Source organism: Vulpes vulpes, chromosome 7 (assembly GCF_048418805.1).
Source record: "Vulpes vulpes isolate BD-2025 chromosome 7, VulVul3, whole genome shotgun sequence".
NCBI classification, from domain to species: domain Eukaryota; kingdom Metazoa; phylum Chordata; class Mammalia; order Carnivora; family Canidae; genus Vulpes; species Vulpes vulpes.
In genome coordinates this window covers 73,118,348-73,189,444 of record NC_132786.1, presented here as the reverse complement: position 1 = coordinate 73,189,444, position 71,097 = coordinate 73,118,348, and the positions used below count along the sequence as shown (strand labels likewise).

Sequence of the window (71,097 nt, the reverse complement as noted above, 5' to 3'; positions counted from 1 at the left end):
GGGGGGGGGGTCGCGGCGCGCTGGCGGGTGCGCGGGGCTGGGCCGAGGCCGCCGGCGCTTACTTGTAGGTGAGGCCGTCGGCGTTGGCGAAGAGCTGCTGCGCCGTGAGCCCGTCCTCGGGCACGTAGCCGGTGCCGCCGCTGATCAGGTAGTCCGCCATGCTGCCGGGAGACACCGCGGCCCGACATAAACACCCGCGCGGCCGCCCCGCCGCTGGGGCTGCTGTCGCCGCTGTCGCCGCCGCCGCCGCCGCCGCCGCCGCTGCCGCTGACGCCGCGGCCACGCTGCCGCCGCGGGCCAGGCGGGCCGGGGGCGGGGGCTGCGGCAGCCGCGAGGCGGGCCCGGGGCGCCGCCCTCTCCTCCCGCCCCTCCCCCGGGAGACGGCCGCCTCCGCCCCGCGCCGCACAAAGGCCCGGTGGAGCCGGGCCCGGCGCCGCCCGCAGTGGCACCTCCGCCCCGCGCACGCGAACACGCCCCCTCCGCCCCCTCCGCCCCCTCCGCCCCCTCCGCCCCGGTGGTCCCGGTGGTCCCGCCTCCCAGCCCCCGGCCCGCACCCCAGCCCCCGCGGCGCGCTCCCGCTCCCCGCTCACTCCCAGCCTGGGTGGCCCCAGCCTCGGCTTCCCGCAGCCGCCCGGCCCCCGCTGACCTGAGTCTCCCCTTGTCCTACTCCCCACCCAGGGATACCTCCAACACGGTTTGCCCTCGCCCAAGACCAAGGGCCAGCCTCTGACGGGGACTCGAGCCCTGTGGAACTGGTTTGAGCTCACAGCTCCCCAACACACAGGAGTTTGTGGTTGGACCCTCCCAGTAGCAAGGCTCCAGTGTCCCCCAACATCATGCCTAGGAGCGGGCATTCTCAGCAATGACATTCCCTGACCTTTGGGCGGCCTTGAAGCCCTCTGCAGTTTACGAGGCATTTTTCATAAATGATCACATTTACTTGACAATCCGTTGGCTGCCAACTATTAGATATCCCCACTTTACAGATGCAAAACCTTCCCTTCAGAGAGCAAAGCAAGGCAGGACCGGTACTACCTCTGACTCCTGATCCAATGCTTCAGTTTGTCAGCCCTATCCCCAGCTCAGAAAGTGGTATGTATATATATATATATCTGGCTTTTAACCCCAGAGAGGAAAGTTTGTTTTCATTTGGGAGGGTAGTATGCTGGGAAGGTGAGGGAGGATCACAGGCCTGGCTTAGGCAAGTATGCATACAAATTAGGACACAGGCTGGCGAAGTTTTAAGGATTTCCCAAAGCAGAAGTTTGGTGGCTCTGTGGGCCCAATAAGACCCAGATTTCTACATGGGGGCATTAAGATTTGGCAGCAGCAAATTGATTCACCTGAGGAGAGGTGGGATGGCAGGGGGCCAACCCTTCTCTCTGTGAGACCAGAACTGCTAATGCTACTCCTTGACCAAAAGCTAGAGAGCAGAACCCATCCTGCACCCCAAACTCCACGGTCTCCTCCTCCCTCCTCTTCCTGAGGCCCCACAGCCCACTTCTTGGTTAGGGGAGAGAAAGGCAGGGCAGGGACACAGTCCTCTTCCTGGCAAGGTGGCTTTCTGTGGTGCTCCCTCCCTCCCGCCTCAGCCCTTGGAGGCTGCGTTTGTTTACCTCTCAAGCAGTTTGGTGGCAGCAGCCGGGCCCAGGGGAGGCTCCCTGGGATGCCCAGCCTCCCCCAGTGACGCCCCAGGACCCTGCCAGGAAAATACAGACTGTTCCATCTATGTGCAGAGGGGAGGGGGACCTTCCCACAGAATTTGGGTGATGAAGCCCATGAGGCTACAGTGCTGGAGGAGACTCAGATGTCCAGTGTCCTCCTTCCTCTTACTGTGAATGATGGGAATATCACAGACCACCCCCACCCCCAACACACACACAAGCTTCCCTGCCCACCTGGGGACCCCTGAGGAGGGTTCCTGATGGGGGCTTCTGAGGGCACTCTGGCACTGGAAAGAAGGGAGTGGGCCTACTGGAGGTCTCTGCTGAGTAGGGGCTGGAGCCAGCTTGCCAGGGGTGCCTCAGAAGCACTCCTGGTTCCCCAACACTCATGGACTCGGCCTGAGGGGGCCCGTGCCATATGGGGGAGTGAGGGGGCCCTGAGGGGCATAGCATTAGGACCTCTCCCTGGCCACCTGGAGACAGAGCAGTGAGACCAGCCAGAGAAAGAACCCTGGCACATCAAAGCTGTCCTGGGCCACTTCTGCAGCAGTAGGATAGGGGCTGTAGTGGCATTGTAGGCCAAGAGCACAGGTGGTGGGTGGTCTGTGGTCTCTAGGTCTCTAAGGGATCTGCTCTGGCGCACTATCCCCTACAGAATGGGTTAGGAATGGGTAGGGTACTATTCAGGATTCCACCAGAGCTGGGGTGCAGGACAGCAGCTGGATTCTGACATCTCAGATGACCTTAATGGGACATCTGCTCCAGCCCAGAAATTGGGCCTAGGGGAGAAGGTTGCCAGGCTGAGTTATGGGGAGGGTCACTTTTGCAGTGATGACAGAACTTAGGGCCCTACTCCCCTTCTTCTGCTGCCCCACATCCCTGCCTGCTCTGACCTGTCAGAGCTCCTCATTACTCTAAGCTGCTGGGCTCAGTCCTGGGTTAGGCTGTCCTTTTCCAGAGACGGTTAATCCATCCCCGTGGCTTTCCTCCTCCCTCTTCCTGATCTTCCCCAGCTGCTTCCTCCATGGGGAGGAGACACCGAGGCAACCAGTGGGCCTCCTCAGCCTGAGGAAGGGCTGTTGGTCCCCTGAGGCCCCCCACCTAGCAGCTGCGAAGGCAGTGGGATAGAGAAGCAGGCCGAAGCACCTTCTCCAGGGTAGTGGAGGAGTAGTGCCCAGGCTGGGAGCCAGGGGTTTCTGTCTGGTCTGGAGCCACTCAAAGGGACAAGATTTCAAAACACTTTTGAGGGGAGGGCGGGGGTGGGGTGAAGAGGTAGCAACAATATTGGCCTTGTAGAGCGGGGATGAGGAACATGGCTTGCCTAAGATGGAGCTAGAGAACAAGAACACTAGCCCCAAACCCAGGACACAGGACTTCCCATCCAACCCTGTCCTGTTCGCAGAGCTCTCTAAGCTAGTGATAGCAGATGGAGGTCTCGCCAGCAGGTTGGGAATCTCATTACACCACCTGGCTGGGGCTTGGGTTTTACACAGGTTCTTCCGAGAGACTGGTGGGGGGTGGGGATGGCCCCTTTGTGTAGAAGTATAGTCTGGAGAAAGAATGCTCCTTTTTTGCATTCTGAGCTCTGAAATGATCCTTTTGGAGTACCTGCTTGTAACCAAGGCATTGCCTCCATCAAGCTTCCAAGTGCCCTAGCCTGCTCCCTCACCTCATCTGGCCTCTCTGTATCGCCCTGGCCCCTGGGCCCCAGGAGGTGAATTTCTAGGATGGGAGGAAGGATAGGGCTGCCGGAACCTGAGTCAATTCTAGAGAGGCAGCCTGCCAGGGCAGGAGGGGCCAGCGTTCACCCAGCAGCCCCTTAAGCCTTTAAAAGTTCTTACATAAGCCACCAGCCCCTGTGCAGAGCTGCAGGGCTAATTCCCCCCAGACCACCCCCCCCAAACCAGCTTCCAGGTCACCTCCCCAAGCTGCTGAGCACCAACAGATGGGGCAGAGAAAGAAGTCCAAATCCTCTGGACCGGAAGGACAGCGGGATTGTATTTCAAGCTGTGATACAAACCAGAGATTAGCCACTGTCTCCTTTTCAGCCAGTATCCCTGGGGCCCAGCTCAACACCCTCACTCTTCCTCCAGTGACTCTTACAGACCCCAGCAGGCTAAGGGCAGGAGGGGTCCTGAATCTTAGGAGAAACCCTGAGGCGAGCTGCATTAGTAGCCTCATCAGACTTTAGTGAATGGTGAGGAGGGGGCAGTGTCCTCCCCGGGCTCTGAGGAAGCATCCATCTGGACACCTACACCTGCCAGTAAGACTCTGGAGATAGCTCTAGGAGGAAACGGCTAAAGGAGGAGGAAACAAAGTTGGACAGGGACTCCAACAAGCACTGTTTCCACCCCAGGAGTTGCAGCCACTTGGACCAGGTATCGTCGGGTGTGTAGCCGAGGTCCGAATAGGGCTAAGACTTTAGGGAGCGTCTTGCCGACCTGCTCCCGTATTCGGCGCAGCACCGCACCCTTTGCACAGCGCCTGCCCGCTTCCCCCAGCCAAAGCCAGGTGTGTGGCGTCTGCGCCCGGCTTCAGGGGTTTAGGGGTTGAGGAGGTGAGAAGGCGAGGGTGCTGGGGCCTGCCCTTCCCCTCCCCCGCAGCGTCGCCGGGTTCCCGGAGCCGCCGCGCCCGCCCCGGATGCGCCCCGCGCTCTGCCCTGGGCGTCACCTCTCGGGCTCGTAGCCGGCCTGCAGCAGACGGGCGCTGTACCGCTGCGCCGCCGTCTCGTGTCCGGGGTGTTGCCGGGCTCCGGGCTCCGGAACGGCGGCGGCTCCGCCTCCCAGCAGCGGCGGCGGCGGCGGGAGCGGGCCCAACCCCGCTAGCGGAGCTAGCGGCCCCTCCATGCGGAGGCCGCTGCTTGGGCGGGCGGGAGCCTCTCCGCCTGGAGGCTCCCCGGGCCCCCGCTGGGGAGTGAGCGCAGCCCAGTCGGGGGCCGGGAAGGGGCGGGGTTGGGGCGGGGGCGGGGCACCGAGGGGCGGGGGCGGGGCCCTGGCGCTGCGCTCCGCCCCGCCGGGGAAGCGGGCGTTCGGGCTCAGCCGGTCCCTGCCGTCCCGGGATGGTGAGGGGATACCGGGAGATGGAGGTGGGACTGCAAGGAACCCCCGCGCCCCATCACCTTCCCCACCGTCCGGACCTTCCAGTTATCTGGTTCCTCCTAAGGAAAACCAGAGAGGAAAGGAGCGGAGCGTCTCCAAGACCGAGGGCATGGTCCTTTGGAGCGCCTCCTACCGGCCAGCCGCGGACCTACCGCAACTCGGACAAGACAGGCGGGGGGGATTATCCATCTCCCTTTGCCTGCTGCCCCCTTTACCACCTATTCAATAGATTCCCCTAAACTGCAGAAAAGTAGATTTCCTCAGATTTTAACTGGCACCACCTGAGGAAGGAACGGATAAGGCTGCAAGCTCCTGAAGAAAAGGGCGTTTCTGCCCTCTTTTGGGGTACCCCATCACCAAGCAGTGGGGCTGGGCCTCCAGGTGCTCAAACTTGTTCATTTACTGACTAAAAGGCATAGCTTTTTCTATTTCACCATTGTTATTATTCTTGTCGACAGAGTCCTTGCCCTCAGGCAATAATTTCTTTGAAGAGACAGAGTAGATAGAAAATAAACACTTGACAATTCTTGTACTGTATACTTAAAAAAAAAGTCTGACAATCTGGGAGAGCAAATGGTAAACACTGAATGACTGGCGGTGTTAAGATGTATTTCAAGAAGGCAGAGTTATGGATCAGACTCCTCACCAACTATTTCACAAAGGAAATTGAATTTATGCAGTGGTAGGATCTTTATTTTTTTTTTAAATTTATTTATTTATTCATGAAAGACACACAAAGAGAGAGGCAGAGACATAGGAAGAGGAAGGAGAAGCAGGCTCCATGCAAAGACTCCAATGTGGGACTCGATTCAGGGACTCTGGGATCACACCCTGAGCCAAAGGCAGATGCTCAACCACTGAGGCACCCAGGCGTCCCACAGTGGTAGGATCTTGCATTTTATTCTTTCTGGTGTCTTTCCTATATGTGTACACACCCATTCCCCAGATTTTGGATTAAAACACTTTCTCTGATTCTTGGCCACACATGAAATCTCGTTACTGTGAATAACGTTATAGACAATATTTTTGCTATTGACTGAAGGTTTGTGTCCCCTCAAAAGTCATATATTGAAACCCAATCCCCGTTGTGATGGCATTTGGAGGTGGACCTTCTGGAGATGATTAGGTCATGGGATTAGTGCCCTTATAAAAGAGACCCCAGAGAGCTTCTCCAGGCCTTCTGCCATGAAAGGACACAGCGTCTATGAAAAAAGTTCTCACCAGATAGCATATCTGCCAGTGCCTTGATCTTGGACTTCCCAGCCTCCAGACTGTGAGAAATAAACCGTTTAAGCCACTGAATCTATGGTATTTTTGTTATAGCAGCCCAGAGGAACTCAGACAGTTTTGTATAACAAGATTATTTCCACGGCCTTGCAGATCTCTCAGAGGGGCAAGGGTGGACTGATCTTAACTGTACAATGATACGGTCATTTTTCTGGTCCCTGATCATGAGCTAATCATTCTTTTCACTGAAAGAACCAACACACAGTTTTATGACTATAAACGGGAGCAGTAATATATCAGAAAGGATGAGGACTGGCTATATGGTGAGCCTAGGTCCACATGTGGACCTCTTACTACATAATCACTCAAGTCATAAACTCTCTGAGCCTCTATTTCCTCATATTTCAAATGGGGTTAATAGTATCTATCTGATAATGTTCATTTGCCATTAATGAGAAAACACAAAGTTCCCGGCTTGTGGTAGGTTCTTTTTTCTTTTCTTTTCTTTTTTTTAATTTTATGTATTTATCTGAGAGAGAGCACATGAGCAGGGAGAGGGGTAGAAGGAGAAGCAGACTCCCCACTGAGCAGGGAGCTCAATGTGGGATTTGATCCCAGGACCCTGAGATCATGACCTGAGCGATAGTCAGACTCAACTGACTGAGCCACCTAGACACCCTTGTGGTGGGTTCTTAACAAACAGAAGCAATGGTTAATGTAAACTAAGCAAGCTCTAGCTAAGTTCTGCACTATTGACTCACAGTTAAATGCAACATATTATAATTTCTTTTTTTTTAAAGATTTATTTATTTATTTATTCATGAGAGAGAGAGAGAGAGAGAGGCAGAGACACAGGCAGAGGGAGAAGCAGGCTCCATGCTGGGAGCCCGACGTGGGACTCGATCCGGGACTCCAGGACGGCGCCCTTGGCCAAAGGCAGGCGCCAAACTGCTGAGCCACCCAGGGATCCCCTATAATTTCTATTCCATGTTCCTTCCACACATGTTTATTGGGCGCTTCCCTTGTGTCAATTACATGGTCATTGTCTCTGCAGTTGTGGATCTTACAGACCACTGGGGCAGACAAACGGGCCGGGAGAGTACAATATGAGAGGGGCTCTGATGGGGAGGAGACCCTTCTCCACAACCAGATTCCTGGGCAGCACACAGAACACAGCCAGTTGTTCTGAGAAGGACATGAGACAGGCTCCATTTCAAAGTCCCCTGGAAGTAGGCAGTATGATAAATAAATGACACACGTATACAGAATAAGTGGCCCTGAGCAGTGATTGAGACCTGGCGCTCACTACAGAACGGTTCTGTCTTTTCTCCAGAGCTTGCTGGCTACAAATGAGATTTGCTAGCAAACTATTCATTAAAACAATCACATTTTGATGGGATAACCCGAGGGCCTCAGCATTTCACATGAAGGGATTTTACCTGCAGTAATGTCTAGACCAATGATTCTCACTGAGATGTTTGGCAATGTGTAGGGACATTTTTTATTATCATGACAAAAGGAGAAAAGGGTATATTTCTGGCATCTAGTGGGTAGAGGCCAGAGTGCTGTTATACATCCTAAAGTGCACCCTACCGCCCTTCACAACAGTCAGTCCCGAGTTCAGCAGTGCCGATGTTGAGAAACACTGGTCTGTCTAGAGGAACTATTTGAAGAAGCCCTAACTAGTTAAAGCAAAACTACTTAAGCCTCCTAAGCCAGCAGGACAATGGACTGTTGTAGTTGTTTGTATGTGAAAGAGCTATGTATCCTCGCTGGGACGGTTTCCTCAACTGAGAAAGGAGAATATTGGATTAGATCTTGTAGAAAGCCCTTTCCAGCTCGAAACAAAGTATATGAGTCAAATACATGTTTAGGATTAGCCTGCAACTAACATGGGGTTATAAGATTGAGGGGTGATGGTCTGTCCAGGTGCTTGTCGATTTGTACTCCTTCATCTCCCAGACTTCCTAAAGTTAGGTGCACAGTCCATTCACCAAAAATGTATGGAGTGTTGCTATAAAAAAGGTGTGCAGAGTACTACTATGGGCAGGGCACTGTGCTTGGGCTGTAGAGGGGCTCATGGGGGAATTAGATACAGCTCTTCCCCTTGAAGGAGGAAGACCAACATTGAGTGTATACACATCAGACACTAGCATAGACCTATGCTTTTCTCAGCAATCCTGCCTCCCATGACTTATGTCTGTTTCTCAGGCAGGGAAACTGAGGCTCAGGAAGGTGAAGCAGTTTGCCCACCGGCAGAAAGCGATGATTGGTGGAGGCCTGTAAGACCCAGGGCTTGTTTTCTTCAACACTTGGGTCCTGAAATATTGTCCTAATAACTCTCATCTGCTCTACTCTCACACAGAGCCAGACACCATCAGCAGAGAATCTAATACAAGGTATGGCCTTGCAGTGAACTTCAAAGGATGGTTCAGATTCTTTTGTGATTCAGAGTTTGATCTGAGTAAGTTTTACTTGAAATAAAGAGAGTTTAGCTTGGAAATATTTTTGTTATGGGTCCCATTTATTGTAAAATTTCTGTAGTAGACATCGCAAAATTCCTTGCTAACAGTTGTTCCTTAAGATCTGATTGTGGGAAGAAAGTGGACTGACTTTCTAGGGGCAAACATGAATGTCTCTACCTCATAGAAGTGTACTCAGGCCTAAAGGAAGCTATAAGAATCACTTTTACCTGCACTTCTTGCATTTGAAAGCGCATGTTTGATTTGTTCAACAGATAGTTATGGAGCACATGACATGTAAAACATGCACCAGGCACATTAGGGCTTATAAAGGAATCTAGCTGGGAAAATGAAATATTAAAAGCTAAATAACAATATAAGGTAATGGTTCTCAACTGGGGCTGATTTTGCTTCCTGCCCCCAGGGTTCATTTGGTGATGTCTGGAGGTGTTTTTGGTTGTCACATCTGGAGGGGTGCTGCTGGCATCTATTGAATAGGGGCCGGATGAATGTCCTAAAATGAGTAGGATAATCCCTTTATAACAAATAATTATCCAGCTCAAAACGTCAATTGAGCTGAGGTTGAGAATCCCTGATATAAAGTTCAGTGGTAATGCCAACTATGAGTGTTACAGAAGATGTAAGGAGAGACCCAACACTATTGGCTAGAGTAATCAGAGAAGATTTCACAGAGGGAAAGAACCAGCCTGGGTTTTTGAAGAAGTTATGATTTAGGAAAAGAGGGTCACTGGAGGGGACCTTCCAAGGAGGGGATATGACATGGGCAAAATTGCTGAGGTGGAGTGAGCTAGGAGGTTGCTGGGACAGTGACCAGGCCAGCCTGGAGGGAGCCTCGTCTCTACTGCACAGTGTGAGGGTTGGGTCAGGTAGCTGATGGTAACTCCGGGTGATACACGAGGAAACCAAAGCACAGAAAGCTTAAGAGAGGATCCTGTGATGTTCCCTGAGCTGGAATGAGAGGCAAGTCCTCCTGTTCCCAGGCCCTGGGCTTTCCTCACAGTAGTCCAACTCCCCTGAGGCAGGACCCCACCTTGTACTGGTGTGTCAGGAGCCAAATGGAATTTTCAGGGACATCACCCAAACCAAAGCTTTTTCTGTCCTGAATCCAGCTGGTCTTCTGGAACTTCACTGTCTCTTTATTTGAAAGGACACCCTATAGAAACCTGAACACACATACTCACACATTTATCAAATAAGAGAAGGAGGCTGCCAGAAATAGAATCACATTCTAGGGGCACCTGGGTGGCTCAGTCGATTAAGCATCTGCCTTCAGATCATGTCATGATCCCAGGGACCTGGGATCGAGCCTCGCATCGAGCCATGCATTGAACCCCATATTGAGCTCCATATCGAGCTCCCTGCTCAGCAGAGAGCCTGCTTTTCCCTCTCTCTCTGCCTGTAGCTCCCTCTGCTTGTGATTGGGTCTGTCTGTCTGTCTGTCTCTCTCTCAAATAAATGGTAAAATCTTTTTTTTTTTTTTCAATCACGTTCTAAAGAGCACAGAACACACAATTAATAATCCACAGACTAACTGATGGAAGAGAAGCCGATTGCTAGAAAGGGAACAGCTTCTGGCCAGCTCTGGCAGCTGTGGCGTCGTCCCCAGGCCACTATCAACGAAGAAGCCAGCAGGCATGGGACAGTGGGGGAAGGAGAAGGCTGGGTTCTCAAGGTTGTCAGGAAGGACAGGTAGGTTCTCAGGGTTGTCAGAGCAGGTGAAATGGGGGGAAAATCTCACCTGGTGGAGGAAAAGGGAGTACCAGGAGTTTCCCACTTAGACAATCAGAGGAGACATAGGGCAAAGGTGCCGTGAGGGCAGAGGCTGTCCTGACTGACTGGTGCTTCTCTCCTGTCCAGTATACATGTAGGGGAGAAGGGACCAGAGGCAAAACGTCTAGGAGCAGGGTCGAAACAGGGTACTTTGGTTGGAGGACAGGATTCAGAGCCTGGGATTTGGAGGAGTGTTACCAGTGGATTGCCAGGGGCTGCCCGCAGGCTCCTCAGAGGCAAGGAGTCATTCACCAGTGCCCCAGACACTGGGGACGTGAGTAAGGTCAGATGAGAAGGAGCAGCCTGTGGAGATTAGCATTTTGAGGTATCACAGGAAGTGGAGCCCCAAAGCTGGGTCTCAGTCTCACCCCTGCGAGCCAGCCAGGCATATCCAAGCAATGGGCGGGGATGATGGGAGGAAGCAGGACCCAGGTGCCAGCCTCATGATTCTTCTCCCACACCCCTCCTTGTCCCAGCCCCGGCCTCCAGGGCTTACATAACCTGACAGCTTTGCTGCACATTGCTCAGATAGTGAGTGCTTTTGCATCTCCTGTGAGGATGAGATTGGAGTCAGACACGGTTGGTGCAGGGGTGAGAGTGGAGAGGGATAGTGAGTAGAGATCACCAGACCAGGAAAGGTCTATACCAAGACCACAGGAACCCCTTGTGCCCATCAGCATCCTCTGCTGGATTCCCATTGAGAACCCTTCCCTTCACCCCCAAGGGCACAGGTGACACAAGAGCTTGCCTTTGAAGACAGTCTGCCCACCCTCTCTCATTTTTTATTTTCAAGCGTTTCTCAGCCTAGCTTCATAAGAAAAATGTAAGCAATGTGCAAAGCACACTTTTCTCTTGCCTGGGAGGCCCTGACATTATCACAGCCACAACAAACCCTGGCCTTCACCCCAACCCACTCCTGCCTCTGGCCCAAGACTGGAAAGCAGGTGGTGCCAAGTGTGGGCCTGGGGCACCGGGGCAGGCCGCCACCATGGTCCCCAGCTGGTCTGGGGAGTGGCTGCTGTGGGTGTTTTCAGCTCCCCAGTGCCATGAGGGCAGGAAGGGGAAGTTGTTCCCATCCAGTGGTCATCAGGTGGGGGCGGGGCAATTGGGCCCTAAGTTTCAAAAGAGCTCTACCCTCCTCCCGGTCTGCCTCAGCCCCAGCCTCCTCCTCCTCCTGCTAGGTCACAGTGGGCAAGCAGGACAGAGGGCAGCAGGGAGAGTGGAGGATAGGGGCCTCTGCCTTGGGGTGACACCTGGCTGTTAGCAGGGAAGAAGGTCAGTCATAGGAGTGGTGGACCCAGGCCTACCTCATCCACTCAAGTCTCCCTCCCCCTGCAAGCATTGCCTCCCCCTTGCCTAATCTGTCCAAGGGCACATCTGGGAGTGTTACCTCTCTACCCTGCTCCCAGGCCTTGAAACCCTGTGGGCTCCCACACTCTGTATCCTCTCCTGCCCCATCCACTCACTCCCCTGCAACCCTCAGAGGGATGTGTGAGAGGAATTACCTGTTTTCCTATTCCTGCCCCCTCCTCCGAGGACTCCAGCTTAGACAGCAGCTCAGTCCTCAGGGTGAATGTGAGGGCTGCCCAGAGTTTCCTGCTGGAGACAGGCCTCTTGGCAGATCCCTAGGGCCCCATGGAGGTCTCCAGCCACACCTGGTTACCTATAGGCAGGCCCTGTATCCACAGCACTGCCTTCCCATCCCTTGCGTGCATCTGAAGCTTAGCCCAGAGCCACTCAGGAGGGTGAGGGCACCAAATTACCAGCAAAGGCCATCTTGGGGGTAAGACTGGGGGCAACATCTCTATTCCCTTGAAGGTACAGAGGTGAGCCTGGTGACCCCAGGCCAGAGTGGGATCTCGTTGGAATACTGTGCACCCTTCTCTCTTCTCATTACCCTTCATGATAGGTCCTACACAGTCTCCACTCTTCCCTACCAGGGCTGTGGAACCCTTGACACAGTCCCACGAATGTGTGTGTGTGTGTGTGCGCGCGCGCGCGCGCGCGCGAGAGAGAGAGAGAGAGAGAGAGAGAGAGAGAGAGAGAAAGATAGACAGAGACAGAGACACAGAATATACAGAGAGACAAAGAGAGAAAGAAAGAGGCAAAGAGAAAGACAAAGAGAGAAGAGAGAGGCTGCCCTAGGGCTCCTTCTCTCTATATACACTGAAGAAGGGAAAAAGAGCATCTTATCTTCCTGTAGTCCTGAAATGCTGGGAGATGCTGCTCTGTTTAACTTCTAGCCAATGAAACCAAGAATCCTCTGGAGACAGAGCAGATTTAGGAAGCAGTTTGGAGAGCTGACATCAACACTCGCCCGCCCACCCGCACCAGAGTGGGTTTCTGGGCCCCTGGAAACCTGAGCCTCCTGGGGCGGGGCTCTGGAGGGACCAGCTACCCAGAGCGCTGGTGGCCCCGCCCCGGACCCCCTGAGCTTGGGCTTGGGCAGGGGGTGCGGTGAGGCCCTGGCACCTGGTCCTGACCTTGGGGCAGGCGGGAGCTTCTGCAGCCACTGAACCAGGGCCCCTCTGCCCAAGGCTGCGTTCACTCCTGGCCGCCCCAAGCCTCTGCTTCCTGCTGGTTCATCATGCTCACTCTCCTGAAGCTGGATTATCATTGTGATGGAGCACACGAGATGCTCGAGATGCTCGGTGAGGTAACAAGTGAGGTAGGTTCCTTGAAAGTGCTTTGAGGGGGCATGGGGGGGGGGGGCTCAGGGGTTGAGCGTCTGCCTTTGGCTCTGGTCGGTCACACGATCCTGGGGTCTTGGGATCAAGTCCTGGATGAAGCTCCCTGCAGGGAGCCTGCTTCTCCTCCCTCTGCCTATGTCTCTGCCTCTCTTTGTGTCTCTCATGAATACATGAATAAAATCTTTTAAAAAAAAATGCTTTGAGAAATGTCGAGAACCATACAGACACAAATTCTTGTTTTCGGTGGTTTCATCAAACCGATGAATCGGAGGTTTCATCCTCCGATTGGGGGAATCGGAGAGTTCATCTCATCCCGCTCTTCTCATTTTGCAGAGGAGAAATGTGAGGCTCAGGGAAGTGAACTGGTTTTCCTGGGACCACACTGAGTGGTTACACCGGAACTGGGGTCGTGGAAAGCAGTTGTCATTGGGCATCCAGGTGGAGCACAGCCGTGGAACACGGGATGTGTGGCTCCTTTTGGACATTAAACACAACAACCTATCAAGTAGGAATATTAATTTTATAGATGAGGAAACCGGCTAAGTAAGATTTTTTTTTAAATCACTATTCCAAATTGAGATATAATTTGCAGAGCATAAAACCCCACCATTTAAAAATGTGCAATTCCATGTGTTTAGTGTATCCACAAGATTCTCCAACTATCAGCAGCATCTAATTCCAGAACATTTTTCTCACCCCAGGGAGAAAGCCCCCACCCATATGCAGTCACTCCCCATTCTTTCCTCGCCCCAACCCCTAGCAACCACAAAATTACTTTTGTCTCTATAAATGTGCCTGTTCTAAACTTTTCATATAAATAGAATTAGACAATACAAGTCTGTTTATGTCTGGCTTTTCACTCACTTAAAAATTTTAATTTACACAAGGTAAAATTCACTCTTTTTGATATGCAGTTCTGAGTTTTGACAACGATTAGAGTCATGGAACCACCAACACAATCCAGATACCAGATATGGAACAGTTCCCATTACCTCGCACTGCCCCTTTGCAGCCAACGTCCCCCTCCCCACCACCACCCCTCATCCCTTGCAGCCCCTAATCTGTTTTCTGTTCCTATCATTTTGCCCTTTCCAGAATGTTCTATAGGTGGAATCATACAGTAGGTAGCTCTTGGAGTCTGACTTCTTTCTTTCTTTCTTTCTTTCTTTCTTCTCTCTCTCTCTTTTTTTTTTTTATTTATTCGTGAGAGACACACAGAGAGAGGCAGAGACACAAGCAGAGGGGGAAGCAGGGTTCCCCTCAGGAAGCCCAAAGCAGGATTCAATCCCAGGGCACTGGGAACAGGTCCTGAGCTGAAGGCAGAACGCTCAACCGCTGAGCCACCCAGTCTTCCCGGAGTCTGACTTCTTTCACTTTAGCAGGATGCATCTGAGATTCACCCACACCCGTTGTCCATAGCCCCTTCTTTTTCATTCTCAGGAGCATTCCATCGCAGTATGGATGTCACAGGCTGTTCACCCACTCACAACTGAACCACATTTGGCAGTTATGAGTAAAGCCCAATAATTAACATCTTTTTTGTACTAAGCTTATATTTCAGCCATGCAAAAGAGGTGTGCCCATATAATGAAAACAACAATGAAAGAGTTATTTCTATAAGAGACAAAGGACTAGTTTTAACCAATTAACAATAATACCTCATCCTTTCACTCTGAAGCCCAAGGTCAAGGGAAAACCAAACCCCAGAACTCACTCTCTGTTGATATATATGAAAATGCATAGGGCTTTCATTTAGCTTCAAGTGTCATGATAATAATAGCTATTATTATATTATATATAATAACCATAACTATTATATAGTTATTATATTTATATAATAACTACTATGTGTCAGGTGCTTCCTTTACAAACTGCTACTTCTCATAGGAGATGTAATTTTGGGGGCTCCTGGGTGGCTCAGTCAGTTAAGTGTCTGCCTTTGGCTCAGGTCCTGAGCACTGCATAGAGCCCCTCATGGAGCTGTCTGCACTCAGCAGGGAGTCTGCTTCTCCCTCTCCCTCTGCCTCTCCCTCTGCTTGTGCTCTCTCATTTGCTTTCTCAAATAAATAAAATATTTTTTAAAATAGTTATTTATTTATTTATTCACGGGAGACACACACACAGAGAGAGAGAGAGAGAGAGAGAGAGAGAGAGGCAGAGACACAGGCAGAGGGAGAAGCAGGCTCCATGCAGGGAGCCTGATGTGGGACTCAATCCCAGGACTCCAGGATCACACCCTGGGCCAAAGGCAGGCGCTAAACCGCTGAGCCACCCAGGGATCCCCTCAAATAAATAAAATATTTTTTAAAAATGTAATTATGGGATGCCTGAGTGGCTCAGTGGTTGAGTGTCTACCTTCAGCTCAGGTTGTGATCCTGGGGTCCTGGGATGGAGTCCCACATCGGGCTCCCTGCATGGAGCTTGCTTCTCCCTCTGCCTATGTCTCTGCCTCTCCCTCCGAGTTTCTCATGAAGAAACAAATAAAATCTTTTTTAAAACTGTAATTATTAAAAGTCCAAATGGTGATTAAAAGGAAAACTAGAGAAATTTTTTGCTAAGATCTACTGCCAAAGAGCCTTAAGTGAGTAAAACTAAGCTTTCATTTCTTTTACAGTGTTTATATTGTGTTCTTGTTTAAACTCTTGAGTTTGTAATTATTTTACATATTACTGTATAATGGCTAATAAAAATAAATGAAATCTAGAAGTTTAAGCTTTTATTTACTTAAACTTTTTCAAAATAAATTGGTATGGATGGTTAGATGCCAACCCGCGTCTGGGACTGGGACAAGGGTGCCCTCTTCTGGTATTCTTCAGTATTGCAATACCTCCAAAAAATAGGCTGGGCTCTTCCGCAGCTGAGAAGGAGCCCTGGTGAACCCCACAATTTGTTTGCCTCTTCTCGGCTGTGGGTCTATGAGTCTCTTCACGGTGCACAGACCGGCAGAGGGCAGTGGCCCTCAAGTGTTCTGGGGTTTTGTTACTCTTTGGGATTACATCTTCTAGTTTCCAATAGTGCCATACAATTTAAAGAGCAGTTTCACACACATTACTTCATGATAACTCTGTGATTTAGGATTCACCACAGTTATTATCCTCATTTTACATAGAGGAATAGAGGTTAAGAGACAGCAAGTGATTTGCCCAAGACTACACAGCCCCTAAATGGAAGAAAAGTTCTAGAACCCAGGCCTTCAAATACCTAGGTTTATGTTCTCTCTGTTTGACCATAATAACAATATTACTTTTATTTTTAAAATAGCCTGCTCACTATGTGCTAAGTCAGTGGATCACAGCCCTGGACACACATTAAAATCTTGTGTGTGTGTGTGTGTTGCGTGGCGGGGGGGGGGGGGCAGCCTGGGTGGCTCAGTGGTTTAGCGCCTGCCTTCAGCCCAGGGCGTGATCCTGGAGACCTAGGATCGGAATAAATAAAATCTTATAAAAAAAATCTCGTGGGGGTACTTTTTAAATTTTTTAATAAATTTATTTTTTATTGGTGTTCAATTTGCCAACATATAGAATAACACCCCGTGCTCATCCCATCAAGTGCCCCCCTCAGTGCCCGTCACCCCTTCACCCCCACCCCCCGCCCTCCTCCCCTTCCACCACCCCTAGTTCGTTTCCCAGAGTTAGGAGTCTCTCATGTTCTGTCTCCCTCCCTGATATTTCCCACTCATTTTTTCTCCTTTCTCGTGGGGATACTTTAAAAAAAGTAACTCCTGGGATGCCTGGGTGGCGCTGAGGTTGAGTGTCTGCTTTGGCCCAGGGCGTTATCCCAGAGTACTGGGATCGAGACCCACATCAGGCTCCCTGAATGGAACCTGCTTCTCCCTCTGCCTCTCTCTGTGTGTGTCTCTCATGAATAAATAAATAAAATCTATAAAAAATTTTAAAAAATTAAAAAAGGTAACTCCTATGCCTTTGCCCACCCCCTCCCCTAATCAAGTACATCAGAATCTGTAGGTTAGGGTTTCAGGCATCCACGATTTTTATTAGGTTTCCCATATGATTCAAGTGTAGAGCATCAAGGGCCATTGCAAAGGTGCTTTACACACACCTCATGCAAATCTCATCACAAACCCATCAGCTAGGTATTATTATTATCCACGTTACAGGTAAGGAAAACACAAAAAGAATAAGTAAATTGCCCAAGTGATCCTGGATAGTCCCTAATACCGCAATTCCCAGACCGTGTGCCAACGTACTCCAAGTCGCCACACGGAGGTTCCGCAGAATATTTGAAAATTTTCAGGAGCGGTTAAATACTCGACATCTGACATCTATGTGAACTACCAGCTCAAGGCAGTTCACTGTTCCTACAGTAGGTGGCGCTGCATTCCTTTCAATGACTTATTTCGGCAAAACTGGACATTCCACCTGAAGTCGGTGTGGAGCAGGAATTGAGGGGTAGTGTTCAATTTGATTCCAAAGGTAGAGAAGTAATGCAATACCCAAGTCACAGTATCTCATCAGTAATCGTGGTAATCTAAGAATTAATTAAAATATTTTTGCTTTTAATTTATGTGTATTATTTTTTTCAAATGTCTATGTTGTTAGGATATAAATATTTAATAAGCTGTTTGGAGCTGACTACTTAATAAAGGGAAATTTGTGGCATTAAAAAAAGGGCACTTATGCATTAAGGTCTCCACACTAATGCCCAGGTCACACAGTAAAAGTCAGACTGGAATTTGGTCAGTCTGACCCCAGGGCCTGAAGGCTTAACCTTTCTTAACCGGGTTCAATCAGTGCTTTACCTATGTGTCCTGTCCTAGATGGCCAAACCATTGAGTTAGGAGTCAACCTGGAAATAATGGAGCAGACATAAATTGAACATTACTATGAAGATCACAAATTGCTTCCGTGTCCCTCGGCACCCTACAAAACATCTGTGAGCCTCAGTTTCCTCAACTGCAAAATGGAGATAGCCGAAATCTACAGTACAGAGTTATAGGATTAAACAAGGTAAAAATCATAAAGCATCTGGCATATTGTATGTGTTTCCTCTTTCCCGTTCTTCCCTCCTCATTTCTGTGACTGAACTGAAAGCACAGGGACACCATGTCCACAGCGGTATGAAGTACACGTGTGCATGCACACGCACACACCCTCTAACCATCTGTCTACACCCAATCCTCAACCTCAAACACATTATTTATATATTCATACTTGTAATCACAGCGTCTTGGCTGATTAAATCAGCACAAAAAAACCTGACAGAACAAAACAATGTAGCAGTTAGGTTCTTGAACTCACTCTTTTTTTTTTTTTTTTTTTAAGATTTTATTTATTTATTTATTCATGAGAGACATGGAGAGAGAGGCAGAGACAGAGGCGGAGGGAGAAGCAGGCTCCCTGTGGGGAGCCAGATGCAGGACTCCATCCCAGGACCCGGGGATCTCGCCCTGAGCTGAAGGCAAATGCTCAACCCCTGAGCCACCCAGGCAGCCCAGAGTTGCCCCTCTTTCCCCACATAAACTTCACGGTTAGCAGCTGCCATGTAGAGATCGTCTGCCAGAGCTCCGGTATGGTTCGGACTCAGCAGACCCAACCCCACTCCCCTTTGGCCCTGCACCCATCACAGCACCCATCACACCACGGTACATGACGCCACTGGACCAAAGGGCTGCTCAGGACTCGAGGGTCCTCCGCTTCATCTCAACACACAAAAACACCCCAACCTTTGGTTCTTAGCAGCATCGGTTGCAGAACAGATGACCGCCTTTCCCAGGTGTTATTTGCAGGAGGAAACCCTCCACCAGCCACGATGCCTGAGCCTACAACTTTAGATATTGTTTCTTTGGGCTTGAAGTCTTTTATAAAACAGACGTCTCTCTCTGCCAGAGGTAGATTTATGTCTTGCCTGGCAGGTGGCTCCACTTCAGGTCAACTTCCAAGGAGGAAGTGGATGGAGAAACAGTGTGTTTAATGCATTCATCTCATAAATATCTAGTGAGCATTGACAATGTGCTAAGCACAGGGGCATGAACAGAGTAAGATGCAATCACCGGCCTCAAGGCTTGTGGTCTGATGAAGGGCACAGGCTGGGAAACTGATAATTCCAATCCCACGTGACGTCTGCGAGCACAGGAAGGCAGTGTCAGTATATGGGAGTACAGAAGAGGGGCACATAATCCAGACCTCCTGGAAGAGTCCTAGCCTGACACTGAAAGGACGGGAAGGAGTGAGGTGAGTGAAAGTTGGGTGGGGGGGCTCCAGGGAAAACAGGATGCCACAGGTAAGGGTCTGGGATGCAAAATCATGGTGGATGGAAATCAGGTGCACCTCACAATTGTGCAAAGGATTGGGACATGGTGATGACCACTTCTCAGTCATTTTGAGTCTAAAACTTTGCCAATTTTTTTTTGTTTAACCACTATTTACTGAGCTCCTACCACATGTAAGGACTCTTCACTGATGTGGGGCCTGTGTGTGTGAGGGGACCTGCACACCAATACAGTGTGAGCCCCACATTCATCCTTCCTCTCTTGCCACATCCAGACACTCACTACCTTCTTCTTTTGTTTTTTTTTTTAAGACTTTATTTATTTATTCATGAGAGACACACAGAGAGAGGTAGAGACACAGGCAGAGGGAGAAGCAGGCTCCCCATTGGGGGCCTGATGTGGGACTCGATCCCAGAACCCTGGGATCATGACCTGAGCCAAAGACAGACGCTCAACTGCTGAGCCACCCAGATGCCTCACACCCACTACCTTCTTAAGACTCTTGTGATCCCAGACTAGTGTCTTGTTTATTTTTTATTTTTATTTTTTTAAAAGATTTATTTATTTATTCAGAGAGAGAGAGAGAGAGAGGCAGAGACACAGGCAGAGGGAGAAGCAGGCTCCATGCAGGGAGTCTGACATGGGACTCCATCCCAGGTCTCCAGGATCACGCCCTGGACCACAGGCGGCGCTAAACCTCTGCGCCACAGGGGCTGCCCTAGTGTCCTGTTTAAATGGCAGGCCTGATTTGAGTCTCGGTTCTCATGCACCCTAGCTGTAGTCATGCCTTGGATTCTAGCAGCCCTAGTGAGAAATTTCCAGAATTAGGCAGAGCTTACATTAACCCTTCAGCCTCCAGGGGTCGTGGGTCAGAAGTGAGGTGACATAGCAAGGTGGTACTGCACCCATTCTGAGTTTGAGGGCCCTGGAGACATCTCATTGCTCCATCAGAAACTTAAGCATAGGGAATGGTGGCAAAGATACTATTTACTTTTTAGCTAAGAGTTGAACACCAGAATTCTGGCCACAGCCAAGACGATGATTTGGCTTATTCTATTTAAACCACTGGAGCTCCAGGTTGTGCAAGACAAGAGGTTGGGGTGGGTGGTGCTAGGACAGCCAATCTCCACATGCTAGCACAGAGTGCATTCTGGTCATGATGTCCCAGGCCCATCCTGATGCCCAACCCATCCCGACTCTGGGACTCTGAGTTACCTAATACCTAAAATACCAACCTCACTACTTTTGTAAAACACCAACCTCATCATCTTAAAAAAAAAAAAAAAATTAGTAGAAGCAAACACCAGTGAGGATAGAAATTGCCTCCAAGCAGACACCGCTTCTGAGAAGCTACTGGCTTCCAGCTGGCTGCTCAGCCCTTGACCGGCTTGTGACTAGCGCAGGACCTATGCTCTTCCCAGCTTTTGGGAAAGACCCAGTCACTCTGACCCTCCCTGCCCAGCCCAGGTTTGCTGACCTCATGGGTGCAGGTGGAGGCTTAGGTGAACCGGGACCTTTCACCTCCTTCCTCCCACTCACTTCCCTGCCGCAGCTCGGTCCCTAGGAGCGCAGGCAGGCACGTGTCACACCAGGGCTGACTCCTCAGGTTAGGGGAAGGGGCCGCCCTGCGGGGCTTTAAATGCCGCCCCGGCTTCTCCTCGAGGCCGAGGCGAGGTGTGGCCATCCTGGGGAAGGCGAAGGCGGAGCAGCTGCCTCGCCGAGTTCGGGGACCGCGGGACAGCCCGGGACAGGCGCGGGCGAAGAAGCGGTGGCGCCCGAGGTGACTGGGAGTCGCCGGCACCCAGAGCACCCCGGGGCCGCCTGCCAGCCTCGCTGAGGGGAAAGCAGGGACTCGGGCTCGCGCCTCTGCCTGCCTGGACGTGGCTCCGCTCCCGGGCCAGGGTGCGCGGAGGCTCCTTCCCGCAGGGGCGGCCCCGGAGGAGAGCGAGCCCCGGCGCGAGGGCAGCCCGGGCCGTCCAGCCCGAGAGGGCTCTCGGGGGCGCAGCGAGTCCGAACGCCTCGCCGAGACTTCCCTTCCGTCCTGGGACGAACCTCGTCTCCTCCAGGCGCCGGCATCCACGAGGGACACGCTCCCCCTCCGGACTTCCCCAAAGAGCAGCCCCGCAGCTCGGAGCAAGGCGGAGAAGGCGCTGTCCCGCCACCGCCACCGCCGCGCTCTGCGAACCCCGGGAAGGATGCGCAGACCACGGGCGTCAGGGAGAGGCACGTGAATCGTTGAGAGCGCCGATCCCTAACTGGAGTGCAGCCCCTATCTGGCCATTTTCGAGCGGTGTTACCTTACACGAGGGTGGTTTCCCAGAAGCCAGCTTCCTCAAACGAGAAACCTATGATTACCATTGCACCTGCTTCTTAGGATTGCTGCGAAGATAGATCGCCCAGCTCCCTGCCTGGCGCGTAATTGCAACTCAGTATATGGTTGTAAAATGTGACTTTCAGGAGACAATACTGTCCCCCACAGGGTGGAGATTTCATGCATAAAGGAAAATACATTTGGGCAGAGGGGTTTTGTATCACCACCCAAATCACATGGAATAGAGGAGGCGTGCTTCCCACCAACCACTTTGGTTTCCCTTCTGAATTAAGCCGTCCTAATGAAAGGCAAGCTGGATACAAAGAGTGCCTCCCAAAACTCTGACAACATGGCTTAATGGATTCTCCCATCTGTACATGTCCCTCTACACACAAGGTTTCAGCCCAGCCCCCCAGAGCCGTAGGCCAGGAGGCAACATGGATGTCTCCCTCTTGGCTTCATATAAGTGAAATCTATTGGTTTTTATCTTCTCAATCATGGAGTATAGATTTTTCCCTTCCCCTTTGTCCTTGTTGCCCTTGTCCAAAGTAGAGCCAGTTTCTGGAGGCACCAAAAATCTCAGCTGAGTCTGAAAAGATGAAAAAAGTTTCCCCAGATAAAGAAAGAACAGGTCATTTCTTTTTTTTTTTATTTTAAAAAATTTTGAATTCAATTAATTAATATGTAGTGTATTAGTTTCAGAGATAGAATTCAGTGATTTATCAGTCTTGTCACACCCAGAGCTCATTACATCACCCAGATACCCCATCCTCCCACCCAGCCCCTCCAGCAACCCTCAGTTTGTTTCCTATGATTAAGAATCTCTTATTATTTCTCTCTCTCTGATTTTGTCTTGTTTTATTTTTCCTCCCCTTCCCCTATGCTCCTCTATCTTGTTTCTTAAATTCCACACACGAGTGGGATCATATGATAGGTGTCTTTCTCTAACTGACTTATTTCCCTTAGCATAACACCCTCTAGCTCCATCCATGTCATTACAAATGGCAAAATCTCTTTTCTTTTTTTTTCCTTTTTGGTGGCTGAGTAATATTCCATGTATATATACCACATCTTCTTTACCCATTCTGTCGATGGACATCTGGGCTCTTTCCATTGTTTGGCTGTTGTAGACTTTGCTGCTATAAACATTGGGGTGCAGGTGCCCCTTCGGATCACTGCATTTGTATCTTTGGAGTAAATAAGAACAGATCATTTCAAGTATTAAGAAGAGCACAGGCAAGGGCCAGAGGCTTCACAAGACGTGTTGTTTGAAACAGTATGCAGATCTGTGTGAAGGAACCCAGGTCCCAGCTGAGGCATGATGGCCTAATGGCTCAGCACATGAACACCTGGGCTGAACAGCCTGGTTTGAATTCCAGCTCCATCTTTCAATAGCAAATTACTTAATTTCTCTGTGCCTTAGTTTCTCACCTATAAAATAGGATTGTAACAACACTGAGCTCCTCAGGTGGTTGGCAAGATTAAACAAATTGATACATGGAGAGAACTTAGAACAACAGTGGTATATAACAAGTGCTCCATGCGTGTTAGGTAATACTTCATAATTCATATGTGGGCTTTGGTCCCCCTTTTTTTTCCATCATTCAACCCCAAGTACATGTTTTACTTTGATTAGTCGGAAATGACTATCTGTTACATACTACCCCAATGTACCTTGTTGCTCTGTAGCAGTGTTTTAACAAACTCATTCTCCAACACTGGCCTGAGGACTGGTAGGATTAATAGAGAAATTTACTGCAGAAAATCAAGGAGTTGTCTTGTGACACAATGACTCAATTATACATTCAGTGTTAGTCAGCAAGTATTTATTGGGCACTTACAAGGTGCCAGGTACTATGCTTCCCATGCCTTCCTCTAGGGCACCACATAGGAGAGTTAGATGGAAGGGGATTGATTTAAGGGTCTCAGAAAGACCAGCCTTTGTCTCTAATCTTGCTCCTGATGACTACTCAAAAGATTTAGCACAGATTTCACTTTTTCAAACCCTTCTTAAGGGTGATGCATTCTAGTTGGGTCAATGTTCTAGGTTACCCATACATCTAACATCTAACATCTAACAGTAATAGGAATTCCACTGTCTGATGAACTCATCTTCTGAAGCACATGTCTAAAGTCTTCAGTGGGGCTGAGAACACTAGAAATCTTGTGTTTATTTGTGCATTTTCCCCCCTGGGAGTTCTATTTCAGGCAATATAAGAACTAGGTACTAAGACGATCTTCCAGATGCAAAACACCAAAGATATAAATGTTCTTTTAAGTGCATAGCAGAGCTTGAAGGAAAAGAAAAGAAAGAGAAATCTACTGAGGCAGAAGACAAATATACAGGGACACCTGGGTGGCTCAGTGGTTGAGAATCTGCCTTTGGCTGGGGGTGTGGTCCGGGGGTTATGGGATCCAGTCCCACATCCGCCTCCTTGAGGGGAGTCTGCTTCTCTCTCCGACCATGTCTCTGCCTCTCTCTGTATCTCTCATGAATAAATAAATACAATTTTTTTTAAAAAGAAGACAAATATACAGAGCAAAGAATAGAGAAATCTGAAAACCAGAGTTATTTTAAGTGGACCAAGAAGCTGGAGCTGTCCTGTGGGAGTTGGCTAATCTCAATAACCAAAACCTGGCAAAGAGTTGGCATCCTCTGGGCTGTGCTCTCAAGGAAGGATGGGCCAGGAGAAATCTGGCCATTAGCAAAGGGAGGGATCAAAGTTATGTACTTATCTCTATGTGCATTTCAGACATGAAAAAGGTTTTCCTGTGGGAATTTTTGATCATGTGTTTCAGATGAATTTGAGAATAAAATGTATATTATGGGGATCCCTGGGTGGCGCAGTGGTTTAGCGCCTGCCTTTGGCCCAGGGCGTGATCCTGGAGGCGCGGGATCGAATCCCACGTCGGGATCCGGGTGCATGGAGCCTGCTTCTCCCTCTGCCTGTGTCTCTGCCTCTCTCTCTCTGTGTGGCTATCATAAATAAATAAAAATTTTAAAAAATGTATATTATGTCTGGTCTGGGAAAACATAAGACAAAACATTAACAAAAATTCAGAATAAGTGGTGGTTCTTTTTCTATTTTTTTAAAGATTTTATTTATTTGACAGAGCGTTGCACATGTGTACTTGAGCATGCCCTAGTGAGCCAGGGGCAGAGAAAGAATCTTCAAGCAGACTCCTGGGTAAGTGAGGAGCCCCTCACCGGGCTTGATTTCAGGACCTATGAGGTAATGACCTGAGCTGAAACCAAGAGTCAGACGTTTGACCTCATAACCTGAGCTGAAGCCAAGGGTTCCATGATTAACAGCTTCACCAACTAAGCTACCTGGGTGCCCCACAATTAGTAATTCTTTAAAGAAGCTTTTCGAAAAGCTTCTCTGGAGGAGCCACCCCTCACTCCAGGTTCCATAGGATTCCCTCAAAAAAAGTTTGGACAAGTAAATCTCAAATACAAAACAAAACAAAACAGAGAAAAAAATCCTCTGTGAACAAATATCATCATACTCAGTAAACAGCTATGTTAAGATCCTTCCCATCCTCTGATAATGGAATTATTAGGTACAGCATAAAAAAGAAGAATGTTTTAAATGTTTGGAGGAAAACAAGAACTTGAAAACCTGAGAAAAGGATCATAGGCTCTCAAAAAAGTTAAAGGAGATTTGAAAAGCAAGTCAAATTGAACATGGAGAGACGAAAGCCTTAATAATCAAAATTTAAAACCATGTAAGCAAGTTAAACCACAGATTAGATAGAATGGAAGACAAAACTAGTGAACTGAAAAAGAAAAACTAAAAAATTACACAGAATGCAGCAGAGCTGGACAAAAGATTGAAAATATGAAGGAAAAGTTAAGAGACATGGTGACCAGAATGACTAATGCCAGGGCTAACATTTGTGGAACTGGTGTTCTATAAGGAGAAAATAGAATAAAATGAGGAAATACTCTTAGAGACAGTGGCTGAGAATTGTCCAGAAGCAACAAATGACAGGAGTCCTCATTTTCTATCATTAATATAAGCTGGATGACAAAGGAATAATATTATAAATATCTAAGAACAAATAACTAGCAAACTAAAATTTATACTTAGCCAAACTAGAATTTAAAAGTGAGAGCACTCTCCCACATATACATTTTAAAAAATAAAAACAAAAGTGAGAGCACCCATGGAATGAGAGAAAGTATTTGCAAACCATGTATCTTATAGGGGACTTATATCCAAAACATGTAAGAACTCTTACAACTTAACAACAAAAAAGACAATCCAATTTAGAGATGACTAAAGGAGTGGAAAGACATTTCTCCAGAGAAGATATAGAAGTAGCCAATATACATATGAAAAGATGTCCAGTATCATTAGTCATTAGGGCTTGAGACTTTTTGTTTGTTTTACTGTGAAGGTACAATTCACACACAGTAAAATCCATCCATTTAGAGTATATATATAGTAACTGGGTCATATAGTAATTCCATGTGCAACTTCTGGAGGAAGCAGCACACTTTTTTTCCCAAACGGCAACATCATTTACATCCACAGCCCCATTTCTAAGGTTCCAATTTCTCTACATCCTTGTCAACACTTGTTAACCTGTATTGTTTTGTTTTGTTTTATTATTGCCTCTGCGTCTGAAGGTCTATGGGGAGTGGCATTAAAATTTGCTTTTATTTGAGACGCCTGGGCGGCTCAGCGGTTGAGCATCTGCCTTCGGCTCAGGGCATGATCCTGGGATCCGGGATTGAGTCCCACATCGGGATCCTTGCAGGGAGCCTGCTTCTGTCTCTGCCCCCCCCCCTCTCTCTCTCTCTCTCTCTTTGTGTCTCTCATGAATAAATAAATAAAATCTTAAAAAATTTTTTTTTGTTTTTATTTTATTTGTATTGCAGGCTTTATGATCTTTATATGGGTTTTATAGAGTTGGAAAACAAAAGACTTTGCTCTCTGTTCACCCTTCAGAATTAAGAAATCAGCTGTATTGCCACTAAAAAGCTCCCCAGGACTATTTTCAGTATTTCAAAAAATCCTGATATAACCCATACACTCCCTTTCATTAGAGTTCCTAGGCGAACTGAAATGTCAAGTGGTTTGATTTTGACTAGAATTGTTTAAGCTGCTGAAGAATAGAGAATGCACACTCTTCGGGTTGTAACATCACCAAAGAGCACAAACCTGGCATATAGTAAATGTTGAAGTGAACGAACGTATTATTATTAGTTCTCACTTATTAATCAGAACCTCTAATTGGTAAATTGTTGGGGGATCAACAAAATTGAAACATGGATTTATGGATGAGGCTAGAGTCCTTAAGTGTCAGAAGTGTGGGAACACTACCCTACCTTTCGGGAACCCAGATGTATGGCCTGTCCCCAGAGTTGCTCCTTGGGTAAGACTGATAGGAAAGCTCTTTTTTGCCTTTGCTTTCCCCTAGACCTCTGTTCTCCATGCACCCTTGATCTGGCTCCAGAGATGCTCAACCCCTAGATGCCTAGTGTCCCATAGCACTATCCTTCTCCCCCTACCACACTGCCTTGTTCCCCCTCCCCTCCCCATGATCTAACATAGCTTTCTGGTGTCCTAAAATGAGTTAATCTGACATTCCTGCAGATGTGTAAATGGTATTGATTTGTGTTAGAATCCTTTTCATCCCCTGTCTACATACCACTCCACCTCATCTGTATGATTTTCCTAGGGCCACCATAACAAAATACCACTAAAATAACAGGTATTTATTCTCTCACAGTTCTGGAGGCCAGAAGTCCAAAGGTAGCAGAAGAGCTGTGCTCCCTCTGAAGTCTCTGGAGTAGAATTCTTCCTTGCTTCTTCCAGCATCTGGTAACCCATGCATTCCTGGACTTGTGACAGCCTAACTCCAATCTCTGTCCCTGTCTTCATATGGCCCTCTTCACTCTGTCTGTGTCCAGATTTTCCACTTCACAGAAGGACACCAGTCATTTTCCAAACATGTATTGTGTTCTTCAGTGGAACGAGAAATAAGTTAATTTTTTGCCCTCAAAGAACTTATAGTCTGAGATTGTCCTTGATTTAAAGTGACTTTCTCAACAAGGCAGTGCAAGAAGGGATGCGAGGCTGTGTGTATGATTAAGGCTATCTGCAAAATTCAGCCTTGTTGTATTGAGTATGAGTGTGAGGAGCTGAATCGGGGTATCAGATCTCTGGAGGTGGAATGGGGCAAGAACCGTGTTTGTCTTGTTCATTGTTTCATCCTCAGCACCCAAATACAGCCAGCCTCTGCCACATAACATAAGGAGAATAATAACAGTGGTGATAATAATAATAAAATATAACCAACATCTATTGAGCGCGTCAGTACAAACACTGCCAAAACCTTTGTCTACATAATGTCATTTAATCTTCAAAATGGTCTTATGGGGGGGGGGGGAGTATCGTCACTCCTACTGAGAGATAATTAATGAGAGAACTGGGCCCCAGGGAGATTAAGTAGCTTATCCAAAGTGACACTGTCAATAAGTAGTGGAGTTGAGCTTCAACTCAGGTTCCATTGACCTGATAGCTGCTGCTCTTGACCCAGAAATACCAACACAAGAAATCCAGTCCCAGGGCTCTAACTCCTCCCATAGGGACAGTGGGGATAGCGAGCCCATGGACTTGGTGATGTTCACCTTTGAGATCCCCTAGCTAACTCTGATTCTACCACCTTCAGCTACTTTCTGTTGTGTTTGGGTCCCCAAGTGGACATTTATACATAACAAAGTACTCACTGACCATTCAGCAGAGCACCTGGAGGGTTTATTCCTCATTGTGATCTAATAAATGGAAGTTAATAAGTTGTTGATAGGTCAATTTCATGTGAATTTTATTTGCAGTGAGTTATTATATTAACCATATATTATACATTTTAAATTCATGTTTACCTTTTTATTACTTATGTGAGCTATATATAAATTTAAGTGATAAGGCCAGAGCCTTATAACCCAAAAGTATGACTATACTATCAAGCTTCTAGATCTGTAAGTTGAACAATCGGAGGGTAGGAGGGAGGAAGGATCCTAAAGGCAAGTAGTCCAGCCTCCAAAATGTCTTGCTCAGTGCTTATTCCTAGTGATGCTTAATAAATAGTTGTGGAATAAATGAATGTTAAAAAGAGGAAAATAGAGGTGCCTGGGTGGCTAAGTTGGTTAAGCATCTGCCTTCGGCTCAGGTCATGATCCTGGGGTCCTGAGATCAAGCCCCACATTGGGCTCCCTGCTCGGTAGGGAGCCTGCTTCTCCCTCTCCTGCTCCACTGCTTGGGCTCTCTCTCTCTTTCTCTCTTTGTCAAATAAATAAATAAAGCCTTTAAAAAAAAAAGAGGAAAATAGTCATAAAATTAAAAACAAATAGGGAAATATTTTCTCATAAATACAATAGATAAGGGCTCAACTTAATACAGAAAGAACTTGGAAAACTGATAAGAGGAACAGAAACTTATTTTAAGTTTTATTTATTTAAGTCATCTCTATACCCAATGTAGGGCTTGAACTTCCAACCCCAAAATCTAGTAGCATGCTCTTCTGACTGAGCTAGCTGGTGCCCCAACAAGATATCTTTAATAGAAAAATGACATTGTCAAATACATGCCCTTTCTGGAAATCAGCATATAAATTTATAAGAAAGCATGGGAACCACATGAGGATAAGTGAACCACAGTTATGTGAGAAAGGGGACTTAATCAGAAAATGCAAGAAGCCTAGCAGCAGAGCTGGGTTTGACCTTTATCAGACAAGCAAGAGGGCAGGAGAGGGATTGCTGTGTGTTCTGACAGGATGATCAGATGTCCCAGGTTGGGAAAAGCAGCCAGAAGAATCAGAAGTAGATATATCGACGAGCTTCTTGTTGTGGGGTTGGGAATGACTTTACCGGGAAGGGGTTAGAAGGTGAGCCCATCCACTGGGGAGGAAATCTAGCTCTGATGGTAGACAGTATCCTCCCTGAAGCTAGGACCCCCTCTGTCTTGCCCTGACAGGTCAGAGGAGCCCAACCTCGGGTGTAGGGTTTATTGAAATCTGGGCTCTGATCAGAGTGGTAACTTCTCATTCTTGTGGGCATAGGAATATGTCCTTTCCTTGGTCAATCAGGCAATGCAACTCGGGAGCTGAGCAAGGCAAGGTTGATTACTAAGCTTGTTTCCAGGCCATTGTCTTGTCTCCAGATTGTGGAATGACTTTGACTTCGTGCCCTTCCCATTGATGATGTCTCTTCCTCTGGGTATAATTTCACAATGCATTCCCTCAATGGGAAGGGGCTGTTCAGGAGTGCTGGCCTCTGGGACCATGGGGAGACTGCTCTCATTGCCTGGCTTGCAAGAAGTGAGGGAACTAGGAACTGCAGGCAGCCCATGTCTACTATCTACGGGGTGATTCACTAATCCAACCAAAGAACTTGAACTTCCTGGAGTGATGAGCCTAGCACAGTTTCAGACACACAAAAACAACAATAGTCACACGCCTCTTGACCAAGTGACCTGAACCAGGAGGCTTTGAAAGCCACACACCCACGCACTCTAGGGTGGCAGGAGTTCACATCAACAACGAGAACATCAACTGTCCGAGAGCCACTGCCAGAGTAAAGGTTCCTAAGTGTGCACACACCTGTCCTGATGCACACACCCAGAATACCTGGGCTCTGCATGTCCCATTACACACCAAGCACAATCTTCTTCTGGATGGCCCTCATTTTGCATGAGTCCCTAAGTTGACGTTTCCTTTACTGTGAAAGATTCTCCACATCCCTTTCTTTTTCTTTTTCCTTGACTTCTCCCTGCTTTGCAGAGACAGAAGAGGCAGGGGACAACTATAAATTTATTCCAAAAGTCAGAGGACAAGAGGCTGCCATGATGCTGTAACAGCACTGAGTTAGAGAATCTAATCTGCTAGAAGGAAAGTTAGAGCATATGGAGCTCAGTCTGTTTGTTTCAACAGAGAGGACTGTAGGATGGAGAGAGGAAAAGATTTACCCATTGCTCCGGCTGGGCAGTGGCTGAGCCTGAATTTGATGATATGGGTGGGATGGGCAGAGAAAGTATGAGTTTAGTCTACCTAAAGGATTTAGTGAGCTCAGGGGGCTCAGTGATCTGTATTGCCTGTGTGTGATAAGAGATTGATTGATCAGGGGACCTGAGTGGCTCAGTTAAGCGGCTGCTTTTGGCTCAAGTCATGAACCCGGACTCCCAAGATGGAGTCCCCCTGTTTGGCAATCTGCTTGGTAGGGAGTCTGCTTCTCCTTCTGCCCCTCCCCTGATCATTCTCCCTTTCTCAAATAAATAAATAAAATCTTTTTTTTTAAAAAAAAGAGATTGATCAGATAACTACTGAACACCTGGTTTGTACAAGGCACAGATTAAAAAGAATATATTTTGGGGGGTGTTCGGGTGGCTCAGTTAAGTCAGTTAAGCATCGGACTTTTGATATTGGCTCAGGTCTTGATCTCAGGGTCATGAGTTCAAGCCCCTCATTGGGCTCCACACTGGGCATAGAGAATACTTTTTTTAAAAAAAGATAATATATTTTTAGGGATCCCTGGGTGGCGCAGCGGTTTAGCGCCTGCCTTTGGCCCAGGGCGCAATCCTGGAGACCCAGGAACGAATCCCACGTCGGGCTCCCGGTGCATGGAGCCTCCCTCTGCCTATGTCTCTGCCTCTCCCTCTCTGTGTGTGTGACTATCATAAATAAATAAAAAATAATAATAATAAAAATAAATAAATAAAAGATAATATATTTTTAAATCTTAAAATAACCCTTCCTCTCGAAGTAATTACAATCTAACAGTGAAAATAAATGAATAAGTAAAACGTTTGTAATATATTTTTTTCATTTGTAATAATTCTTAAGAACAGTACAGGAGGTTCTCTAGATAGAACATGCTTATCAGCTGAGAGGCAAAACATTGAATGCTATGACATCAGGAACTGATACTTCAGTAAGCAAAAGAACCAGAGTTGGGGGCCTGGGGAGGATCATAGGGCCTAAAGAAAGAGCTGGGAGGGCAGCCCCGGTGGCTCAGTGGTTTAGCGCTGCCTTCAGCCTAGGGTCTGATCCTGGAGACCTGGGATGGAGTCCCATGTTGGGCTCCCTGCATGGAGCCTGCTTCTCCCTCTGCCTGAGTCTCTGCCTCTGTGTGTGTGTGTGTGTGTGTGTGTGTGTGTGTGTGTGTGTCTTTCATGAATAAATAAAGAAATAAAATCTTTAAAAAAGAAAAGAAAAGAAAGAGCTGGGAGCCTGACAGACTGGGTGTATTTAGCTGCCTTTCAGGGAGAGGGTTGGGAGGGTTGGGAGGTTGGAGTTGAGTTGGGGGAAGGACTCAGGAGGACCTGGGCCATCACCATTGAGGGGAAAGAAGAGGAGAATTCTGACCAGATTGTCTTGCCCGGCAGCAGCTTCTGGCCTTCTTGGCTGGGATGAGAGGCAGCAGGGCAACCGCCTTGCCCTCTACTAGCTGACTGGGAACAGAGCTATGCAGTTAGTCAGCTGGCAGCAGAAATGTCTGGGCGTCTGTGTCTGGGGGAAAGGTGTCAGCCTGACAGGAAGACAGAGAATGTACCCATGTGTACCCATATATGTAAACACAGGGTATGTGTGCATGTAGCCACACACAGAAGAGGGGGATGTAGATGTTGCAATGATGAATGAAAATAGCACAGAAATCAGGAGAAACCCATTGCCTTCCAGGCTTTCACCCCAACTTCCATCTCCCTGATATGACAGCCAGACACCCACCTGCCCCCTCCTGGAGCTCCTGCAGCCACTTGCCAAGAAGCACAAAGCTCTCTCCACTCCATGCCTGGCTGGGTCATGGCTGACCTGGGTGCCCCACTCTCAGTGCGCTGTGAACACCAAGACAGGAAGAAGAAAGGCTTCTCCTAGGTCTTAACATTTAATAATTTTAAGATTCCACGAAGGAAAGAGGGAGAAGAATGTCCACATGTGGATTTATTCCAGTTGTTGGATGGGCATAACTTAGTAATCACAGAAAGAGAAAACTTTTAAAATATATGTTTTGAGTTAGTTTCCTTTTTATTATTATCTATAGAAATCAGAGGACTAGAGAGGCTCAGCCTTTGTTGAGATGGGGAAACAGTTTCTTCACCCTAAATTTTCCTAGGCTTTTTCATTCACATGCTTTCTCAAAATTCATTGAATTTTTCTTCTTACCATATATGCTTATAGTAGAAGATCTGAAACTATAGGAAACTATAAAACTAATTCATAATCTACCACTCACTCATTTTAAGAACTTCCATAGGCCCTAGACGTGACTCCAGCCCATTAAAATAAACTCATATCCCACATTTAAAGTTATTGAGTTGAGTAAAATTGTCTAGTTGACATAATGTCATATTTGAGGGACCTTTGATTAACTGTTCATTCATTTTAATTTTGCTTTTCAAAAAATTTTGAAGCAATGTATTTTCTCTTCTATATCTCAAACATTTTTGAGAGTCCTTGAAAAGTCTGTAGGCCCCTGGCACTCTTTTGTGACTAATGAATTAAAAGGGCTTGCCCAGTGAAAACTAATGTCAAGGTTAATATTTCAGAGTATAGGGATCCCTGGGTGGCGCAGCGGTTTGGCGCCTGCCTTTGGCCCAGGGCGCGATCCTGGAGACCCGGGATCGAATCCCACATCAGGCTCCCGGTGCATGGAGCCTGCTTCTCCCTCTGCCTGTGTCTCTGCCTCTCTCTCTCTCTCTGTGACTATCATAAATAAATAAAAAAAATTAAAGAAAAAAAATATTTCAGAGTATATCCTATCAGTCTCTCTCTCTCTCTCTCTCTATATATATATATGATATAAATGATATTTATGTATGATATTTATATATGATATTTATATATATCATGGTTAATGTAGATGGGCCATATAGTTTTGAATACTATTTTTTCACAAGATTTTATTTATTTATTTATGAGAGATACAGAGAGGCAGAGACATAGGCAGAGGAAGAAGCAGGTTCCCTGTGGGGAGCCCAATGCAGGACTCCATCTCAGGACCCCAGGATCACACCCTGAGCCAAAGGCAGATGCTCCACCACTGAGCCACCCAGGCGTCTAAATACTATTTTTTCTAACTCTGCATTGTTTATCCGGGATTTCCCAAATGGGGCTTGGGGACAGGAGTCCATTGTGCCTTTGGGACTCACTCCCACCCATGCTGTAGTTTCTTAGCACAGGTTCTAGAACCACACACCTCTGAGGTAGAAACACTTAGAGGCAGCTCATTTCCCTCAGCCCTGTGTTTCACAGAAAAGAAAACTGAGGCCTGGAAAAGCAACTTGTCCCAGGTTGGTAGGTAGTTAGCACCAGAACCACACTCAGAATTTTGGCCCCTGGCCCAGGTAGGGGGTGTAGAAGCCTCTGTTTGCATTGGGTGCCCTTTGCCCATCTTTTGGAACTGACTCTACCTTCCATGGGCATCTTTCTCTGGTGCCCTGCACTGCCCTAGCCCTCCCACTCACCCCCACCCCCACAGCCGCCCTGCTCTTGACCCAGTTTCTCCATCCAAACTCCCTTGGCTGTTTTCCCCTCATTGCATATCTCCTGTTGTCACAATGTTGCACAAGCAATTAATTTACAAAATGTTAATTTACATTTTTAAAGTTTTTTTCTCTAATTATAAAAGTAACACATGCACCCGCAAGAAAATTTTGGAGGAAAAATTGCATAGCTATATCACCCAGAAATAATCATTGCTAAAATGTTGCACAATTACTAATATATAAAACCAATCATTGAGGATCTGCTCTTTTTCTTTAAAAATATTTAATCATTCAGTAAGTATTTTTTGAGCACCTAATGCCAGGTAACGCTATGGGTTTAAGTATGTAGTTATTGACAAAATAGTTCAAATCCTTATCTTCAAGGAGCTACCTTCTAGTGGCGGAAGACAGATGATTAACATTTAAGTATAAGATAGGTTTGGTGGTATCAAGTAGTGTGAAGAAAAGATGAAGCAGAGTAGGGGAGATGGACAGAATGGGGGTGTGTTTTATATAGGGTGGTTAGGAAGGCCTCCCTGAGAAATGACATTTGATCAGAGTCCAGAAGGGAGTGAGAGAGTAAGCCATTCATTTATGCATCCATCTATTCCACAAATATTTACTGAACATGTATCAGACACTGAGGATAGAGTAGAGAATAAAAGAAATATTCCACTCTGGGCCACTAGTCCTCTCCTTCACGGCTAATATGTGATCTGCTCCGCCCAATGGCTTGAAGCCTGAATCGTTCAAAAAGTAACAGGAAGAGCTGCCCTTAACATTTTAATATGGACTTAAAATGCCTAAAATTAATCAATATCTACCTTCCACTCAGTAAGTCTTGTTCAGCTTTCTCTACTCACTGTTTCCAACTTAAAGGTTTACCATTATTTTTTAGTTTGTTATTGTTACTTTGCCAAAGTAATCATTACTACTAAAAAGGGGTTTACTTTTTTTTTTAACTCTTAAAACTCTTTATTTTGAAATGACTTTGGACTTAAAGTTGCAAAGCGAAGCAGTAGAAACAATTCCCAAGTACTTCTCCAGGGTTAGTATCTAGGGTCTTTATGTTGTGATGGTGAAGCCAGGGCATTGGCATTGATACAGCTCTGTTCATGAACCACCAGCTCATTCAGGTTCCATGCAAAGTTCTGGTGCTGTCTCTCCCAAGAGAGGACTGCTCCAATCTCACGTGCTGTGCTCTGCTGCCACTTTTCTGCTCTCTTCTAGTCTGGAAAAAATAGTTTTGAGTAGTCATAATTTGTTTTCTCACCATTTTTTCTTGAATCTATTTGCTTCAGGTTCAGGTTCAGGTTTCTTTTTAAGCACTTGAAAAGTTCCTTAGTAAGGGTCTGTAGTGATTAGTTCTGTCTTTGTTTGTCAGTGGATGATGTCTTTAATTGGCGTTTCTTTTTAGAGAATAACAGCTTTATTAAGATCTCATTCACATGCCAAATTTCACCCTTTCAAAATGTACAGTTCATTTACAGAGTTGTGCAACCAGCACCACTGCCTAATTTTAGAACATTTTCATCATCCCAGGAAGAAATCCTGTACCCATTAGCTGTCACCCCTCATTCCTCTCTCCCTCCAGGCCCTGGCAACCACCAACCTACTTCCTATCTCTATAGACTTGCCTATTCTGGACATGTCATATAAATGGAGTCATTCACTGTGTGTCCTTTTGTGTCTGACCTCTTTCACTTAACATAATATGCTCAAGGTTCACTCATACTAAAACATGTATAGTACTTAAATTTTATGGTTGGATAATATTCCATTGTGTCACATTTTGTTTATAGTTGGTGGACATTTGAGTTGTTTCCACTTTTTTGGCTATTAAATACAGTGCTGTTGTGAATATCTGTATATAAGTTTCTGGGTGAACATATATCTTCAGTTCTCTTGGATATTTACTTCAGAGTAGAATGGTTGATAATACGGTGATTCTGTTTAATTTTTTGAGGAATTGTTAAACTGTTTTCCACAACAGCTGTTTTACATTCCCAACCACAATGTGTCAGGGTTCCACATCCACTGCTTATTTTATTTTCTTTTAAATTCTCTATATAATTCTCTCTCTCTCTCTCTAGATATATATATTAGATAGATAGTTAGATATAAATATAGATATATAGATAGATATAGATATAGATAGATCTTTCCTAGTGGGTAGGAGGTGGTAACTCATTTTTGCTAAGATTTTATTTATTTATTTGACAGAGAGAGAGAGAGAGTGAAACAGATCATGAGCAATGGCAAGAGGGAGAAGCAGACTCCTCACTGAGCAGGGAGCCAGTTATGGGGCTCAATCCCAGGACCCCAGGATCAGAACCCAAGTCAAAGACAGATGCTTGACTGGGTGAGCCACCCAGGCACCCCGGTATCTTGTTTTTAAAAACTATTTTACTTCTTTATTTGAGAGAGAGAGAGAGAGAGAGAGAGAGAATCTCAAGCAGACTCCATGCTCAGCATGGAGACTGATGTGGGACCCGACCCCAAGACCCTGCCATCAAGAGTAGGATGCTTAATGAACTGAGTCACCCAGGTGGCTTGTTGGTATCTCATTTTGTACGTTCTTTCTTGGGAGTCTGTTTTAACACAAACTGTAGCATATTATACACACACCATACGCTTAGCTTTTCCACTTACTGTATTGTGGAGATCACGTCAGTCTGTGCAAAACCCTTTATTCTTTTGGCTGGCTTTATAGTAACCCACTGTATGATCATGCAGTCCTGGTACTGGTCACTCACTTAACCAGTTCCTATTAATAGGCTGTTCTGTTTCTTTCCAATCTCTACTATTACAAACAGTGCTGTAATGACTGCCTCTATATACTCCATTTTCTATATGCAGGAATTTGTCTGTAATGATCATTTCTAGATATGAAATTCTAGGTTAAAGGGCATATGCATTCTTTTATTTTTATAGCTACTATGTAATTGATTTCCATAGAGAGTGTACCAATTTATACTCACCACCTTGGCAAAGACATGTTCTTTAAATGGACCCCAGATCATAAGACCAGATTTGTGAAGATATTATATTCTTAGTATGGTACTCTTGTGTGGGCTGACTATGGAAGCACTTTTTTTGAGGGGCTTGGGGTAAGGATATGGTTCATTAAGGAGCTTTCCTTGATTAGCAGTTCCCAAGGAGAAGATAGAACTTATAAAGGGTTTATCTTGAGGCCCTGTCTATCTTTCTTTGGTAGAACAATGGAGACTCACTGAAGATGCCGGGTAAGATCATTTGTTTATATATTTCTCCAATCAACAAATATTTATTGAAAGCCTACTATGTGGTGCTAGGTGCTAGGATGAAATGAAGACAAAATTAGACCAGATACTCCTTTCACTGATGTTTTCAGGCTTTTAAGGGGGAAGCAGACATTACTACAATCAAGGGTAAGGGGGATCCCTGGGTGGCGCAGCGGTTTGGCGCCTGCCTTTGGCCCAGGGCACGATCCTGGAGACCCGGGATCGAATCCCACATCGGGCTCCCGGTGCATGGAGCCTGCCTGTATCTCCCTCTGCCTGTGTCTCTGCCTCTCTTTCTCTCTCTGTGTGTGTGACTATCATAAATAAAAATGTAAAAAAAGGGATCCCTGGGTGGCGCAGCAGTTTGGCGCCTGCCTTTGGCCCAGGGCACGATCCTGGAGACCCGGGATCGAATCCCACATCGGGCTCCTGGTGCATGGAGCCTGCTTCTCCCTCTGCCTGTGTCTCTGCCTCTCTCTCTCTGTGACTATCATAAGTAAATAAAAATAAAAATAAATTTAAAAAAAGTCAAGGGTAAGGTAACTAACAGTGATGGAAATGTATGTCATGCTACTGCAGCCTGTAGCAAGGATCTGAGGGGTCAGCAAAGGGGTCTCAGAGGAAATATGGTTTTTGTTTTGTTTTAAAGATTTTATTTACTTATTTAAGAGAGAGAGAGAACAGCTGAGTCCCCCAGGCAGCCCACGGAAACATATTTGAATTGAGATATGAAAGATGAGTAAAAGACTAGCTGGTGTGGCTAACAAAGTGGGAAGGCACTCATACCTGCCACACAGGGTTGTTATGGGAGTTCAGTTAAATCATATTATGTAAGACATTCAAAAAAAATGCATGGCAGGTGCCAATTATTTGGAAAATGCTTACTTTGCTTCCAGTCTTCCACTCACTCATGGTGAATTTGTTAAACAATCCCCAAGCGGACCACTGCCACCCTAGCCATGCTCTTCCTTCATATTTCTCTCCCATCCAGTTCCCTCTCTTCCTCTATTTCGGGGCTCCCAAGCACTGCCATATGTTCACAATAGTCTACCCTTGGAGCTAATCAGATTAGTAACCACCATTTACTTTGCCCTTAATCTATACTAAGTACATTACATCCATTATTTAAACTTCCTAACAGTCTAACCTACTAAAGTTAGAACTATTATTACTCCCATTCTTTTTTTTTTTATAACTCCCATTCTTAAAAAAGTTTTTATTTACTTATTCACGAGAGACACAGAGAGAGATACAGAGAGAGAGGCAGAGACACAGGCAGAAGGAACAGCAGGCTCCCTGCCAGGAGCCCAATGTGGGACAGGATCCTGGGACTCCGGGATCACAAAGGCAGATGCTCAACCATTGAGCCACCGAAGCATCTCATTACTCCCATCTTATAAAGGAAGAAACTGAGGCAAGCAGAGCCCAAGGACAATAGGTTGCAAATTGCAGAGCAGGACTCATGCTCAAGTCTAATTTTTTTTTAATTTAAAGGATTTATTTATTTTTAAAGATTTTATTTACTCATTTGACAGAGTGTGAGAGAGCACAAGCAGTGGGGAGCTGCAGAGGCAGAGAGAGCCCCATGCAGGGCTCAATCCCAGGACCCGTGGATCATGATCCAAGTCCAATTCATTTTTAACCATGACCCCTATAGTGCCTTGGGTTGGCAGTTATCTTTTGCAGGTCTTATTTATCCAACTAGATAACAACCTGATTTAAGATAAGAATTTGCCCCTAGGGGCACCTGGGTGATTCAGCTGGTACAGAATGTGACTCTTGATCTCAGGTTTGTAAATTCCAGCCCTGCACTGGACATAGAGAATACTTAAAAAAAAAAAAAAAAATATATATATATATATATATATACACACACACACACACATTCAAGTGGTTTAGTAAAATAATAGCCACTCCTTATGGAGCATCTCCTATTTATCTATATATTATTTCCCCCATTTTATAGATTAGGAAACTAAGGCTCCAATAGATTAATTAACTTGGCCAAGGTGATGGAGATGGGACAAGAGTCCCGATTTAGATATGCCCAGTTCCTACCCAAAGATGACAGCCAATAATATTCATACCTGGTACAAGGGAAGCACAGGGCTACATTCACCTAAACCCTGGTTAACTTCAGCTGGTATGACATTTAGGCAATGACAGTGACTATGGGGAGAGAGGGAATTGTTGAGAGGTGCCCATGTCTTACTTCTAGCTGTGTAAACATAAAAATTGAGAGCTCACAATAAGCAGAGCCCAAAGGATTATTGTGGAATTCCTGGGTTCACGTGCCAAACATAAGCTACTATGACCAAAGCCCCTCTTTGGGAGTTTTGTAATGGATAATACAGATAATGTTAACACTCATGGAATGTTTTCTTTGTGCTTTACAAGGATGAATTCATTTAACTTCCAGTTAAGGGCTGCTATTATTCTCATTTAACATCTGAGGAAACTGAAGTACAGCAAGGTTAAAGGATTTGCCCAAAGCACCCAACTAGCAAGTTGGGACATCTGGCAGTGTGATTTCAGAGCTCTAGCGTCTCCTCACAACAGTGCAAGAGTTGCTGAGTCCAGCACATAAACAGTCAAAACTCTAAGGAAAGACCAAAAATTCCTGCGGTCTAAGTAGAGAAGTTAGTTTATAAGTGCCTGCCTGCCAGCACGTCTCCATCCCCAACTTTCTCCTTTTCCGACTCACTCCTCCCAGAAAACAAGACCACAAGCACAGAAAGTAGGGGAAAGGTCGCAGTTGGGATTTGGCTCCTCCCTTCCTGCTCGTTTGTTCGTTCATCCTTTTTTGCAAAATTGCAGAGCCTATGCCGAAGGCTCCGGGTTCTTTCTTACGCATCCAGCCCCCGCACTTGCCCCTGGCACATGGGACGGCCAGTCCCACAGCTCTGTGGCCCTGCTTAGGGTCACCTTCCCCCCGCGCTGTGGCCAAACTGCCATCCCCAGGAGGAAAGCCGTGAAACCACTGACAGCCCTCCAGTGTGGAGGCTCTTCAGGGGCCTTCCCGGCGTCTCCCTAGGACTCTTATTTTCTGAGATCTGCTCTCCCGGCAGAAGGTCTACATTTCTCCGGTTTCCTGGGGGGTGGAGAGGTGCTTTGTAAGGTTTCTCAGCCCGCAGATCTGGGGATGAGGCTGATTGTCACCTCCTAGCTCTTTGTTTCAATCTGAAAGTATCTTTAAAAAATTATCTAGTGGGGGTTCCTGGGTGGCGCAGTACATTGTGTGTCTGCCTTAGGCTCAGGCCCATGATCCCAGGGTCCCTGGCATCTGGCTCCCTGGTCCCTGCCCAGGGGGCGTCTGCCTCTCCCCCAGCTCATGCTCTCTCTTCTCTCTCTCAAATAAATAAAGTCTTTAAAAACTGAGGCCCAGTGAATACAAAGTGACTTGTCCGTGTGCATTCAGGCACAGACGCCAGGGCCAGCTGAGTATTTCACATTTTCTCACATATGACAGACATTCCTGGAGAGCGGAACTTAATACGTTGTAAAGGGGCCTCTCATCATTCCAGTGGTATCGACGGTAAACTAAATGTCAGGGTTTGGAATGGCTGAGGAATCCCAGTTCTCCTAGAAAGTGAAAGTCAGCTCTACAGTCGCTGGAATTTAAATACTAGGAGTGGGGGTAGGGGTGGGACCTGTTGCCTTCCGGCGATCTGTGCTTCGTCGAGTGTCTGGGGAAGCGCCCGTCTCACCCGTCCTCCCCGCCCCGCCCCGCCCCGCGGGCCTCTGGATCTGGGCACTCCAGGTACGTCTTCCCGTCCACCTGGTACGGGCGTAAATGGGCTGATTCCCTCCGGCTTCCTGCAGCAGGAAAAAGGCAGTCTGAGTTCACACGCACGCAGTCCCACTGCCGACCTCAGGGACTCACAGACCCCAGGCGGACGCTTTCCCAAACAGGTCGGACGGGAAGCGCTGCGCGCGGGCCCGGGGCGGGGGCGGGGGCGGGGCCACGGACGTGCGTCGGGGCCAGTGCGTGCGGCCCCAGTGCGCGTGCGCGGGCTCGGGGCGGGGCCGCGGCTATAAGTGGGCGGCGTGGGCAGCCTAGCTCAGCTTCGCGCCTGCGGCTGCGCCTTTGCGTCGGGGAGTCGTCTGGGCTGCGCGCTGCGCTTTGGCGCTCTCGGGACGTGACTTGCCTGCGGACTCCTGCGAGACCCGCTGTCTGGGCGAGCGGGCCGCTCCTGGCCGTTCCTCCTGGAGGTGAGCGGCCCTGTGGGCTTCCCCGGCTTTCCGCCCCGCGCCCCCCGCTGGACTCGTCCTCCCTCCGCCTCCACCTGGGTGCGGAGTCAGCCGCTCCGGCCTTGGCTTCAGAGATGGCCTTGCGTTCCATGTGTCTCTCTTCGTGCTCTCTAGCGCCGGGTTAGGCGTCCCCGTCCGGCCCTGGTCCCACAGCACCCTTGTTAGCACTTGGCGTGTTGTGTGGGTGCTCGCCGCCTAATTTCTTGCCTAAATTGTAGGGCCCTTCAGGGCAGGGTTCATGACTACCGGGCCCGTGCGGTACCTTCCAGGGTGCCTAACACGTTGTAGGTATCCAGGGTGTGTTTGTTGAATAAGTGAACTTGATAGATGTGACTGTCTTGTAATTATTTTGGCTTTACCAAAAAGTTGATGATTAACTGGAACCTGACTGAGGTGTGAGGAGAACCTCTAGGCAGATTGCTTTCTCCTATCCTTACCTCGCCCCCCCAAAAAAAAACACACAAAAAGACTCCTTTCAGGAAGATTTTTGGTCCCTGGACTGTGGCATAGGGGTGTGCATTGCACCTGGCAGGAGAAATAAAAGGTTTTACTTTAGGAGAAGTAAAAGTTTTAAGGAGTGCTCTTGAATTAGTCCAAGAAGCAAGGCTAGCTCTGCAGCCATGGAGTCTACAGCAGAACTATGCTTGGAGAGTCTGTTGCAAAGAACATCTACTGGTCCCTGTCTCTTTGACGGGCTGAGCCTCACCCTTAGCTCCACAGGAAGACAGAGGTCAGGACTAGATACATGCATATCCCAAAAGGCTGTCGATTAATCTCACCTCTCTTTCCTCAGTATTCAGAGGCCTTCAAGAAGTGACAGCTCTACCGCTCTACAGAGAAGTGGAGTCCTTTCAGCCATGAAGCCTATGTTGAACCTCTATCTCCTAGGTGTGGTGCTGACCCTGCTCTCCATCTTCGTTAGACTGATGGAGTCCTTGGGAGGCATATTGGAGAGCCCATTGCTGGGGAGCTCTTGGACCACCAGAGGTCATCCAGCCAGTGCAGAGCCCCCAAGGGCATTCCAGACCATCCATCCAGAGAGGTGTGATAAAACCTCCCTCCACCAGCTATAACCTTGGACCACTGGCTTAAACAAATCCAGGCAGGTGTCCAGTTCCTGGGCAGGCAAGCTCAGAACATCAGTGTTACCAGAACAAACTGTTACCAGGCCCTTGAAGGGCTTCTCCATCTGGATGCTCCTTGCCCTGGAAAAAGAGCCTGTCTAATATACCGGTGTGAGTGGGTTGCCTATAACTGCGATAGAATGATGTCACTGCTCTCCCCAGGGTCTGCTGTATACGTTCTGGTGTCCTTTGCACCATGGCTCTGATGTCTCTTAGGGGCTTGTGCTTCATGTTCAGCTGTTGGGAGATGGGGTTATTTTCATCCCTGCTTTGTTAGCTTTTTCCAAGAGTTCCTTTGGGTTTGGGTGTTATGGTCAGTTTATGTGGTGTTCAGCTTCTCTTCCATGAGACCTTGTCTGTGTGTGGACAGCAGTTGAAGTGGTAGAGTTGGCATAGGAGGGGGATGATGAAATAGTCAGTGTCCACCTCTCATTGTTTCATATGGTAAAGTCCTTTCTCTAACAAACCATGTATGCATGTATATTGGTCTGAAGGGGGCAGTGGGATGACAAAGCCTGCTCAAGAATGGCATTATGGCCACCATGTGGCTTAAATTAATCTTTCTAATGAAATAAAAGTTGAATATATATTTCTATGTGTCATGTTGACTTCTGCCCTTGAAGTTAATGGTAAGGAAGGGTCTTCATTCCTAGATTTGGGGTTTGACATCTTAAAAACTCCGGAGGAGGGATCCCTGGGTGGCACAGTGGTTTGGTGCCTGCCTTTGGCCCAGGGCGTGATCCTGGAGACCCGGGATCGAATCCCACGTCAGGCTCCCGGTGCATGGAGCCTGCTTCTCCCTCTGCCTGTGTCTCTGCCTCTCTCTCTCTCTCTCTCTCTCTGTGACTATCATAAAAAAAAAAAAAAAAAAAAAAACTCCGGAGGAGAAAAGTACTTAGAATACTTTGCTTAAAACATAATGTAGGGGTGCCTGGGTGGCTCAGTGGTTGAGCGTCTGCCTTATGCTCAGATCATGATCCCAGGGTTCTGGGATCGAGTCCCACATCGGGCTCCCTGCAGGTACCTGCTTCTTTCTCTGCCTGTGTCTTTGCCTCTCTCTCTGTGTCTCATGAATAAATAAAATCTAAAAAATAAAAAAATTTTAAATTAAAAAGCATCTCGGGGTTGTGAGTTCAAGGCCCTCATTGAGCTCCACACTGAGCATAGAACCTACTTAAGAAAACCATAAAACAATGTAAATAGACCTGAATTCAGAGGCAAGGGCAGTTGGGTCTGCCCTGTATCAACCAGCTTTCTGAGCCTAGACCAAGAGTATTCTAGTCTTCTCTTGATTCTCCATTTCTTTCTTTCTTTCTTTCTTTCTTTCTTTCTTTCTTTCTTTCTTTCTTTATTTTTTTTGATTCTCCATTTCTAAAGAAAAATGATTTCTTCTAGCACCCTCACCTTCAGTCTCTGGGGGAAAGAGGACTATCAGTCCAGTAGGCTTTGTATTTTTCTTCCTGTGCTGCTGTTATCCATAGGAATAAGGGCTCAATTTTGATCTCTAGGTCAGCTGGTTAAACGTCCACACTTCACAGACAATTGTTTCTGCTCACTCCTGGATCTATACAGCTTGGTCTTTACACAGAAATGGAGGGATTTGGGTGGGGTTCTTTTCTTGCCCATATCCACTATATCTGCTGCTCCATGTTCAAGTGCATTCATTCATTCCTCTGCCCATGGTAATATATCCATTCACACTCTCTTGACATTTGTCATTTCATGTATGGTGAGTTTGATTTACTTTTGCCAAAGAGTAAGAAAGGAGTATGGTGCCTCTGCTAACCCACTTTTGCTTCCTGAGTCGTTCTTGAGCTTAAATGCCACTACTCCAGAAGCCAGTGGTTTGGGCATCACTTCTGTTTATTGCACTATGGTAGTCATTAGTGCTGTTTAGCAAGAATTTCCAGCTTCCCACCCATGGGCACATGGTACCGTCCGCCTCCATGATCCTTAGTGGATAGCTGGGGTTATGTGGCTCACCTCTCAGTAGCAGAGTACAAATAAAAAATATAGCTGACTTTTTTTTTTTTTTTTTTTTTTGGTCTCGGATTTCAGGCACTGACACGTGCCAGTAGCTATCCTAAACATGTTAAATTTGATATATTTTCTCATTCTCATACCTTCAACTCATTTGGGGTGTTTTTAAGTGGGAGAGCTGCCCATGAAAGTCGCTTCCCTAAGCAGTTTAATTGAAATGGTTTATAGGGTGCCACAACCTTTGTGAAGTCTTCACTCTATGACAATCTACTTGGAGATTTTAACAACAGATGTGATGGCCATACCCTGTTTTGATCTTTCCCATGAATAGGGTGACTTGCTGTCTCTGTTTGCCTGGCAGAGGGATTTTTCTGGGATGCAGTACTTTAAGGGCTAAAACTAGGACAGGTCTGGGTAAACCAAGATAGCCCATCAGTCATCCTGCCAAGTTGAGTTTGAAATAGCATTTGTCATTGTAAACATTTCTCAGTTTTATCTGTTAACTGTTAGGGATGAGAAATAGTTGTTTCTGTGAACCCTGCAAGCCCTCTGATTTCTGTAATCTCTTTACAGCCCTTCTATCTACTTGCAGGCTGGCCAGTTCAGTTCTTGTCTGAGCTAATCTTGTGCTTTGTCAGTGGTAACCAATAGTACCCAATTCAGGCTGCTAAAATATGGTTCTCGACTTTCCCGTACTTCTTAGATTAGATCAGGTATGTCTTCTCAGTTACTGCAGGCAACAGTTTTACCAATACTTTGCTACTGTATAACATGAGTTGCTGGCTTTCCAACTTTCAATAAGATCACTTTGCTGCCCTCCAAGTAAGTAAATATCACACATACTAAAGTTTGTTGTTTCAAATATGCAACACGCCCTTCTATAGTCCTGTCTCCTTTATCAGTCGAGGGCACGATAGGTTAGGTTAGGTTAGGTTATGCTGCAGCAACAACTCTGAATTCTCAGTAGCATAAAGCAGAACAGTTGCCTAAGGCTGTGTTCCCAGGAAGCAGAATTGGGGCCTAATCAGAAACTATTCCCTTTCCCTGGGGTAAGGGACCTTCACTGCTTCTGCTCAGTGGCACATCATGATCACTAGGCTGCTCTGTTTCCTATTCCTCCTCTTCTCCCTTAGTGCATTCATCTTGTCCCTGTTCCACCAATATTTATTAAATGTAAGGGGGCTTATCTTTTTAATTTATAGGTCTCCATCTCAAGCCACATCAGAAACTGGTGTAGAGATTATTGTGCATCACTCAGAGATTCTTGAATTTGAACTTGATGGTGTAGCTGAAGGGAATTACTGGGTTGTCTTCTTTGGGGAGGTATAGTGAATGTATATCACCTACAGGAGGGATAGTGCGCTGAATGATTATTGACCAGAAGAGTCATTAGTGGTTGTCATTAACGGTCTTCAGATAACTTCTGCCCTTGCCTTTCAAGCATATGATAGAAGTGCACTTCGGGACACCTTTCTGGTTGGACAAGGCCATGAATTCGTTTTGGCCGATGAGTTGTGAGTAGAAGTGACTTGTGTCAATTCTAGATCAGAACACTTAACCACTGGTTCAAAAACCTTAACCTTTCCTCATCCACTACAGTAACCAGCAGTGGTCCAAATGAAACTGCTCCATTAACGTAGGTCCTGGAGTGAGGATACCACATGGAGAGGAGCCCTTTAGGATACCTGATGAACATGTAGTGTAAATAAAAAATAAACCTCTATTGTGTTAAGCTACTGCAGCATAACTTGGCCTATCCCAACTGATAAACTGCCTTCAGCACCTGCTGGCTATTGCGCATAGACTAAGATTTCATTACTACCTACCTCCAATAACATGCATAAACAGTAGCAGAGCGGGGGGAAGAAACATGTAAACCAATAATGTTTCACGGTTCTATGATAGGAACATATATGGGACGTGAGTACATAAAGTTACCTACTGGCCGGAGGCAGATATTAAAAGAAAAAGCTTTTAGAGCATCTGAATTTTAAGAAATGAATAGGTAGCCACGTTTAGAAACTTTTCCTTCTAGAGGGAACTGTGGGCAAGGACAGGAGGGGAGCCTAAGCACAGCATATTTAGAAAGTTGGAAGTAGAAATCCTTATTAGCTTGAGGCCTTAGCTCTAGTGCCATCTACTGGAGTCTAAGGAAGAAGGAAACAGTAACTATAGGCTGTGTAATGCTTTCCAGATTTAAGGACTCTGCCTCTAAAGTTAATGATAGATACCAGAATATTAAGGCTGGAAGATAGGCTCTAGTCTAACACTGCCCAATAAATATATAATGCAAGCTACACACTTAATTTAAATTTTTCTAGTGGTTACACAAAAAAGAAACAAAAATATATTTTAAACACATTTAACCTAATATACTAAAAATACTATCTCTGCATGTAATCAACCTAAGAAGTTATTTATGAGATCAATATTTTACTTTTTTTTGGTACTAAGTATGTATTTGTATTGGTATTTTACACTTAGAACATACCTCATTCGGGATGCCTAGGTGGCTCATGGTTGAGCAGCTGCCTTTGGTTCAGGACATGATCTCAGAGTCCCAGGAACAAGTCCCAGGATTGAGTCCCACATCAAGCCTACTTCTTCCTCTGCCTATGTCTCTGCCTCTCTCTGTGTGTCTCTCATAAATAAAGTCTTTAAAAAAAAAAAAAAACATCTCATTTGGATTAACCACATCTCAGGTGCTCAGTAGTCACATGTGGCTAGTGGCCACTGTATTGCACACATAGATCTTTTCATTTTACTACAGAGGAAACAGAAGAAAGGTAAGTAACTTAGATAATATCATTGAATTAATGGGTGCTTGATTGCTAGTCTGCAGCTCTTTTTTCTACAACGTGATTTTTTTTTTCAAGGACCCCTTCAAAAGGCAGGATAGCAAAATAGTTCAATAATGTGCTTTTTCACCACCAGGTTATTCTTGTGTGGACACGTGAGATTTTTTTCTTAAGAAAACCTATTGTAACAAATCAAAATTATGAAATGATTGTGACTTACAATATTTACACCCTGATTTGCCCATAGACCATCAAATCCCTTGATATTTTCCAAATATTTTTTCTTTTTAAAAAGATTTTATTTATTTGAGAGGGAGAGCATGAGAGAGCATGAGTAGGGGCAAGTGCAGAAGGGCAGAAGGAGAGGGAGAAGCAGACTCCCCTCCCAGCAGAGAGCCCAAATGGGGCTAGATCCCAGGACCCTGAGATCATGACCTGACCTGAAGGTGGATGCTTAACCAACTGAGCAACCCAGGTGCTCCTCCAAATATTTTTCTTTCATTAATTTCATTGGCTTCTAATTTCATTGATTATGGTCAGGGAACATACCCCATATTACTGAGACTTGTTTTATGGCTCAGCGCATGGTGTATCTTGGTGAATATTCCATGTGCATTTGAAAAGAAAGTGGATTCTATGGATTCTGAGTGAGTGTTCTGTGTTTTACAGAAAGTGTACAAAATATTTCTTATAGAAAATATACAAAATACAAAATTTTAATAAAAATTATATAGAGGGGGGTACCTGGGTGTCTCAGTTGCTTGAGCATCCAACTCTTGATTTTGGCTTAGGTCATGAACTCAGGATCATGAGATGGAGCCCTGCATTGGGCTCTGTGCTGAGGAGCCTGCTTAAGATTCACTCTCTCTCCCTCTGCTCCTTTACCTCCAGCTGGAGCGTGCGCTCACTATAAATAAATGATAGATAGATAGATAGATAGATAGATAGATAGATAGATAGATGATAGATAGATAGGGACACCTGGGTGGCTCAGCAGTTGAACGTCTGCCTTCTGCTTAGAGCGCGATTCTGGGATCTGGGATCGAGTCCCACATCGGGCTCCTTGCACGGGGCCTGCTTCTCCCTCTGCCTGTGTCTCTGACTTTCTCTCTGTGTGTCTCTCATGAATAAATACATTGTTAAAAATTTTACATAAAGTTAGTTGATAGTTCTTCAAGTCTTCTGTACCCTTATTGATTTCCTATTTACTTGTTCTGTGAATTTCTGAGAAAGAAATGATGAGACATCCAGCTCTAAATATCTATTTGTCTATTTCTCTTTTTAGTTTCATCAGATTTTACTTCATGTTTTTTGAAACTCTGTTATTGGCTACATATACATTTAGGATTGTTATGTCTTCTTAAATTGACCCTCTTATCTTTTACAAATGTCTCTCTTTGGGGGATACAAACCATAAGAGATTCTTAATCATAGGAAACAAACTGAAGGTTGCTGGAGTGGAGGAAGGGGGGATCAGGAAACTGAGTGACAAGCATTAAAGAAATTATGTGATGTAATGAGCACTGGATGTTATATACAACTGTTGAATCACTGACCTCTACCGCTGAAACTAATAATATACTATATGCTAATTAATTGAATTTAAATTTTTAAAATGTCCCTCTGGGGTGCCTGGGTGGCTCAGTTGGTTAAGTGTCTGACTCTTGATTTCGGCTCTGGTCATGATCTCAGAGTCATGGGATCAAGCCCCATGTAAACCTCTGAGCTTGACATGGAGACTGCTTGAGATTCTCTCTCTCCTTCTACCCCTCCCCCCGCTTGCATGTGCACTCTCTCTCTCAAAATAAATAAAATCTTTAGAAAAAAATGTCCCTCTTTATCACTTGTATTATTCCTTGTCCTGAAGTCTTCTTTGTATGATATTAATATAGCCACTCTAGCTGACTTATGATTAGTGGCTGCAAAGTTTATCTTACTCTGTCCCTTTAACTTATGTGTCTTTATATATTGTGATTTCTTGTAGATAAGCATATAGTTGTGCCTTTCTTTCTTTTTTTAAGATTCTGTTTATTTATTCATGAGAAACACAGAGAGAGAGGCAGAGACATAGGCAGAGGGAGAAGCAGGCTCCATGCAGGGAGCCCGATGTAGGACTCGATCCCGGGACTCCAGGATCATGCCCTGAGCGGAAGGCAGGCGCTAAACCGCTGAGCCACCCAGGCTTCCCTGTGCCTTTCTTTTTATACAGACTGGCAATATCTCATTTTTAATTGGAATGTTTAGACCATTTACATTTAGTGTAATTATGAATAAGATTGGGTTGTTTAAATGTTCTAACTTGTTATTTTCTGTTTCCCATTTGTTTTTTGTTCCATTTTTCCTTTTTTCTTACCTTCTTCTGGATTAATTGTGAGTTTTTCAATGTTCTGTTTTATCTTTACTATTGATTTATTAGCTATACATCTATTTAATTTTTTAATGGTTCCTCTATTCTAGGATTTACAGTAGACATCTTCTAACTTATTACAGTCTAACTTCAAATAGTATTTTACCACCTCATGTATAATGTCAGAACCACGCAATACTACACCTTTATTTTCCCCTCTCATCCTCAGTGTCATTCTTGGTTTGTTTGTTTGTTTGTTTAAGATTTTATTTATTTGAGAGAGAGAGTGAGCGAGCGAGAGAGCATGAGCTGGGGGAGGGGTGGGGCTCCCTGGAAGACTCCCTGCTGAGCAAGGAGCCCAATGCAGGGCTTGATCTCAGGACCCCAAGATCATGACCCAAGCTGAAGGCAGATGCTTAACTGACGGAGCCACCCAGGCACTCCCTCTGTGCCATCTTGTCATATATTTTACTTCTACATATGTTCTACATGTAATGTTACATATTACATTGTTATAATTTTTAGTCAATTGTTAAAGAACTTTAAAATTTGTGTGTATATATATTTAAAATTTTTTATTAATGTAAAAATTGTTACCCTAGTAATTACTTACTCTTTGTGTAGATGTAGGTTTATAATTTTTACTATATTTGGAAATCTTCCAGCCCTTATTTCTTCAAATACATATCTTTAACTCAGGAAGTAAACAGTTATGTCCAATACAGCCCTGACCACATGTCTACAACTCTGAACAGACTACTTATAGAGCTAGTAATGATTCTTCCAATATATAATGTACCTTGTACATAGTTGCTTCTCAGCAAATATTTGTAGAACCATATGTAGGAAGTTTCTTTAACACTTTTTATTTTAAAATTTATTTAAAAGAAATCCATGAGGACACCTGGGTGGCTCAGGGTTTTAGTGCCTGCCTTGGGCCCAGGGCATGATCCCAGAGTCCTGGGATCAAGTGTCACATCAGACTCCCTGCATGGAGCCTACTTCTCCTTCTACCAATGTCTCTGCCTCTCTCTGTGTGTCTCTGTCTCTCATGAATAAATAAATAAAATATTTTTTAAAAAGAAATACTTGGGATCCCTGGGTGGCGCAGCGGTTTGGCGCCTGCCTTTGGCCCGGGGCGCGATCCTGGAGACCCGGGATCAATCCCACGTCGGGCTCCCGGTGCATGGAGCCTGCTTCTCCCTCTGCCTGTCTCTGCCTCTCTCTCTCTGTGTGTGTGACTATCATGAATAAATAAATAAAATCTTAAAAAAAAATTAAAAAAATAAAAAGAAATACTTGTTCATGGTAAATAATTCAAATAGTAAAAAAAATGTATACGGTGAAAAATAAGTCCTTTTTTGCATCACCATTACCAAATGCCCTATGCCTCCTAAGCCAATGACGTTTTTATCTTCCCAGAATTTTTCTGGGCATGTTCAAGCATGCATGAGTATGTATCCTTTTGTTAAATACCTTTGATCCAAGTGATAGCATTTTATATATACTGTTCTTCATCTTTTTTCTAACTTTGTAGGTCTCAGTAATCATTCCATGGCCAACCTATGCAACTGACAAACAAGTATAGTTCTGACATGAATATTGGCTGGTTTTTTTCACTTATATTAATAAGGTGAAAATGAAGTAACCAAGTTGTATGTTGGAACTTTACATGTTCACCAATGACTTAAGCAACATATTTCCTAAATCAGATAACAGCTTTCATATACTGGAAGACTCCTCAGAGTTATTTTGTGGCTACAATGTAACAGCTACAGACACACTTTAAGTTTAATTTCCATCATTAACACTTTCCTTTGGATAGCCAACAAAATAATAAATCAAGGCTTGATTAGTAGCATTTACTGGTTTCTTTCTCTTTTTCTTTTTAAGTTTTTATCTATTTATTCATGAGAGACAGAGGGAGAGGCAGAGGGAGAAGCAGGCTCCCCACGGAGCAGGGAGCCTAATGCAGACTCAATCCCAGGACTTCGGGATAACCACCTGAGCCGAGGCAGACGCTTAACCAACTAAGTCACCCCAGTGCCCTGAATTTACTGGTTTCTGTGGTGTAAATAACTCTCAACATGGTGATTTGAAGGCAGTGACCAACAGGAGGTTCCTTGAACACACATGGAGAAGAGATAGGCAGTAGTAGCACACCATTATAGAGTATTTTTACCACGGAGGTACAATAGATATAAATAACCTCTGGAGAGTAGTAAAATAATTAAGAATAATTCAGAAGGTGAGTTTGGGCCATTACCTTTGTGTTTGTATGATTTGTTTAAGTGTAAGCTTATATAATTAATTTTTTAATAATGGCTGTGTTTAATAACTGTCAAAATCCTGAAAATTTAAGTTTTAATGATCTCTGTTTTGCACTGGCTCGAGCATACTACTATGCCACACTTTCTCATTTGCCTACTGTTTCCAAATAAATAAGCCTCTTTGCTTTGTGAACAACCTGGTGTTTAAATATATATATATTAAATAAATATATATTTTAAAATTATAATATTTTATTATAAATTAAAATATTAAATTAAATTAAAATATTATAAATATTAAATTAAAATATAAATATTTTATTATAAAATTATAATATTTTATTATATTATAAAATTATAATATTATATTTATATTAAATAAATATATAATAAATAAATATATTATATATATATATATAATCATTTTATCCCATGAAATGGGGTAGGAGAGATGGGGGTGAATTGCTTGCCTCTGTCCTAAGCTTCTCTGGCAAGGTGAGGGCCTAACTTTAGGTGATCAGTTCACTCACAGAAAGTTTTTGCGAGGGCCTTCACTGTCGGGGGAGAGGATTGAGGGCTGTGGGTTTCCTGGGAGCCTGTCTTGCTGTTCTGGCCAGCTCACTGCTGTCTTGGCATAACCATAGTGCAGTCATTTTCCTCATGTATACAGAGAGAATGAGTGAAAAATGGAATAAGACTACATGACTGCCAGTGTGTAGTGTGAAGGAAAGGGGAGATAAAAGGCCCTGCTCACCCCCAATCTTTCCTTGACTTCCCTGTTTGTTACCTATCACATTCCTTGATGTCATGCCTGCCATTGTGAGCCGACAGGCCCTCCCTGGCCTGGTGGACAGCCTGTAAGTCAGGAGGGGAAGTGGAGCTGTGGAGGTGGGGGGAGCAGTGGTCACACCAACATCTTGAAATTGGGCTGGGTCTGCGTGGAGCCCCAGAGATGTTCCCCAGCCCATTCTTCCCAAGAACCAATGAGTAAAATTAGGGGCCTCCCACCTGAGGTCAGGGAACCAGGCCCTGGAGTGGAACTTGGGGTGGAAGATGGCCTTCTTTGTCAACTGATTCATTCTCCAGAATTCAACTTGTTCTCTGACTCAGTGGTGTTTGAAAGCAACTTTATCCAGGTACCCATGTGCAGCTCAGAGCCCAATCTCTTTCCCTTTCCAAAACTTGTTTCTGAAAGTTGGTCCAAAGGAACTGTGGCCTTGGAAAACCCTGGGGAGGAGAAGGAAGCCGCTATGGCTAGAGACCACTAGAGGGTCTGGATCCCAAATTCAGCTCAGTTTATGCCTACAACATCATGGGGCTCCCCGCAAGTCATAGGCTTTCAGGAAATAGAATTATACCCTGCAAAAGTGTACATTAGAGCTCAGTCTCCAAGCAGGGTCCATACGCACCCTCTCAGAATGTCTGCTCTGAAATCCAACTTCCTCTCTCTGGGATGGTTTGGAAATAGCCTTGTTGGAGAGCCAAGCCCCTAGAATTGGCCTTGCCCAAATTCTAAATCTCCTAAAGGATAGTGATATGGCCAATGGAAGTGACCATTTGGGCCTGGGAAGCATGGGGCCATTGAGAGTATGGGGTGGTCATTTTAGCTTTTGGCACATGGCACATGGTGGAACATGTGACTCTTGGTCTTGGGGTCGTGAGTTCAAGCCCCACATTGAGGGTAAATTTTACTTTTAAAAAATGCATTACATCTCACTGAGGGGCTGCCCGCCTCCCTCTAGAGATCTAGTTGGGACCTGCACACCTGTGTTGCTTTGCAGGTGTGGCATAACCAGCTCCTCAGTCAGCAAACTGTGTGCTGTGTGGGGGGCAGAAGATGTAAAGAGAGATTAGATAGTGTCCCTGGCCAAGGAGCTTATGAATTTGTCAATTTGGAGGGCACGTTATAAAATGGTAACTGCTAAGAAAGCTCTGTCAGGTGGTTTGGAACTGCTGATCCCTAAAGCATGAGCAGAGAGAGGGGCGCCAGTGTCTAGGGAGTTCAGAGCCCTCTTTGGACTTTGGCAGTTGAAGAAGGCTCCCCCAAAGAGGGGGTTACACCATTCTTTGAGGTATTGCTGAGACTTTGGTAAGTGGAAGAGCAGAGGGAGGACATTCAGGCCAAGGTACTTCGAGGGCCTGGGTAAAGGCAGGAGGCTGGAATGCACAGGGAGGGTCTGCAGTCAGGAATCCCTGTGACGGAGTCATAAAGCAGTGAGGAGTTACAAGAGAGGGTGGAGACAATTTGAGCTTAGCTTGGAGACGCATTCACACAACAGCAAGCTCCTCCCTTACAAAGTCCCCCAGATTTCAGAGAGCCAGTTCATGGCTCCTGGTGCTCCCTGGTTCCTGCACTACACCAGGGGGCTGCACAGTGGGGCCATCAGCTGGCAACCTAGTGGAAGGGGTGCTCCTTCCTAACACAGTCTCGGTGGAGAAGGAAATTCAGACTCAGGATACCAAATTCCAGTCCTTTCTATTTAGGTGTGATATTTTGACAGGAGGTTTACTCTCTTAATATGTTCCCTTTGACCTGATATTAAAATTGTTTAGATTCTCTGGATGGACACGTAACAACTCGGGCAGCAGAAAACTCAGACTGTACTAGGGAGGAGGAAAGCCTGCCTGCTGAAGCTGCCCCATGGGGGAATTAAAAGTTTGAGGGGCGCCTGGGTGGCACAGTCAGTTGAGCGTTGTATTCTTGGTTTCTGCCCTGGTTGTAATCTTTTTTTTTTTTTTTTCATTAAAGATTTTATTTATTTATTCATGAGAAACACAGAGAGAGGAGAAAGAGAGAGAGGCAGAGACACAGGCAGAGGGAGAAGCAGGCTCCATCAGGGAGCCTAATGTGGGACTCGATCCCAGGTCTCCAGGATCATGCCCTGGGCTGAAGGCAGCGCTAAACCGCTGAGCCACCAGGCTGCGTTGTGATCTTGGGGTCGTGGGATCGAGCGCAGCATTGGACTCCATGCTCAGCACAGAGTCTAAGATTCTCTCTCCCTCTCCCTCTGCCCCCCTCACTCATGCTCACTGTATATTAAATAGATTAAATAAATCTTTTTTAAAATGTTTACTTGAAAGGATCCAAGTTACACAGTTAGGTGGCTCTCTTTCTCCCCTCTCCTCAGAATCACCCCTCTGCTATCACCTCTAAGAAGCATCACCCAAGAACATTTACTTAGCACCTACTTTTAATATGTGCAGCCCTGTGTTTTATAATACATATATGACTCTCATTCCACAACATGGGCTCCAAGAAATATTTTTTTCTTCCTTCAAAATAGAAAGGAAAATAGAAATAGAAAAATAGAAATAGAAAATAGAAATAGAAAAAGAAAGTCTTTTTCCTAGAAAAAAAGACTTTTCTAGGAGCACCCTCTTAGTTAGGTTTCCGGGAACTTAAATTTCAGTCCTTCCTGTGGCTTTCCTCTTGTCCCCAGTGAACATGGCTGTGAAATGGTTCTGATGGTCCTACAAAGTCTAGAACATTGGGACTAGGTCCTCTGGTCTTGGGAACATAGGGGTCACCCTTCAAATGTTCCTTACCCTGATCCCTGTGGTTCCTTGGAGGCTTCTCTGCCCACTCTGGACAGTGAGGTGGGGGTGTCTTAGCTGAAATGCTGTGTCCAGTGCCAAGCATCTAGTCTCCCTGTCTTTCCACAGCCTCAGATGCTGCAAGAAAACAGGTTCTTAAGTTTATTCAAGATCCCACAACAACCTGGGCCCTCCCTGATGCTGGGCTGCCTGAGTCTTCCCCATTCAATAGCTCTTACCTCACTCTTCTCCTTTTCTAGAACTTTCTTTACACAGTTTCTGGAATCTCCCTTCCAGATCATTAGAAACCTGGCTGGCTTCTTCTACCCAAGGATGAAGGAGTAAAATGTCGATGTCTCTCAGCTTTTTCTTACTAATGCATCCTTTTAACATTGAATAAATGTTATACCTAATGAGGTTGGGCCAAGCGTGAGGTAGACTCTTGATTTTGGTCAGGTTGTGATCTCAGGGTTGTGGGATCCAGCCCCAAAAGGGCTCCCTGATCAGTGCGGGAGTCTGCTTGTTCCTCCCCTTTCTCCTTTGCACCCCTCCCCATTTCAAATAAATAAATAAATAAAAATATTTAAAGCTAGATAAAACAGAGGACACAAAGAAGGGTAACACAGTTTCCTGTTACCAGTAAACTGATCTGTCTGGGGAAACCCACACAAAGATGGATGCTGATCATGGCCCAGCCATGGGCAAGAAACCCAGGTACTCTAAGCATGTCACCAAGTTGAAGTGCTGCAGCACTTGTATTTGTCCACCCTGTCTTCTGCTTCTCTCTGACCTATGTACCTGGGCCTGATTTCTAGGTCACTAAGCCCGGGAATTGGATGGATGTCTATGAAGGGTCTACCACTGTGATCCTCGGGGTGACCTCCTCGGTGCCCTCCTTGCCACTTCCCAACGTCCTCCTGATGGCCAACGTCACCTGGCCCCGGGGTCAGTTTTCCTCCTGGAGCACGCCTGATTGTGCTCCAGTGGTCACCCTCAGCAGGTAAAGTAAGGCTTGAGGGAGGGGCCAGAAGAGGTGGGATGACCGCATTGTTTTGCAGTTGGATTTTAGATAAAAGAAAGGACAGTGTGTTCATGTATAAACTATGTAGAATTCATTCATTAATTTAACAGATGTTTATTTAGTGTCTGAGTGTACTAGGCACTGTGCTTAGTATAGAGTACTAGTCCCTGTCTCAGCCTGGTCTTTGAGGATCTTGGCTCTTATTTATTTATTTATTTATTTATTTATTTATTTATTTATTTATATTTATTGCTATTGATTTATTTAATATTTATTTATCTCTATATTTATATATTCCTTATATTTTTATTTGTATATTGTCTTTATAGATATATAAATCTATGTATATTTATAGACTTAGAGGGTTCCCCTCCCCCCAAAAGGTGAGGGGTATGAAAATCAGATGGGATTATGGAATGTTAAAATTGAAAAAAAAACCTACTGGATGTATAGAACATTCATTCTTCTTACTCTCAACACAGCTAACTAGGATTTGGGGCAGAGATCTGGAAATGGAGTCAGAACACCTCAGTTGCGGGTCCTACTTATGAAGATCTAAACTTTCGCAGATCAGTTAGCTGTTCTGGCCCTCAGTTTCAACATCTATAAAATGGAATTAATAATATCTTTCTTTCATCAAAGGGTTGTTGTAAGGATTGAATGAGATGTTATGCAACGACTATCAGCCATTATTATTGATGTGGGCAGGTTCTTTAGTGACAAAGGCCCTGGAAGTCAGAGAAGAGTTGTTCTTGGTAATCATTCCCCCTTGTAGGCTTCGAGCTTTCTCCCAGGGGCATCTCCCCCAACCCACTCAAGCAGAGATAGGAGGGAGCCTAATGAGGATGGGCCAAGTGTGAGGTAGGCACCGCATGATTGATTGAACTGGTGAGCTTCTTGCTATGGGAATTTCCTGGTTGTGTCTAGGATTCTCCCCCTGAAGTTTGTGGAGCTACAAATCTGTGACCGGCTCCAACGCATCCTGAGGGTTAGGACTGTGACTGAAAAGATCTACTACCTGAGGCTCCACGAAAAACATCCAGAGGCTGTGTTTCAATTCTGGATCCGCTTGGTGAAAATTCTGCAGAAAGGTCTGTCCATCACCACCAAAGACCCAAGAATCCAATTCACTCACTGCCTGGTGCCCAAAATGTCCAACAGCTCCACTTCAACAACAGTAAGTGGGGCCTCCAGCCAAGACCTACAGCGAGTCGGGGGCACAGGGCACACGGCACCTCAGAGGATGATGGATATTAGAGTCTAGTGTTGTAGGGACCAACTCCATTTTCCACGGCCAATGAGATGCACACCCTGAATTGAGGTCTACAAACATGAAAAGCAAATTCATTTACTTTTCCTAAAAAAGAGCTATAAAGTGCTTAACTCAATTAAAAATTGTTTCATGGGTTTTCCCCTCCCAATATTATAAAGAGATAATACTCACTGAAGAAAATTAGAAAATTATAGAACAATTTCCCCCACTTCTTCCCAACCCCACGCAAATCACTTGGAACATTCTGCATATTTCTTTTTCTTTTTTTTTTTTCTTTTTTTTTTTTTTCATATTTCTTTTTCTTTACAGTCTTCCATTTTATTTATTATTATTCTTCTTTTTTATTGTTTGATTTTTTTATTAGATTTTGGCATTAAAGTTATGCTGTCTTCTTAACATCAACTGAAGAATTTTGCATGTGCTTTCACATCATTGAGTATTTCAAAACTTTGAAAACATTTATTCTTTAAAGGTTAGAGGCTAAAAAAAAAAAAAAGGGATCCCTGGGTGGCGCAGCGGTTTGGCGCCTGCCTTTGGCCCAGGGCGCGATCCTGGAGACCCGGGATCGAATCCCACATCGGGCTCCTGGTGCATGGAGCCTGCTTCTCCCTCTGCCTGTGTCTCTGCCTCTCTCTCTCTCTCTGTGACTATCATAAATAAAAAAAATTAAAAAAAAAAATTTAAAAAAAAATAAATAAAAAAATAAAATAAAATAAAATAAAATAAAGGTTAGAGGCTAGATTGAATTTGCTAAGAGTCCATCTCATCCAGGTTCTATCTATCATCTATCTGTCTATCTATCTATCTATCTATCTATCTATCTATCTATCTATCTACCTATCTTCTCCAAGTTTTTATTTAAATTCCAGTTAGTTGGCATACAGTGTAATACTGGTTTCTACTAATTTCCAGTGTAGAATTTAGTAATGCCTCACACACCTACAGCCCCTGGGGCTCATCACAAGTGTCCTCCTTAATCCCCATCAACCTTTAACCCATCCCCACCCACCCCTCCAGCAACCCTCAATTTGTTGTCTATTGTTAAGAGTCTGTTTCCTGGTTTTGCCTCTTTCTTTCCCTCTACGTTCATTCATTTTGTTTCTTAAACAGTTTTCCATTTTAAATTAATTTTTACTTTATAGATTTGAGGATATTAAATATATAATGTTTCTGAATGTTGCTTTTTTCGACTTAGATTACATCAGAAGCATTTTTCCATTTCTTTTTAAAGCTCTTTATGCACATCATTTGATAATTTCATGCTGTTCAGTAGTTGTATGAATGAATTAAAATTCACTTTGCCATTCTCCTATCATCAGCCACTTCAAATTGTTTTTAACTTTTCATTATTGTAAGTGATGTTAAAACAAGCATTTATGTGTATGGTCCACATTTCTGATTGTTTCTCAGAATAGATTATTAGAAGTAGAATTCAAAGGGTATGAACATTTTTAAGGCTCTTGATATATATGGCCAGATTATTTCCAGGAAGCAAGCTCATGCAGAAGTATACTCTCTGCAATGCCTTCCGACACACAGAAGGCTTTTGCTGGACCTGCTTAGGGAAGAGGCACAGAAAGAACTTGATAGGCTGGATTGCCTAAGACTTTCAGATTTTAGTATCTAAACACGTTCCTCTTGTGGAATTAGGTATCCTATGGCCTCTTAATGTTTGGGAGCAGGAGCCATAGTAGCCCATCAGAGAGAGGAGGTGATCCTGCCATGGCTCAATTGTGGTCTGAGGATTCTGAGGTTTAATGTTTAAGGGACAGTTTCCCAGGTGTAGGCCGGAAGATTCAAGTGAGTTCCTTCAAGGTTCTGGCTTGAGGAGGTCAAGAACTGTCCAAGGGCAGACCTGGTTATCTGACTGTAAATTTCTCCACCCAGCCTGAAAGCAGCCTCCCGTCATCCACTCAGCCCAGCGAAAACTTCATGCTGTTGGCAGCTGAGCAGACCAGTGGCAGTTTCTCGAATATCTCAGGAAGACCCCAGCTCACAGCAGACAGGTGGGGTCCTCCACACCGGTTGCTCCAATATCCCTTCCAATATCCCTTCCCCGCAGCACTGAGCCATGGGTGGTGTCAGTGACACCCTCTGCCAAATTATCTCAGTTCCTTCTTTTTATTCTAGATAATTATGTGAATGACTTCTCCCCTTAGTTTTATTATAAGCCTGTCCTTGAAAACAGGGTTTGTGGCTGATTGGTCTGTATATATCCTAGGCAAATTGTAGTGCTTTCATATAGACAGTGCTCAATAAAAGGAACAAGAGATGAGTAAATTAATTCGAAGAAAGTTAAGCTAATAGAACAGGCTCAAGGAGTTAGATATTCACTATCTCCAGTCCCAGCTCATCAGGATTCCCTGGGTAAGACAGTTCTGAGTTCTCTTTACCTCACTTATCTGTTCTGTAAGATGGACAGAAAGAATAAACAGTAAGCCAAAGTGGAGATGGCTCCAACACCATTTACTAATTTGCTAAGTAATTATATGGGACTCTATGCAACAAGTGATGGAAAACAAAAGCAAAAATATGCAACTAATACATTGAACAATTACTACTTGAAGGGTGTAATCAAAATGTAAATGTATTTTTGTTTCCCCCCTTTTTAAAAATTTTATTTATTCATTCATTAGAGACAGAGAGAGAGAGGCAGAGACACAGGCAAAGGGAGAAGCAGGCTCCACACAGAGATCCCAAAGTGGGACTCGATCCCAGGACTCCAGGATCACACCCTGGGCTGAAGGCGGTGCTAAACAGCTGAGCCACCCAGGCGTCCCATTGCTTTCACTTTATAATTTCTTCAGTGGGAGAAGTTTTCTTCCTGCCCCTAGATAAAAGCTAGTTCTCAATTCTGAAATTAAAATGTCTGGTGCCTGATAATGATCAAAAACTGTGAACTGTTTGCACCTTCCCTCAGCCTGGCCTCATGTTCAGATGGTCCTTTATAGTGGGCACTGGGTTGTCACTCCTCTTGTTCTCTTTCTTAATTTGAAAGCTCACTTTTTCTCTTAGGAGCTTTCTTGGGTTCTTTGAAGTCCCATACCTGATAACCCCTCTCATGCCCCACTGCAACTCTGGTGATGCTCTGACACCTTCCTTTCATCTGGCCACCACCTCTTGGACCCTGACTCTGCCGCCATCCACGCCACCCACACACTAGCGGTCATAGCCCCTTTGCCCTTTAAGGGAGTCCCCTTGGGCAGGACTTGTCATGGCTCCAGGCTGGCTCCCACTCTCTCTTTCTGGTATGGTCCACATTTGACCCTCAGGAAATATCCTCTTAGATTTGACAAACCACTGGACACAGAAGCAACTCCTCTTCACTCTGCCACCTAAGAGACCCTGCCTTCCATCTTTCCCACCCTTCAGATTTCCTGGGTGGGAGCTCTGCCCCTCCCTACTGGGCCTCCCAGGACCTCTGGGGCCATGGCTCAAGGTCCCTGGGTGGTCCCGGGAAGCCCCTCTCTCTCAGATTGAGGGGAAAAGGCAGCAGCTTTAGACAAAGGACTTTCCATGCTACCTTAGCCTCCCTCTGGGGCACCGTCCCAATGCCAATGACGGTCATGCTGGGTTGGTCTCCCAGGTCACTGTGTGCCTTTATGTGTGCTTTCCAGGCTTGTTTTTGGTTTTGTTTTTAATTTCAAGGTAGTTTTGTTGAATTATATAAAATCTTCTTTGGATACTCTATATATATTGGATCATCTTTGCTTATCTAATAGAGCTGTCACTTTCTCTTTTTTTCTTTCTTTAATTTCTGCTTTTGTCCCTTTATTTCTCTTAAGGCATTATCTGCTTTGTATGCTCTTGTATTCTTTCTGGTTTAGGCTTCATTTTGGAAATCTTCATTTCTTTAAAAATGTCTAATTCTTTCTTCAGTTTTATCGCCATGTTTATAAACCTTTTAAATTCTGAGTTGTGTTGTTCTTTCATATATTCTATCACTTTCTTAATTTCTTTCAGCTCATTTTGAAATGCTGGGTTGTGGTTTTCACTTGTTTTGCCGGCTCATCTTTTTAGTGTGCTTTCATTGTCTGTAAGCATTTATTATGCTTCATATACTCTTTTTTTTTTCCTTATATAATTTTGCACAGGGTTTGATTACTCTCCTTTCCTGATGGTTACTTCTGATGTGAAATGATTTTTCTGAACTTTGGCAAACAAGGGTGGGTCAAGCTTTCTGGTCTGGGCTCTAGGTTGTCTTTGTGAAGTGTACTTTCTAGGCCTCCTGGGGCTGTGTTCCTCTTCCTGTCTTTAGCTGATCTCTCTCTTTTCTTTGCTTCCTCAATTTAGACCCCGTTTCCAATGGTTTTTCCTTAGTATGAGGCTGTGTCTTGCAGGAGACAATGTTAGATGGCTTTGAAAGTTCATAAGGCACATACTGCGCCAACCCCTTCCGCCTTTACCACAGCCAGACCCCTTGCACTTCCTCCCAGTTTCCTCCTTCTCAAACTGTCCTGCTGCACTTCCACTGAGAACCTGTGGGAGGTTAGGAGCTCTCCTGTTTTCAGATACATCAGATGCCCTGTTGCTTCTCTTTGCTCCCTCATATACAGATGTGGACACCAAGTGCATCTTGATGCCCTCTGTAGCTGAAATTGTTTATCACGAGCTTTTTCTCCAGCAGGTCTTTATCTGTGAGCCTGAATAGAAGTAGGAGGTAGTTGACACCCCCCCCCACCGCCCCCAACCATGATAAGTTTGCTTCCGTCAGGTGCCTCAGAGATATTACTGGCTCAGGAGAAATTTTTTTATATTAGTTTTTCAACTTGGGAGTTCTTGGACCATATGCCATTTCAGATCTCAAAAGAGCATAAGAATTTTCAGGAGAGGGATCCCTGGGTGGCGCAGCGGTTTGGCGCCTGCCTTTGGCCCAGGGCGCAATCCTGGAGACCCGGGATCGAATCCCACGTCAGGCTCCCGGTGTATGGAGCCTGCTTCTCCCTCTGCCTATGTCTCTGCCCCTCTCTCTCTCTCTCTGTGTGACTATCATAAATAAATAAAAAAATTAAAAAAAAAAAAAAAGAATTTTCAGGAGAGACTTTCCTTTTGACTCAGAATCCAGGTGGATATAGATGAAGATGTGGCACCAGATGCATTTCCTTCTGGTGCATCCTTTCACAAAGAAGGTGGCTTTGAGAGTTCTGATTTATGCAAATACCTCAGTCAAATCCCTGCCTTGCTTGGGCCCAAGACTTTACCTCCTGTGTCTCATGGCCATGAAAATACCCAGGGTCACTAAGACTGACAAGTCCCTCGGGCACCCCCAGCTTCAGCCCGCACTTTGCCTGTCTTTAATATTTGGCCCCTGGGATTTTTCTTTGCTTTTTGTGGGTTTAACAATGCCTTTAAAATTATGTGATTAGGGGCAGCCCCGGTGGTGCAGTGGTTTGGTGCTGCCTGCAGCCTGGGGTGTGATCCTGGAGACCCGGGATCGAGTCCCACATTGGGCTCCCTGCATGGAGCCTGCTTCTCCCTCTGCCTGTGTCTCTGCCCCTCTCTCTCTGTGTCTTTGAATAAATAAATAAAATCTTTAAAAAAAATTATGTGATTATATTTTATCTAGCATTTCTAGGTGTTTTATACGAAGATTTTTTTAGATTATTCGGCCATTTTGCCAAGTGCTAGCCACATAACTCTAAAATTAGTTTCACTTTAAAAAAAAAAACTCAGTGCACTCCTCTTTGAATAGTTACAGTGTGAGTGATTTTTATTTTTTATTTTTTTGGTGCTTTTTTATGGTCCCCCCCCCCTTTTTTATTTAAAATAAGCGTGTATCTCACTTAGAATCAAAATTTTAAAAAATTTGGCTACACTGTTTTTCTAGACACATTAAGTGGCTGTGACTTTTTTTAAGTTGTTAATGTTTCAGAGAATTGTCTTAAGGTTTTCTTTGGCTTAGGCTGCTGCCTGGCAGTTTATAGTAGGCATCAGGCAGATCCCAGTGGGCTCAGATCTCACCTTTGAGTCTTAACACATTAGGTTCACGACACATAAATGCGACACCTAAGGTTTGGAGGGGTGTCTGTTCCACTCCAGCAGAGCAGGCCTTAGCTTGAGCCTCCCGCCTGCTGGGCTTTCTCTGCTCAAGTCACTCTTGATATATCATACTGTATATGCATGTGTCACTGCCGATCATTGCCACATTCACATCTATGTTCAAGGCACGTGTACAGGAAATAACATAATTTTAAAACAGTTTAAAAAAAATAAAACAGTTTTTAAATTAAATTCCTAACAATGCTTTTTTTTTTTCTTTTATTGCTTCCAACGACCTCAATTTCTGGGCTCCAACAGTAACACCAACGTTGCCATCAAAATAGACAATTTGGACAGCTGTAAGACACCCGCGAGAGTGGTATCTCCAGTCAATTTGAACATACCCATGAGAGCTGCCTTGAGCCACAGTCTCTGGGAACAAGAGAATCCAGATGAACACTTCCTGCAGGCTCCTGTTGCCAGTTCCCTAGGAGAGAACCTTTTAGGACCCTGATACCTGGCCAAAACAGGGTGATCTTCCCTAGCTTCATTCAGTGCACTAGCTACAACCTCCTTTAATGCTGTTTTCCCACTGTGGGCCAAAAGACCATGGGAGAGGTATGATGGTGCTTATAACAAAGTGCTTCTGTACTTCCACCAATAAACCTCCAAGTGAGTTCCTAATTGTTAGAGGTTGTGCTCTGTGGGGCTTCAGGCTGGGGATGGACTTATTAGGAGCAGAATCTCACCCTCTAGGGAGGTAAGTGGGGAAAATGTTCCGTCTGCTAAGTTGAAACCCCAGAGCAGCCAAGCAAAGCCAAAAAATCTAGTCTGGAGGAAAGGGCCAGGGGGAGAAACTCAACTTCCCCTTTCAGAAGGGCAGGGGAATCAGAGGCAGAACTGCTACAAGCCCAAAGTGAAAGAAATCCTGAGAGTGATGCTGACCAACTGGGAGATAACTTTGCATTGCCCCACTAACCTCAAGCAACAAAGTGAGCCTTTACCACCCCAACTGCCATGTTAGTGTATAGCTATGAAGGCTCACCCTGGGCCGTGCAAAGCTTGGTTGCTAATAAAGATGTGGCTTCTGGTAGGGATGATGACGACCACCTGTCACTGGAAGTCCTACTTGTTTTGGTGCTTCCTACCCTGGACCTAATGAAAGCAACCTGGAAGACACAGTAACTGTGTATATCAGGGACAGAGCAGGAGCTTGGGCCAACCTCTGGACCAATGGCAGATATTTACTTGGAAAATATTACCACAAAATTCCAGAAATATTCATCAAGTTCCTGCTAGATGTCAGACACTGAGCTTGATGCTGGGTATATTAGAGAGAAGGAGATGGACAAGCTACCTGCCTTGAGGGAGGATGCAGGAGAGATACTGAGCCCTATTCTGGAGACACAAAAAAGCCATTAAGGTCTACATGGTGGTTAAGCCACTGGCCTGCAAATCAAGGCCAGGGGCACTTCTTTTCTAGAGTTCACATGAGTGGAAATAGAGTGATGGAGGGAAAAAGAACACAGCCATCCTCCCCTTGAGCACACTTGGGTGGGCTGAGTGGTAAATCCTGGCCTGACTGGGTCAGCAAAGACATAAGCTGAGAGGATGCCTAATATTTGTGGGTTTCTTCTTGTCTCCCATAAAAAGAAAAACAAAACAAATTTCCTTCCAGCATATTACAGTGAAGCTGAGCAAGTGCTGATGAGGGACTGAGAGCAGTCTGAGAGCAGAACTTGGAGGCTGATGTAAAGGGTAACCTTGCTTCCCAGCTTATGCCTGTGGTCCTAGTATCACTAGTGACATATCCATGCTGCTCATAAAGTGTCCCTGCATGAAGGGTCAATCACTCCACTGATACAGTGTGTTTTACAAACATTTAGGGGATCTGCACCTTCATTTCTATTGCCTTGGTTTACAACTCCGTCGGCTCTCACCTAGATTACTGTGGTAACCCCAGCTGGTCTCCCAACCTCACCTCATTATAACAATACTAGCTAACTTTTTTTTTTTAGTTTTAGTTTATTATAAAAGATTTTATGTATTTATTCATAAGAGATAAAGAGTGAGAGGCAGAGACACAAGAAGAGGAAGAAGCAGGCTCCATGCAGGGAGCCTGATGTGAGACTTGATTCCAGGACCCTGGGATCATGACCTGAGCCAAAGGCAGACACTCAACCACTGAGCCACCCAGGTGCCCCACTAGCTAACTTCATTAGCAACTGACCATGTGCCAAACCCTATGCCAAGACTTTATAAAGATCACTTAATCCTTACAACTCATTGGGAGGTAGATATTTAAAATATTATTTGTTTGAGAGAGAGAAAGAGAGAGAGAGTACAGCAGGCTCCCTGCTGAGCAGGTAGCCCAACAAGGGGCTCGACCCCAGGCCCCTGGGATCATGACCTGAGCTGAAGGCTGATGGATGCCCAACTGGCTGAGCCACCTAGGTGCCCCAGGAGTAGATACTCTTGTTAACACATTTCACAGAGGGTGAATGTGAGCCACAGAGGGGTTCAAGAATTTGCTTAAGGTCATAGAGGGAGTAAGCAGTGGGGCCAGGATCTGAGCCCAGTCTAACTCCAAAAGCCAATAACTCTGATTTCTTTCCAATCCACTTCCCTTCTATACTTCTAAAGAGCAATCTGTTTGAAACACAAATCTGACTACAGCTTCACCCTTGATAAAAGCCAAACCCTTTGATAGGAAATGACCAGGCGTATTTCTCCAGCCTTTCCACTTCCCCAGAGGCTGCTTCCCTCCCATCTCAAGTTCCCACCATGTTAAACTTAGTGCAGTTTCCTAAATGCACAGTGCATTTACATCCTGCAAGGGTGTGGCATGTCCTTCACTCTGCCCACGTGTCTTTCCTTGTGTTTCTTCCTATTGTTCTCTTGATACTTGACCTTATCAGTGGAGCTCTATGCTCCTATCACATCCTGTGTGTGCCTGTTTATAGCCTTTCTCACACCATTATGGTTGTTTACACGGCCATTTCCTTGGTGGGACTAGGAACTCTTTAAGAACAGATGTCACTTGCTATTAGAGTTCTTTGCCAAGAAAAGGAGCTGACTCTAATTTAAACCAAAGGGAATTTATTGGAAGGATATGGGTTAGCTCACAGATTCAAAGGGGCAGCTGAAAAGCCAGAGCCAGAGCCAGAGTTGAATGCACTACCAGCAGAATAGCTCCATGGATTTAGGTAAGGGCGGCCAACTAAACATCTCATCAAATGCTGCAGCAGGCTGGGTGGTTTCTCAGGAGAAATTGAGGGGTTTCACAAGAGAACAACTTGGAGAATGGATGACTGGTGGCCAATAATAACAAATGTGCAGCACAATGTGACTCTCTGCTCTGTTCAGAGAGGCACTCTGCCATGGGCCTCAAGCATCTCTGCTCATCCTTGCTATGTAAGCCAGATTTCAGGACCTAAATGGGTTGTTTTGCTCACTTGCATGTTTCTGGATAGGGATGAAGAGTTTTATTTATTTATTTATTTTAAAGATTTTATTTATTCATGAGAGACAGAGGGGCAGAGACATAGGCAAAGGGAGAAGCAGGCTCCCTGTGGGAAGCCCAATGCAGGACTCAATCCCTGGACCTGGGATCACAACCTGCGCTGAAGGTAGGTCAACTGCTGAGCTACCCAGGCATCCCAGATTGAAGAGTTTTAGACAAATTGTCTAACTCTTTGTGTTTTCCTTTGAAACCATGTTTTACTCAACACTATGAAGGATTCTTTTTTTTTTTTTTTTTTTGAAGGATTCCATTTTGATGGGCAGACTACACAGTAGCATTTTGGGTCCCCCTTTGGTGTTAACTCAGAGTCAGTGGCCCATGGTTCTTTAAAGTTTCTGTGTTTCCCTTTTATGAGGGCACATTATCAGTGTAAATGGCCCAAGGTCTCTTCAGAGATGCCTAAGAGGAACATGCATGGTAGGCAGTTTACAGTATTAGTAATAGTGTTCCGAGTTAAGGATCCCAGGCTTCCCTTTATTCAAGGAGATGGGCTGTGAGCAGCTGTGGTTCCCTAACTGTATCCATGAGAGCCAGCTTTCACTTGATGATCCAAATGACCTGAATCATTGCCTCTCCATTTTATTCCTAGAGACCCTAACTCAGTCCTGATCTTTTAGTTGTCAACAGCCAAATCTAGCTAGTTCAACCATAAAAGGAACAGCTGAAAGGATATTGAGTAGCTGACAGACTCTCTGAAAAGGCAGGAGAGAAATGCTTAAGGCTTCCAGTTAGGACAAGGAACAATAGCCCAGCCAGGCTGCAGGACGGCTCCAACAAAGACCCCATGCCCCACTATTGCACACACACCAGCTCCCCCGTAGCCCTGGCCTGGAGTCCATCATCCCTGAGTTCTAAAATCAGATGCTTCTACTTCCCCCTGCCTCCCAGGGAGACCTCTGTGCAGGGCTAGCCTCCTTATGTTGCTCATACCCAAGTCAAGGCCTCATGCAAGTTAGTCTGCTTGGCGGAATTCAGTTTACAGGATGCACCTGAGCCGAAAGGGGGGCTGGAAAAGTAAGGTCTGGTCCCTTTGAGGAGATGAAACTCATAATGTGTAAATCCCAAAAAAGAAGCACAGGCAGCCAGAAGGCATGAAAAATATCTCCCAAACACCCTTGATTACGTACAGACACAGAATCTCAAAAAGTCAAACCATTCTCAGCTCTCATTATCATGCATAACTATGTTTCCGGTCCTTGAGTGCCCCAGAATTCTCTTTTTTCCCACTGAGATTATAGATCCCGTTCACTAGCTTAGAGACAGCCTCTTAAACATTCTAGTGCTCTCTCAAAACCTTGGAGATGTGCAAGTATTCAGGGCCTTCTTAAAGGGATGGGGTCAGGCAAGGGCAATGGCAAGTACGTGATCCAACTCAACTTTGTCTCCCAAAGGCTTTGAATTCCTTTTTCTATATCACATCAAGGAATTTCTGGCCTCTCATTCTCTAATGTGAACCAGGTTGAATCTAGCTTTGCTTCAGCTAACACAGCAAACTAAGAAATATACAGCGCTGTGAGAAATAGCACAATTATGATGTAATCTCTGGTAAGAGCATCCATATCAGTAAAATCAGCCTTATCGAAAACTCTGCTCTCCCTCCTTGACGGTGTGCCTTAAAAGTTCTCCTAATCAGTATTCACACACTTGACTTCAATATGTTTTCCTGGGTGAATATTCTCTTCCCTTTGCTGATTCCCATACTTACCTACCCACACCTGCTGGGGCATCATGGCATTGAATTCTGGTTGCTGGCCGAGTACCATGGAGGGGATTGTGCAATACCCTCCTGTAAGGAGAGATGGACTTCCTCTCCCATGGGATGGGCAGCGGGGAGTGTTGAGAAAGACCTGAGGGTTTGGGTCATCCAGGTCTTCTCTGTTATCCCTGCTCCAGCTGATGGAATCTCGCTGTTACATTGTGCCTCTTTTACACAAGACACCAGATGGAAGCTGTGATCTTGACAGCCTTCATAATGCAACAACCGAGAGACCCAAATCTGTTTTCTTTTAACTTTTGTTCTTTTTAAGTTATTCGGTGTCATTAGAAGCATCTATTGTACCCCAGTGTCCTGGAATTCTTCATACCCTTACTATGCTCCTAAGGCAGCAAGCACCTACTTGCAGCAGATACCTTCTGCCGTCAAGTGGCCCTAGCTATCAACAACTGGTCATTTAATGAGCTGGGGACCATTGACAGGTACGTTCTCACCCCAGAATATTGTTGGAATCTTGCCACATTCTATGCCGTCTTGTTGGGCTACTAAACTCCCTGGGGACCTATGACCAGCAATCCACTCTCTAGTACCAATCTGTATATCAGAGTTCTTCAGGTGCAAGCAACAGGAGTGACTCTGAGGCAGAAAGAGCTTGGGTTTGGTGTCCTCCTGTCCATTTGAGAATGGCTCAGACAATCAAAGAGGCCATCGAAGAAACTGGAATGGCTGGAAGGGGCAGACCCAGGGCAGCACCCAGGACTTGGATTTAATCTATGCTCTGTTGGGACACTCAATGGCATGAATAAGTCTCCAGCGTGTTCTCTGTCCTTGTGTTTATTCATTTAACATTCAGTGTCCCAGGAATCCTAGCTTGGGCCTTGTGACTCCATGTGCCAGTTACTTCTCTCCTCCCTCCAAATCCACTCCTCCTTTCTCCCCCTTCTCCATTGGTTCCTGCCTCTTCTCCTTGGTTATCTGTATAGGCTACACCCAAGGGCCCTTTGCCTCTGGAGCCCAGGTGGGTTTGGCTAGTGGGAAGTCCAGGTAGGAGGTGAGAGGGAAGGAGAAGAATGAGGTCGAGACAATTCCTCCCTCCCTTGTAGTCACATAAGGTGCGATGTAGGAAAGATGTTAGGGTTCAGAGCCAATGGCCCAGAAAGAATTCTTGAGATGTCTTTGGTGCAAAAAGGTGGTTTTATTAAAGTCCAGGGACAGGACCCTTGGGCAGACAGAGCTGGACTCGGATCACGAGGAGTAGCCCATTATATATATTCAAGTTGGGAGGGGGTTAGGGTTAGTGTGAGTCCCTGAGGAATTTTGGAAGCAAAGTTTCCAGGACTTGAGGGGACTAGCTATTGTTAGGAAAAGGTCATTTATTACTGTCTAATAAAACCTTAGTCATGAGACCCTTCAGATGTATATTGATGGGTCATATGCTTGGGGAATGATTGTTAACATGTACCTTAGGGGGTAGAGATAAAGGAAGTATCCAAAGGAATTTTTATATGTTAAAGTAGACATACAGGATGCTGGTGGTTGGACTAAGATTGTCTTTTGTCCTTAACAAAGCATTAACATCGAGGCAGGTGAATCCCTAGAGGAATGTCACTCTGCCTGTCTCAAGGACTTGTCATTGGGCTATAGGTAGTAAGGAAATGTCATTTTTCTTTGCCTTTGTTTTGCACATCAAGATGGGCTGGCTGTGTCCCTGAACAGAAAGAGACTGCTCATTTCATGGTGGCCTCTTCTTCTCAACACTTTCCTAGTGATGGATAGCTGGAAGGCAGGCAGGCTGGGACAAATGGCCCCCACCCTAAAAAGAAACCACCCTTAAAAGGATTTTATACCACTCTGGAAGGAGCCCTCCACCCTTTCCCACCTGACAGATAGATGACAAAACCCTGATTGGATGACAGGCTCAGGGAGGGGTCATGAGATTAAACCGGCCCACGAGCAAGCCCATTAAAACCCCTCGATTTAGAACTCCAGCGCAACCCTCTCAGGTCCCCTCCTTCCTCTAGAGCTTCGTATTATCACTTTGCTACTGCTCAACAAAC

At 45.5% G+C, this 71,097-nt stretch overlaps 3 protein-coding genes across 8 annotated transcripts in view; 2 read left to right on the top strand and 1 right to left on the bottom strand.

Annotated features, from left to right (window-relative positions):
* IMPDH1 (inosine monophosphate dehydrogenase 1) overlaps nt 1–4,580 on the bottom strand; it is a 16,420-nt gene extending 11,840 nt beyond the window's left edge. For 2 of the 4 annotated variants that reach the window (XM_072764113.1, XM_072764111.1), the window contains exons 1-2: nt 1,617–1,694; nt 63–161 (exon numbers count right to left, since the gene is read on the bottom strand). In XM_072764113.1, the coding sequence (XP_072620214.1) occupies nt 63–160 (98 nt within the window). In that variant the 5' untranslated portion in view covers nt 161; nt 1,617–1,694. Of the gene's footprint in view, nt 1–62; nt 162–1,616; nt 1,695–4,334 lie in introns of those variants that run through there. The other 2 variants (XM_072764110.1, XM_072764109.1) reach the window with 2 other exon arrangements.
* Nucleotides 4,581–40,964: 36,384 nt separating this feature from the next.
* GARIN1A (golgi associated RAB2 interactor 1A) lies at nt 40,965–64,487 on the top strand. Of its 3 annotated transcripts, none has more exons than XM_072764108.1 (5): nt 40,965–40,986; nt 56,346–56,530; nt 57,479–57,728; nt 59,712–59,830; nt 64,122–64,487. In XM_072764108.1, the coding sequence occupies exons 2-5, from the start codon at nt 56,367–56,369 to the stop codon at nt 64,315–64,317; spliced, it is 729 nt and encodes a 242-aa protein (XP_072620209.1). In that variant the 5' UTR covers nt 40,965–40,986; nt 56,346–56,366; the 3' UTR covers nt 64,318–64,487. The 3 variants fall into 3 exon arrangements, with proteins under 3 accessions (XP_072620209.1, XP_025866572.1, XP_072620208.1); XM_026010787.2 differs by lacking the exon at nt 40,965–40,986 and adding an exon at nt 41,301–41,438; XM_072764107.1 differs by lacking the exon at nt 40,965–40,986 and adding an exon at nt 42,441–42,579.
* Nucleotides 42,335–43,190, top strand: HILPDA (hypoxia inducible lipid droplet associated). Its single transcript, XM_026010788.2, is given in 2 exon segments — nt 42,335–42,485; nt 42,488–43,190. Coding segments are annotated over 2 exon segments (189 nt in total). The 3' UTR covers nt 42,526–43,190.
* Nucleotides 64,488–71,097: the final 6,610 nt, after the last annotated feature.

Bases quoted from the DNA above. Each gene is read 5' to 3' on its own strand.
- GARIN1A (XM_072764108.1), top strand. From the start codon at position 56,367: ATGGATGTCTATGAAGGGTCTACCACTGTGATCCTCGGGGTGACCTCC. The intron at 57,729-59,711 runs GTAAGTGGGGCC...TTCTCCACCCAG, and splicing joins ACAGCTCCACTTCAACAACA to CCTGAAAGCAGCCTCCCGTC. The intron at 59,831-64,121 runs GTGGGGTCCTCC...GGGCTCCAACAG, and splicing joins CCCCAGCTCACAGCAGACAG to TAACACCAACGTTGCCATCA.